Raw genomic sequence first — 72,089 nt, forward strand, 5'->3', positions numbered from 1 at the left:
TTGAAATACCTTATTAACCGAGGCAACCTGTGGCGCACAAGTGAAGAGGAGCTGAGACAGAAGTCTCTGGGAAGGTCCAGCAGGCGTGACATCATGCTTTAAGAGAGATCATAAGAATGGTTTTGGACTGGACTTGGAAATTCTCAGTGTGTACAGGACCACTGATGTCCTTGCTCATAGTATTATTTAACACTAAATTATCTGTATGTACTCATGTTGGATTATAATGTGCAGATGTAAATTTCCTCTTGGGTAAGAGGGCTAAACTATACCCAACGACGTCTTTTTTTTTTTTTTCTGAAGGTGCACCTTGCAGTTAAACATCCTGTGAAGTGGCTCACTTTGAATTGGGAAAATAAAGAATGGGGAAGGAGAACTTAACTATGAGGTTACTATTATTTTTTTCTCTGAGAGTTCAGCTGCTGTGCCTGGAGCCTGGCTTATGGGCGTTAATAATACTATGTCTAATCTCCTGATTGACGTTGAGCTTGCTACGTGAAAGTAGGGACCATTTCTGTTTTATTTACCATTGTTCCTTATAGTGACTTCCATATTATCTGGTACATAACATGTGCTTTTACCCCCCAAAACCTTTTTTTATTTAGGTATAATTTACAAAATAATAAAATATACAGATTTTAAGAGTATAGTTTAATGGGTTTTGACAAATTTATACATCAGTGTAGCTACTACCCCAGTCAAGAGATAGAACATTCCATCACTCCAGAAAGTATCTTCATGCCTCTTCTCAGTCAGCACCTCCTCACCTCCAGCCCAGGCAACCACTCTTCTGACTTCTTTCAACCTTGAGTTAATTTTGCCTGTAATAAGAACAATACAGTATATATTCCTGTGATTGCCTTCTTTCACTCAGCATAATGTTTTTGAGATTCTCCCACATCATTGTTGTATAATACTGTGTTCTTTTTTATTTCTGAGTAGTACCATAATGTATGAATCTACCATAATTTTTTTTATCCATTCATTTATTGATGAACCTTTAGGATGTTTCTAGTTTGGGGCTATAATGAATAAAGCTACTATAAATATTCTTATACAAGTCTTATTGTAAAAAAAATATGTTTTCATTTCTCTGGGGTAAATATCTAGGAGTGAAAGTGCTAGATAATTTGAGTAATTGTATATTTAACTTTATAACACACTCCCAAACATATTCTTGAAATGGTTGATAATTTTACACTATCACTCAGCAATGTATGAATAAGACTTGTAGTTATTCTACATTCTCACGAAAAGTTGTATTTTAAATCTTTTTAGTTTTAGCCATTCTTTAAGACATGAACTGTTACCTCATTGTGATTTTAATATACATTTCCCTATTAATTAATGATTTGGGGCAACTTTTTATGTGTTTATTGTTTATTCATATATCTTCCTTTGCGAAATGTCTATTAAGGGTTTGCTCATTAAAAAAATTGGGTTATTTGACTTTTTGTTATTCAGTTGTAGAAGTTCTTTATATATTTTAGATAAATTCCTAACTTTTTAAAAAATTTTCTTAAGGTATTATTTTCTAATGAGTAGACATTTTTAATTTTGATAAATCCAATTTATCTTTTTTCTGCAATAGTTTGAGTTGTTTGAGTTCCCTTTAAGAAGTCTTTTCTTATTCCAAGTTTACAAAGATGTTCTATATATTTTCTTTTAAAATCTTCATAGTTTTAGCTTTTGTGTTTAGATATATGATCCATGTCAAATTAATTTTCTATATGTTGTGAGGAAAGGGTCAAACCTATTGGAAGTAGACTGAAAAGTAGACAGGGAATGTCTCCAAAGAAAGATGAAGATATAACTTGACCTGTAAGCTCTAAGAATAATTATGTGGGGTAATAATTTATTCTTTATGTTTTCTGGCTTCCTTTATAGCAGAGCATTCAATAAAATCTTGAAGTTGCAGCTTCATCTCTGAACTGCTGTTGCACACCAGGGGATTGAGCAGCAAAGAGGAGACCATTATCTTCTCCCCATCGTTCAACCTTACAAACATTTGGGGAACAGCATGGTGGGAGTGGCAGCATCTTGAGGAAGGTCAGTAGTCCCACAGCTGTTGGAAACAAGAGACAATGGTTCTTGTTACGTCTTAAGGAAAGGCTGGAACAAATAAGCCTGAGTGGCTTCTGTTATTAAGTACAAGGGGAAAGCATCTTTAAGGACTCTAAAAATATCTAGGAGACATTGTAAAGACGAGTACAGTCTTGTGTTTAGATTGTGGGCACTCCAAGTTATTGTAGTTTGAATATTAGGAGAAAATGACCTTATATGTTTACTCTCTGGCCAATGAAGCCTGAAGAGCACTGTTCTCTCTCTCTCTATATATGTTAAGAAATGCATAGAAATTTAAATGTGTAGTTACTTACCTGACTGAAGTAGTTTATCCTCATTTAATATTGGAATTTGGAGATAATGCATGAAGATAATTCCTGGTGTCTGAAATAAAAGTAAATGATTATGACTGGCATGCAAAATCCAACTGGAAAACCTCTACAGCAAGAAGTGCCTGGTTTCTTCAACAAATAACTTTCAAGGAAAAAAAAGAGACAGTGAGATAGGCTATAGATGAAAATAGACAGGATGTGACAATCTATTAAAATGTATGGGCCTTATTAGGATCCCGTTTCAAAAAAACTGTAAGTATATGACCATTGGGAAAATTTAAGCATTGTTTAGAAATTTGATAACAGTAAGAAATTACTATTAATTTGGGGGCCATGGTAATGATAACATGGTTGAGTTGGTGGTTGTTGAGGATTGGTAATGCGTACATGATAGCTCATTGTGTTCTTTACTTATGTGTGGGTTTTTTAAACTTTTCATAATAAAAAGTAAAAAAAGTAAATTGGTACTTGAGAGATCCATTTGACAAAAATAAGTTAAAACTTTGATAAAAGATGAAGATCTACGCTTAGATTGCATCTTGAAATTCCTATTAAAGTTTACTACAAGTAACATGAGAACTTATTTTTATAGTTAAGACAATTACTATTATTAATTACCTGTCAGAGCTGTGGCCAACCCATTTTTTCTGATGAAATCTCACAATTTTCTTATGAAGACATGTGAATATTACCAAATTCAGTGCAGAAACCCCAAATCTATTAAGATTTTACACTCACTGAATTGTTTTCTCAAATTATTTTCTCAGTTAACCCATCTCCTTTGACTTTTGATGTCACTTTCTCTGCAGAAAGAGAAAAATAATTACATTTTGCCCATAAGACAGTCATCAGAGAATATTGGTAACAAAGATGTATCTCAATTTCAACACCGGAATCTGAGGCTGAGGTCCTTGTGAACCAAAGGTTACACTCCTATCAGTCTTTTGTTTGCTTGGTCCCCCAAAGTTTGATACTGTCCTCTCTCTTCACCCCTTAACTCTAACTACATGCCCATATCAGATTCGCCACATTGGCTAAAATAACTAGTCAGTTTAGTGTGTAATGAAAGATAAGGGAAACTATAACCAATTAGTCTTAAAAATTACTAGCTAACATTGACTGACTGCTCAGAGCATACCTGGCACTGTGTTAAATGGTCTGTTTGTGAAACTTCATTTATTTCTCACAACAAACCAGTGAGATGGGTGTAATTCTTACCATTTTACAGATGAAACTGAGGCACAGAAAATCTTAAACAGTTTTTCTATCATCATATTGCTGGTGAGTGATGGATCTTTAATTTGCATGCATATATAGTGGGTTTAATCTTTATGAAGAATTTTCTATTGTCAAGGTACTAGCTTTTTATCCTTTTAGAAACTGAAAATAACAGCTCACCCATATATCCCATATTCAGGATTTTTAAAAATATTCTCAAGATGGAAAGGAATAATAAGGCCCTACGATGCTTTGGAGAACTTGAATAAGCCTTTGAGTCAAGCGAAGGGGTGGGACTAGTGAACACACGGAGATTCAGCTTTTTGGAGAGCAAACCTGTGATCGGCCACTCTTAGTGAGTACAGCCTTGAAGATAAGCTACGTGAGTCTCTGACCGCAGGAAAACATAAGGCATGGAAAGAGAAAAATTTCAGAGAGCAGGCTAAATTGGAAGAGAAAAGTAAGGGGTTTATACCATGACCACATTAACTGATTTTAATTTTGTATTTGATAAGTTGAAAATCTGATTATCATCTTCATTCTGTTGTGCATCCAGTCAGCTCCAGAATAACTAGCTCACCATCCTCTGTCTTCTCTCCTGATCTATGTGATTGGATATCACACACCCTTGGAACATACTAACCATGGTCTGCCCTCTGATTCTGTGACTTATTGATTAGTTGCTCTTTTCCTCCCTGCCTTACCCTGATTATTCCTTTCTAGCAGCTGTCCTCAAGTGTTTTGAAAGACTTCATCAACCAGTGGCCTGTGTGTCTGGTTAAAAAAAGAAAGGTCTGGAAAATAGTTCAAATGTTCAGGAGAATCAATCAAACAAATAACTACTAATCAACAAATTGTGGCACTGATGACTTCCATTAATAAGCCAGAATGATTTCACCTCTACTTCTGGCTTCCCTTGACCATTCTAATTATCCCAGCAAAAAATTCTGGATCGGACATTGGCTGTGAACAGACAGTTATGAAATGAGTAGTTTTAATTTCTTAGTATATGTTAATAGAATTTAAAAAATTATTATTTATTGTTATTGTGGTAAAATATACATAAAGTTTAACATTTTTAAGTGTACAATTCAGTGGCATTAAGTGCATTCACATTGTTGTGCCACTATCACCACTATCCCTCTCTAGAATGTTTTAATCATCCCAAACTGAAATTCTATATCCATTAAACAGTAACTCCCCAGTAATCTTTATTCTACTTTCTGTCTTTATGAATTTGACTCTACTAGGTACCTCATATAAGTGGAATCACACAATATTTGTCCTTTTGTGTCTAGCTTATTTCACTTAGCGCAATGTTTTCAAAGTTCATTCAGGTAGCATGTATCAGAATTGTTAATAGATTTTTGAATCTACCTGCACCAAGATTTCCCATTTGGCTCATCTGAAAATGCAACCGTTGCTAAGGAGACACTTTCCTGCCTCAAAAAATTAATAAGATAAACATTAGGATTTCTGATTTTAACTAGCTATATTCACTAGGTTATTTGACTACATTTCAAAAATCTTTCTTATAATGAGAAATTTCTGAAAAACTACATACAGTAGTCCCCCCTTATCCACGGTTTCGCTTTCTGCAATTCCAGTTACCCACAGTCAAACGCAGTCTGGAAATATTATATGGAAAATTCCGAAAATAAATAATTCGTAAGTTTTAAATTGCATGCTGTTCTGAGTAGCATGATGAAATCTCACGCTGTCTCACTCTGTCCCACCTGGGATGTGAATCATCCCTTTATCCAGCGTGTCCGCACTGTATACACTACCCGCCCATTAGTCCCTTAGTAGCTGTTTTGGTTATCAGATTGTCTATCGTGGTATTGCAGTGCTGGTGTTTAAGTAACCCTTATTTTACTTAATAATGGCCCCCAAGTGCAAAAGTAGTGATGCTGGCCGTTTGGATATGCCAAAGAGAAACCGTAAAGTGCTTCCTTTAAGTGAAACGACTTAATAAGGAAAGAAAAAAAATCCTCTGCTGAGGTTACTAAGATCTATGGTAGCTTTCATTACAGTATATTGTTATAATTGTTTTATTTTATTATTAGTCATTGTTGTTAATCTCTTACTGTGCCTAATTTATAAATTAAACCTTATCATAGATATGTATGTAGAAGAAAAAACATAGTATATGTAGGGTTCAGTACTATCCGAGGTTTCAGGCACCCACTGGGGGTCTTGGAACTTATCCCACGCAGATAACTGGGGACTACTGTAGTAAATTATTCAGTTGGCTAAAATCTCTGGAGGAGGTAGTTTCAGAATTCCCATCTTTATAAAAATGGTCATAGGTCTCTGTTTAAAATTAGGGTATTTTTTCCTCATAAGTGTTATTGTGATCTATAGGCTTTAACCTTTAACTTGCTCCTTTTCGTCAATTTTAAGATCAGATCCTTGGCACAATATGATAGTATTCCAACATCTGGTGAAAACAGATGATTTCATTTATTAAAGCAAAGTGAATAAAATTAAAGTGCTATAAGTTTTCACTTAGCTTTTAAAATACCAGTATATTTGATTTTATGCCTAAAATCTGACACTCTGCCATGCAAAAAACATAATTTATTCATTTTTGAATATGGCATGCACATAAAATCATTGAAAATACCTATTTTATCTGCTATTATTTTTGTATTTTCCCAACATAAGAACATGTAAGTTATTGTATAAATATATTTTAATTGGCCACTTGAATTGAATATTTATGCATGAAGTTGTATCATACTGCATTGACACAGTTTTTCATATAATCATCTTATTCACTAGAGCCATCCAACTGATTTTAATGAGTACCTGCACTATGTCACTTTTCTGTTCTAGAAAATTAAAATGCAATTGTAAGGAAGACAGAAATTGACTCTATCTTCAGAAATGCTTAACTACTGGGGAAAATAGAAAAATAGACAGTTGTAATGCAGTGTGACATATGCTGTGATAAGTCCAAAAAACTAGTGGGCATATAGAACGGTGTACAATAAACACATTAGGTGGAAGCCTAGGAGCCTAAAAAGAATATATGTCTGAGGAGAAGACCAGGCTGTCTTTGCTTTTTGGTGAGCCGAAGGAGGACTTCTGGACAGGCCAGATACTCTTTAGAAAGTTGCTGTAAATCTCGTTAATGGACAAATGGATAATTAATGGCCCAAAGTTCTTCCCCTTAAATTAAATTATAGTTGCTATAACTTGAGATTTAAGCTTAAAAAAATTTAAGGCAGTAATAACCAGGCATCCACAAAAATCACCCATCAATTACTCAGATCTGACACTGCTGCCTTTAAGTGTACACATAAAACTGCAAAATGTACTCCAAGGAAACTTGTGTGGCAGTTATTTTCAAATCACTTGAAATTTGGTGAGTTTGCACCAAAGCTGATCACTTTAGTTTTAGAATTCCTGCTGTGTTGCTTGTCTTTCCAGCAAAAGTCAGCTAGTAAGATTTATTGTATGTAAACCTTAATATGTAATAAGTAAATCTATTGTGTATAAATTGTATATTGCATATTTAGGCCACTTTTTATTCAAGATTCCAAAACTGTGTAAGCTACATTCTGTGTTGGTAGTAGTGTTGTGTGTGTGTGTGTGTGTGTGTGTCTGTCCCAAAAGACTACAAGATCATGAAGACATTAATTGTAAAAATTAGGGAAGTGGTGAGAAATGTGGCGACACAACTTTACTTAGCCCCACAACATTTTTAACTGCTCTGGCAGAGCAACCACTCCTCTTGTTCTGACTTTTTTTGTGTGTGTTATATGCAGGTTCTATATAAGCATTACTCATCTATTTAGTAAGTATAAAGCCCCTACTATGTGCCAAGAATGTGAAGCGCTGAAGTACTTCAGTACACAATATGAACATTTTCCCTGGAAAATAAACTTTGAACAAATAATGACACATCTGATGAGTAATACGAGGGGAAATACAGAATTCTATGCAGAATAAAGCAAGAAGACTCCATGCAGGCTCTCAGTTCAGGGAAAATCTTTCTGAAAAAATAAAACTTAAGCTGAGACCTGAAAGAGAATTAGGAATTTGCAAATACAAGATTGAGGGAAAGAGTGTTTTAGGCAGAGGAAACAGCCTGTGAGGAAACTTCAGGCAAAAGAGACAAGAGTCTCACATTTTAAGGGCTGAGAGAGGAACAACGGAACCTAGAGGAAAAAGAGGAGCGTCTGTACGATCCTCTTAAGAATGTGAGACTTAATTTAAGAGCAATAGAGTTCTATGAAAGTGTTTGAATTGAGCATGTGGCATGCCCAGATTTTAAGAGATCCCTCTAACTTACACTTGTGAGAGGGATAGGAATGGAGTACAGTGTATTGATTTGAAACGTAATTATGTGGTAGCATCAATAGGACTTGATGATTGGTATGACGTAGAAGTGTAAGTAGAGGAAAGGGTCAAAAATGACTTTCAGTTTTCAGCTTTGAGAAACTCTATGTTTAGAGACTCCATTTACCATGATAGGAAACTGGAGGGAACACAGACGTGAGATGATTTCAGCTATTAAATGTGAAATACTCGTGAGAAATTCTATGACTGGATGTTGCCCAAGCATATATAAAAGTCAAGAGCGTATAGCAAATATTCAAAAGGTATTTGTTGAATGAACATCCAGTGGATATATCCATTTAAAAACTGGACATGTGAAACTGGAATGCCAGAGGCAGATTTTGGATATATTATGGAATATCTGATTGTGGGAAAGAATGAAACAGCTCACAGAGAAAATGTAGCATCTGAAGGGACAGAGAGCTCCTTGAAGAGTTTTATCTTTGTAAATGATGAGTAGAAGAGAATAGCAAGCAAACAAGCTTTCTTTCTTTCCTGCCTTTTTTCTTCTAATTTAACAGGAGCCACCTGTTGAAGGAAGAGGCCACGACTCAGGATCTTAAACAGAAGGCCGATTTAATTGCTTACGAATCACGAGAGAGCTGTGCTTGTAGGACACAGTTTCTCTGAACAAAGCATAGAGACATGTGTGCTGGGCTGAAGCTGTTACTGATCACTTGGATCAATGGTTACTTGTTTCTATGGCCGAAGGACAGTCAGTCTTTTCCTAGGAGAATAGAAACCTTTTATTCTCATTCTTCAGTCAGCGTATATGTCTTCCATACCCGCGTAGGTCGGGTTAGTGGACAAACAGAAAGCAAAAAATCAAGTAGGAGTAGGCTGGCAGGCCGAGGCATTTCTGAGGCATGGGCCAGGTGCTCTTAGTTCTTCAGTTCTCTTTTTCTAGTGAGTAATGAGAAGCAATTCTTTCCTCAACTTTTTTATTATGCCTGAGTCAGTAAAGTCATTTGAAAATACTAAAGCTATAGTGATTTCCTTATGTATTTTCATATCATGAACCTTTTCCCAAATAGTTAAATGTTTTTCCAAAAGGTGATTTTTAATGGTTTTAGAATTGGAAAATATTGATTTTTCTTTTCTGTCATCACTTTGATATTTCTGGTAGAAAAATATACTTGTTGGAATCTGTTCTAAATAGAGGAATTATTTCCTCTTCAGGTTATTAACAACTATGACCGTTTAAATTTCAGTTTTAATTGAATTAATTGGTTAATTTGGAGCTATTAATAAATAGAAATAAATATGACTGGATTTTTTTGAATATCCTTTATCCATACGTAATTATGGACATATATGTGTATATATCCAAAATGAGTGAGAGAGAATATTTGATATGCCTTTTAAAAAATCATTTTATAAGTATAATAACTTAATTGCTTGTTATGTGTTAGAACTATGGTTAATTTATTCTATAATACATTAATGGTTATATGGAATTAGGATGACCACTTCTTTTACTAAGCATTATGGGGATATAATTGATAATTTATCCGTTATTATACAGTGCACATCATTTAAAATAGTTTGCATTTAATGCGGCATGGCTCCCAGTCACACTGTTGTCATGACACCAATATTGGTCCTTTCCCAATTAGCAGCATATGATTCTACTTAAATCTGCTAGCACTGAGTCAAGTAGTAAGGATTTTATCATTATAGTGCTCTTTATGAACCCAGGAGAGTTAAATAAACCACTTTATGGCTTACTCTCTAAATCAGGGGTTACAAACTATAGCCCATGGGCTAAATCTGGCTTGCTGCCTGTTTTCTAAAAAAGTTTTATTGGAATACAGCCATGCTCATTTATTTACATATTGTCTATGGCTGCTTTCACACTGCAATGGCAGATTTGAGTAGTTGCAACAGAGACCATATGGCCCACAATGCTAAAAATGTTTACTATTTGGCCCTTTACCAAAAAAGTTTGTTGACCTCTGCATTAAATGTTGATGTTGGCCTTGTAGAACACCTACTACTTTGACTGACTTCTTGAAATTTCTTTAAGAATTTATGATTTTGACACAAAACACATTTATCTTGATAGCCATTTGTCAGTAAGACACTGGTCATTATTTTGATGTTCGATTGCTAAGTTTATCAAAAGACTTGCTAAACTTTATGACAGTCACATCTTCTGCCCTACTTTCATCCTAAGAATAGTCATCATAGTTTAATTTGGAAGTTATATATCTATCTGCTGACTGTCATAGGCCAATAGCAATTTGAATGTTATACCCAGTCACAATTTTAATTGACAAAATTGTTGATAATTTTTAAAAAAATTATTGGAGGCCATATAATTTAATATTTAAGAGCTGTAAAATAGGTAAAATTGTAGTCTAGTCTATTCTGATACAATGTGTACTTTTATTGCAATCAGCTCATATGTGATTTTAAATAGCAGAATGATTTAGTATAAAAAGAAGTTCCACTGGTTCAAATGCAGTTTCTTCTATCATATAAGTTTTTAGCCAAAAGTAATAGCAGTTGAATGCAAAGTATGCTAATACAGCAGAATTCTGCTTTACTCATTAAAGAAATGTGTAATATTGTAATATGTAGGACGGTATTGTATACAAAATCAGTTCACCCCACATTGTTCTTCTTGGTGACATGCTTTGTCTTGGAAATGCTTTTTATGAAGCTCTCCCTTAATACTGGTGCATTTTGCCCTCATCTTTATAACACAGCCACCTCAATAATTCCTCATACCTTCTCCCATCAAACTATATTTTACTTTTTTTTTAAGTCCTATATTTGCTATAGTAGTTCCTTACTTATGGGATTTAATGTAACTTTTTAACTGTGCTAGCATTTTAATTAGAATTATTTTTTTTAGTGTACTGCTTAGAAAGTGGCACAGGCTTTCGCTGGTTAGCCCTTTACCCTATAGTCCCATAAGCTGTACTGTTTTGTGTGCAATGCAGAACATAAGATTTTTTGAAAAAGCATATATTGTTTTATAGCAGACATTACTCTACCAACTTGTTGGAATGGTACAAGAATTAATTGACACTATGCAAGTTAGACAACTGTTATAGTGCCTAACATATTGTGTGTGTGTGTGTCGCGGGGGGAGTGATGGTGTTCGAAACCAAAGTTTCGTCCTCCTTAACTGAAGCATGTAACCTATTGTAGTGTACTTTAATAGTTTTAGTGCCACAACTCAGAACTAGCTATTCTTTTCCTATTGTGCAACTTGTGAGTACTTGACAATTCTTAAAAAATTGGCCCTGGACATGGGCATGGCTGTTGCAGTGTGCAGCTGAGCCAGGTTAAAAAGAAATCAACACTTTCTGACTAGAAGACCATAAAAAGGAGCCCCAGGGAACTGAAAAGTACTCAGGAGAAAGGAAAGAGCTTGGGAAAGTGATCCCATAACGTTGTATACACACTCCTGAGCTCACCCCTGAGATGTGAGTGCACAGATTTGTTCCTGAGTGTACCAAAGATTGAGAGCTGAACAAACATACAGACCATTGACCAGGTCCCATGCTGCTCAATGGGTGATGCACATATAGGATCTATACAAGTAGCACTATCAAGGCTTTGAAAACTAAACTGGCATTGGACCTACAGACCACAGAATGAAGGTTGGAACTTAAATTCGGTCAATTGTGTGCTAAAACAAAATATCAACATTCTGCACAGGATTTAAATAAGACCTAGAGTCTCATAACATAATGTTCAAAATGTCCAGGATACAATCCAAAATTACTCAGCATCAAAGAACCAGAGAAATCGCAACTTGCATGGGAAAAGACAATCAAGAGACTCCAATGCCAAGATGACACAGATGTGGAATTATCTGACAAAGACATTACAACAGCTTTTTAAAAATGCTTCGTTAAGCAATCATGAGCACCCTTGAAATGAACAGAACAATAGAAAGTCTCGGTCAAGAAATGTGAGATGTAAAGGAGAACTAAATGGAAATTTTAGAATGGAAAAAAAACAATAATTGAAATAAAAAATTCACTAGATAGGCTCAATAGCAGAGATGATAGGGGAAAGAGTCAGTCATCTTTAAGATAGATTAATAGAAGTTATCAATAGAATGGAGAGAAAAAAGATTGAAAAAAAAAGAACAGAGCCTTAGGGACCTGTGGGACAAATATTAAATGTTAAATGTTCATGGCAGTATCTCCGAAGGAAAGGAGAAAGAGTATGGTGCTAAAAAATATTGGAAGCAATAATAGCTGAAAACTTCCCCAAAGTGGTAAAACTCAGTGAATCCCAAATATGGTGAACCCAATGAAATCTATTCCCAGAAACAAAAAAACTTCTGAAAACTAAAGACAAAGGAAAAACTTGAAAGCAGCCAGGGAAAAATGATGCTTTCCCTTTAGCGAAACTAAGATTTGATTGACAGCATATTTGTCATCAGAAACCATGAAGGCCAGAAATAAACGGCATGATACAGTTCAAGTGCTAAGAAAACGGAAACAAAAACAAAAAACCATCACCTCAGAATTCATTGAAAATAAACTTCAGGAATGAAGGTAAAATAAAGACATTCTCAGCTGAAGGGAAAATAAGAAAATTTGTTGACAGCAGATTTGCTCTAAAAGAATTTACTTTCCATTTGTACGAAGCAGTTAATACTCAATGGAAACAGCACATCTGGTGGATGGAACAATATTGTTCTACTCAAAATAAGAGAGCTTCAAAAGAATTATGAATTGTGCTAAAAGTAATTGGCCAGGTGGAATTTACTTTTAGTGAGGAAAGACGTATTGATGTAAAAGTTTTCCTAGTGTGAGCCGTGGCCTTGAGAACATATTCCAAGAGGAAGGACAAAAATGGCAAGTCACCTGAAATGATAACGTGGTTCTGGAAAAATAGGCCTTACAATTAGAGCAGACACTAAGATAACATGCTCAAACCCAGTGATGGGAATGAGCTTGCATGTCAACATAAGCTGGGTTATTAGATATCATAATTCAAATGGTGTCTGAGGTATCTCAGGCACTATGGCTAGGGTCACAGCAGAAGACCAGAATATGCATTTATGCAATTTGTGGGCCACCTAGTGTATGGAAATATTTAAGTGTATGGAGAAGGTAGCCTGTTGTAGTTTACTTTAATAGCTTTAGTGCCATAACTCAGTGCTAACCATTCTTTTCCTATTGTGCAACTTGTGGGTATTTGACAAATCTTAAACAGGACTAGAGTGTTTTCCATTGGAGATGTATGGTCCCTGTTGCAAGCCCCCTCTCACTGAGAATCCTCATCTGTCAAATCATGGGATTTGAGAAAAGAGATTTGACTACAGAATCCTGAAATGACAGAGACATGGCCTCTAACCTATACTCCTAAAATATATGGTATATGGTAAAAGGTAGATTTTTTTTTTTTTTTTTTTTTTTTTTTTTTTTTTTTGTGAGGAGATCAGCCCTGAGCTAACATCCGCCAATCCTCCTCCTTTTTTGCTGAGGAAGACGGCCCTGGGCTAACATGGGTGCCCATCTTCCTCCACTTTATATGGGACGCCGCCACAGCATGGCTTACCAAGCAGTGCGTCGGTGCGCGCCCGGGATCCGAACCAGCGAACCCCGGGCCGCCGCAGCGGAGCGCGCGCACTTAACCGCTTGCGCCACCGGGCCGGCCCCAAAAGGTAGATTTTTAGAGGGAACAAAGTAATTATACAGTAATTATGTCCGGTTTTTATAGCAACCAACTATTTACAGTACTACATGATACTGTTCTATAGTGTAATAGAGGAATTGTGGATAAAATTAATATTATAGAAGCTAAAAAAAATCTTATGATAATATTATTGATGATCAAATGTATTCCAAGATTGAATTAAAGACTCCTCAGAACAATTTTCCTGTGGAAGAAAATTGGCTTGAAGAAAATTTAGACTTGATTAACGATAGATTGATTATAGTTATTGATCATTCAGTAGATGTATACTATGAAGTGTAAAGTTGGTAAAAAAGATATAGTCTGTTCTGGCATTATTGGATGATTCAACTGCCTGTTTAAATCTATATCAGTCCTTCACTAATTATTACAAATGCTTGGAATCTCTATATGCATTATTATTGTTGATATGATGTTTGGCTGATATGCAATGTTATAAGGCAAGTATTACTGTCAAACTAAGAGTGATTATTTTGTCATAAAAAGGTCTTGACCACAGGTCAGGAGGGTGGACTGTGCTGTGAGAATTAACTCTAACAGGCCTGGAATTCTCCTGAGCTGTTCTACTGAAATAAGAATTGCGCCTCTGCAGTCCCGTCCCCTGGTCAAGGCATGAAGCATACTGATTTATAGTGTTGCTTTGTAACCATGGGTCTGAGGAGACTTGTACCAGTTTGTCGGCATTACTTATTGATAACATTGAGACTGATGATTTGCATATGGTCTCAGTGAGACCCTGTAAGTCTCTGCTGTTGCAGCTGATTATGTAGCAAGAATATGCCTACATGATCAGCAGAATATAGGAAACTTGAGACACCATTTTGGGCTCTCTGGTTTAGATGTGTTCTGTGCACATGTTAGTGATTCTGGCTGAGAATGAAAAGGCATCGGGTACGGCCCTTACAGAGGAAAGACAATTGGATGCCTTGCTCAGAGACAGCGTTTGGCTGTGATGCATATCCTTACTTTACGTGGTCATCATTGTATTGTTTTCTTGTAGATTTGTAAGCATTGCCATTTGCGGTCCTGTGAGTCTTCTTAAGCAGTCAACACTTCTTTAACTGTTCCTATCAGAATTCTAAATGGTGTTATTGGCCACATGCTGGACACTTGAAGGTCAGGTAATGTTCTACTCTGAACATGCCTCAAACTTGAGAGAGGTTTTCACGGAGACTTTATAAGGTTCAGCAGAAGAAGAATTTCCCAAGTTTGTGTTCAACTTAATACAAAAATCACATATATCTGTAGAGGAGTGGGGACAAAAACTTTATAGGGAAAGAACAAAATAAACTTATTTATTGATGATATTTTTCAGACATTTCTCTTCTTAGAATGTCTAAAGGTATGGCTTTAAATTTTTTTTTTTTATAATTTTTATTTATTTATTTTTTCCCCCAAAGCCCCAGTAGATAGTTGTATGTCATAGCTGCAAATCCTTCTAGTTGCTGTATGTGGGACACGGCCTCAGCATGGCCAGAGAAGCGGTGCGTCGGTGCACGCCCAGGATCCGAACCCCGGGCCGCCAGCAGCGGAGCATGTGCACTTAACAGCTAAGCCATGGGGCTGGCCCATGGCTTTAAATTTTATACTTAAATTAAGCTTTGGCTGTGATGGTCACGGAGATGCACCATTCAGATCTCCTACATGAGAACCTGCTGTGGGAGCATAATTGACTGTAGTCTTGAGCTACCACCCCTGTGAATCTGAGGCCAGGCTAACCCAGACTGCTCTTAGTCAGTGACTGAGCATGGCAGGGTGTTAGTGACAGCCCATTTCTGTCTGATGCAGGACTCCTCTAGTGTCCATGGAGCGTATCAAAATTTGGTCAAATTTTGGGCTACAATGCAGGTCTCAGTAGAATGAGAAAATTGATAGATAGTATAGCACAATTCTCTGGCATCAATACAGTAACATTAAAATTAATAATAGACCTAGAAAAAGCCCAGAATATAATGAAAACATTCTATCAAAATGGTAAAAATATCCAAAATTTAACATTTAAGAAAAAATGGTCTATTATGATTTAGGAGATCAACTAAAGTAAGTTAGTTAGAAAGGTGAAATTTGTCTTTATCCCCAAATCATAGCATAATAATTGCATTACAAAACAAGAAAGAATGAAAATAAATGGCTAAGTTCAAAATAAATGTCCAATGGAAGAACTTTTAAAAAGGCAACCAAACAAGGAGAGCAGAAGGAAAGAACCAATGAAGATAAAAGGTGAAATTAGAAACAAAGGATACAAATAATACATTCAAGAGCTGTTTATTTGAAAAAACAGAACAATAGATAAATTGTTAGTTAACCTAATAAAAAAAATTAAAAAAGAGATTCAAAGAGTAAAGATGGTAACTTCATATGAGCATTTCTCATGTTCCTTCTACCCCGATAATGAATCCATCTGCTCCTTCAGGACATCTGGAGATGGCTAGGAGCTGTCTGACTGTGAGACTAATCTTAGGCCATGGGAGAGGTCTGACAGGCAGAGGCAGCCTAAGGCTGTGGGCTCAGACCAACGTGGAGCCCAAAGCTTGTCAGTTTGTCCATAAGACGTCGAGGAGACGCTGAACAGTTGATGAGCCCTCTAATGCCTGAGATTACAAAACAGGCATCCAGAGAAATAGAACTGCTGGAGGTGACAGAAAACAATTTGAGCAAAAAAACCCAAACCAAACCAAGAAAAGCTTTAATAAAATTCAAGTACAGCAGAAAAAAGGGCTCTCCAGAACTTTTTTTCAAGTAGTATTTTTGAAGCAAATTATTCTGTGGATGAACTGAAGAAAAGTATGATTAATGTTGAGATCCAAAATAGTGGCAGACAGTAGTAGTTTAATACAGAGAGAAAACTTATGAGCGAAAAGTTTGAATAATGAAAAATAGTAAAATAAAGTAATTAAAGAATACATAATAAAATGATAGTAATAAATCATAAAATGTAAATAATAGGGCTCCATGAACAGAAATGGAAACAGTTGTAGGAGAGGCAATAATTAAAAAATTAATAGAAGAAAATCTTATTCAGATGAAGAAAGACAAATATCTACATTTTCTATGATAAAAGTTACCCATATAGGGTTTTCTGGTGTTATAAGTTGCATTAGTAAAACAGAAGAAAAATAAATCAGAATGGCTCCTCATCTGCAAACTCAGCTGTTAGAATATGATTAAAAAAAGAATTACAGACTATTGAGAGAACTGGAGCCCAACCCAAGCCAAGTTTACAGTTATCTGCCAGGAAAAAATAAAGATATTTGAGAATATAAAAATATTTAGAGTATGTATCATCCATATAAATCATGTGAAGCAAACAGTACAGGAAATAACTCTAACAAACAACAAATGAATCCAAACACTGTTCTTATCATGGGTGAAGGGGATGAGCAGAGGCAACGAGTGTTAGATGATGAACTTAAAAGTATGTATATGGGGTCAGCCTGATGGTGTAGTGGTTAAGTTTTTTCACTCTGCTTTGACGGTCCGGGGTTCATGGGTTTGGACCCCGGGCGTGGACCTACACACCGCTCATCAAGCCATGCTGTGGTGGCGTCCCACATACAAAATAGAGGAAGACTGGCACAGATGTTAGCTCAGGGACAATCTTCCTCACCAGAAAAAAAAAAAAAAGTATTTATATGTGTATAGTTACAACTGAACGTTGTGGATTGGAAATGCATAACATAAGGATTCTTGAAATGGAGGAGACATGCTACAAGGACTACTATAATACTATTCCAGAAAGAATAGTGATAAAAAAGGGTAAAATAAAAAGTATTGTAAGAGTTTCATCTTATTGAGGTGGAGCAAGTAGCAAGTTATGGAAAAAAGAGGTTGATAGTATGGGAAATTGGTAGCTTTTTTTCCTGTCAGATAGTAGTACAAAAATATACTTCTGATTATGATGCTAGGAAAAAGAAAGGAAGGGAACCAATAAAAGTACAGTAACCCAATTAAATAGCATTAAAAAATGACAAAGTAAGAAAGAAAATGAAATAAATAGCCATTAAATATATCAGCAAAATTAAGGAAAAGGAAAACAAGAACACAATAAAGAAAAATAGGAAATAAAGTATGATGGGAGGAATAGAAGACATATATATAAATCATTATATAATATATAAATGAATTGAATTCACTCATTGAAAGATTGGCTCAAAAAGCAAAACTGACATGATATTTCAAAAAAACAAATTAAGCAATTAGATAAGGGGATGAGCAAAGAGATGATAGGCACACACAAGCAAAAGTCAAATCAGGAATAACTGTATTAATATGAGAATGAATAATTTATCTATAAAAGCAATAAATAAGGATAAAGATGGCCATTATATCATAATGAAAGGTGCTGTTTATGAAAAATGTAATAATAAAGCTAGAATACATCAAAAATAGCAGCTAAGGATAAAAATCAATGCATTTAGGAATACAAGGATAAATTTATAAAACATAATTATATTAGGAGAATTTTATTACAGTTTTTTTGAGAATTGGACATGACTGGTAGACAAAAATAAGCAAGGAAATTTAATTGTTATTTTTTAAAAACTTGGCTTAATAAATATAAGATCCTTAAATCCAAGCGATTATGATATTTGTAAATTTTTCTAAGAACTGGCTAAAAATTGACCATATATTGACCACAAAAAATGCATTTTAAAGTATAGAGAGTTTTACTAGGCAATTTCTCTGATCGTGTTCATATAAAGTTAAAAATAAATAAAACATCATTGACATACTAACTACCTGAAAATTAGTAATCACTCTCCTAAATAATCCATGGATAAAACAAATCAATTGAGAAAATCATAAAAGATCTAGCAAAAATGAAAGAAAAAAGTATTTTATAGCAAAACTCAGCAAAGAAACTCACTTAAATTAGAAACACACACACACATACACACACATGCACATTATCCCAATGGAAACCAGAAGGAAGTAGTTAATAAAGGTAAAAGTAGAGATTAACGAAATAAAAAATAAAGAAAATATAGTATAATCCAACAGCTTGTTCTTTGAAGAAGCCAATAAAATAGGTAAACCTCTTAGAAATTCAAAGGAAAAATGAGACAGAATAAATGAAAAAAGGAACATAGCCACAAAATTTGAAGTTATTAATGAGATCTTAAGACAGCATAACATGTAAATCTATGGAAACAGATTTGAAAATCATGAACTTAATTGTTTACTAGCAAGATATAAACTAACAAAGGAATGAAGAAGAATTGAAAATCTTGAATAAACCAATTAGTGATAACAAGATTGGAAAATTGCTTAATCTACCACTGGAAATGGAATGAGAACCAGATGGTTCTACTAGCTTTTAAAGAATAGAGAATTGCAGTATTATTTAAACTGTTTAAAAACCCAGAAAAATCTAGAACTCTCCTTAATTTTTTTATAATACCAACATATCTTCAAACACAAATGTGTTAAATGTATGAATTATAGTACAAGAAAAAGAGAGAGAAAGAGAAAAAACTATTGACCATTCTCCTTTATAAGTATGGAAGCAGAAAGTCTAAATAAAATATTTATAAATAGCTTAGCAGTGTACCAATTTACCATGAATGTTTATTGAGGAACGCAAGGGTATTTCAATATGAGGGGAATTATCAAACTAATACATTATATCAAAAATTAAAGAAGAAAATTTATATAGCCATATTAATTTGTTGAAAAACTATTTGATAAAGTTAAAGGCTGTTCCTAACGTCAAAATTAAATCAAATAGGAATAATATGAAACAAATAAATTTTAATGTAAACTATCTTGCAAAATCTACAGCAAATAGTATTCCAAGTGGCAACACATTAAAATCATTTAAATAACAATAAAAGAACTACAAAGAAATTTTTGATGTAGCCTTTATTATTCATATTTATGGTGGAGATTCTAGCAAATTCTTTAAGAAAAGAAAAATGATTGGTACAGACTTTGGCAAAGAAGAGCTGAAACTCTCTTTTTGCCGATGATATATTTTATAACAAGAAAACATAAGAGCCTCTAGTTAAAAAATAAGATAAATTAGTAAAATAATTTGATATGGTAACTGCACATAAAATAAATATACAAAATAGAGATTTTTCTCTGTTATTAGTGAAAAACACCTAGAAACAGAAAGAGAAAATATTTTTCATTCACATTAACAAAAAGAAAATATTTATGAATGAATTTAAAAATAAAGGCAGGACACATAAAAATCATAAAATTTAATTAAAGAGCATAAAGTAAGATTGAGAAAATGGAAAGACATAAAAAAGATTTCTGCAAATAAAATACCATCCATGTTTTTACATAGAGAGACTTAATATCATAAAATACCATCTTCCCATAATTAATTAATTTTCAAACTTAATTCAATTCCAAATAGAACTCATTAGATATATATTTTTTAAAGAATTTGTTAAATTTATCTTAAAGCTCATTTGAAAGTATCCAAGTATAAAGCAAAAAAAGAAAACCACACAGACTAATTTTATGTGTGAATATTAATGTATCTAGTAGCTTCAAAGTATATATTTGAATAATTGGAATGAATTATTTAGAAAAGAAACAAATCTTTTACCTGTGTTATCTACACACTAAGTGTAAAATGGTTAAGTATTTCTTTTTTTTTTTAATTTTTTGTTTATTGCAGTAACATTGGTTTATAACATTGTAAAAATTTCAGGTGTACATCATTATACTTCTATTTCTGCATAGATCACATCATGTTCACCACCAAAATACTAATTACAACCCATCACCACACACGTACGGAATTATCCCTTTCACCTTCCTCCCTCCCCCCTTCCCCTCTGGTAACCACCAATCCAATCTTTGTCCCTATGTGTTTGTTTATTGTTGTTATTATCTACTACTTAATGAAGGAAATCATACGGTATTTGACCTTCTCCCTCTGACTTATTTCACTTTGCATTATACCCTCAATGTCCATCCATGTTGTCACAAATGGCTGGATTTCATCGTTTCTTATGGCTGAGTAGTATTCCATTGTGTATATATACCACAGCTTCTTTATCCATTCGTCCCTTGATGGGCACTTAGGTTGCTTCCAAGTCTTGGGTATTGTGAATAATGCTGCAATGAACACAGGGGTGCATGTACCTTTACAAATTGGTGTTTTCAAGTTCTTTGGGTAAATACCCAACAGTGGAATAGCTGGATCATATGGTAGTTCTATCCTTGATTTTTTGAGGAATCTCCATGCTGTTTTCCATAGTGGCTATACCAGTTTGCACTCCCACCAGCAGTGTATGAGAGTTCCCTTCTCTCCACATCCTCTCCAACACATGTTGTTTCCTGTCTTGTTAATTATAGCCATTCTGACGGGCATGAGGTGATATCTCATTGTAGTTTTGATTTGCATTTCCCTGATAGTTAGTGATTTGGAACATCTTTTTATGTGTCTGTTGGCCATCTGTATATCTTCTTTGGAGAAATGTCTGTTGAGGTCTTTTGCCCATTTTTTAATTGGGTTGTTAGTTTTTTTTGTTGTTAAGATGCATGAGTTCTTTATATATTTTGGAGATTAAGCCCTTATCAGATGTAGGGTTTGCAAATATCTTCTCTCAATTGTTAGGTTGTCTTTTCGTTTTGTTGATGGTTTCCTTTGCTGTACAGAAGCTTTTTAGTTTGATGTAGTCCCATTTGTTTATTTTTTCTATTGTTTCTCTTGCCCGGTCAGACGTGGTGTTTGAAAAGATGTTGCTAAGACCGATGTCGAAGAGCGTACTGCCTATGTTTCCTTCTAGAAGTTTCAGTTTCAGGTCTTACATTCAAGTCTTTAATCCATTTGGAGTTAATTTTTGTGCATGGTGTAAGGTAAGGGTCTACTTTCATTTTTTTGCATGTGGCTATCCAGTTTTCCCAACACCATTTGTTGAAGAGACTTTCTTTTCTCCATTGTATGTTTTTGGCTCCTTTGTCAAAGATTAGCTGTCCATAGATGTGTGGGTTTATTTCTGGGCTTTCGATTCTATTCCATTGATCTGTGTGTCTGTTTTTGTGCCAGTACCATGCTGTTTTGGTTACTATAGCTTTGTAGTATATTTTGAAATCAGGGAGTGTGATACCTCCAGCTTTGTTCTTTTTTCTCAGGATTCCTTTAGCTATTCGGGGTCTTTTGTTGTTCCATGTAAATTTTAGGATTCTTTGTTCTATTTCTGTGAAAAATGTTGTTGGAACTTTGATAGGGATTGCATTGAATCTATAGATGGCTTTAGGAAGTGTGGACATCTTAACTATGTTAATTCTTCCAATCCAAGGGCACGGAATATCTTTCCATTTCTTTGTGTCTTCTTCAATTTCTTTCAGAAATGTTTTATAGTTTACACTAAGTGTAAAATGGTTAAGTATTTCTATTCTCTCTTCTTTGCTGAGACAGAGCTATGAACTTGTCCTAGTAATGGGCTATGCACACTCTGGTTGGATTGATTAATTATCATTTTACAGTGGGTCTCAATTCTGACTGCACATTAGCTTCCTCTGCCAAGCTTTGAAAAATTCCGATCCCTAGTCTGCATACCAAACCAATTAAATCAGAACCTCTGGGGCTGGGACCCAGGCCTAAGTATCGGAAAATGTCTACAGGTGAATACAATGTGGAGCAAAGGTTACAATTACTAAGTAAAATCACATAGTAGCAGGATGCTAAATTTCAGCTCAGTGACTAGCAGCCTAAGATTAGCAAATGGGCTTGAAATAAAAATATTTTGCAGAATAATTATCTAATATTTTAACAATTTTAAATTATTTTCTCAGTGTAGGGATCTGATAATAGCCTGAAACTTGACTGAACCAATCATAGAAGCCACAATCACTACCTTGTGAAGCACGCAGCACTTTAAAATTTTTTAGTATTGAAATGAAACATTAACCATTTCCAAATTTTGAGTTAAAGTTAATAGAATATAATTGTTCATTAAGCAATTTAAATGAGCATTCAAAATAATTATTTTTCTCTAAAGTTAGTCGAATCATTAGGATCACAAAAAGTGAATATAATATTAGTATGCGTGATTGTTAATTTTATGTGTCAACTTGGCTAGGCCACAGCACCCAGATACTTGGTCACACACCAGTCTAGATGTTGCTGTGCAGGTAATTTTTAGATGAGATTAACATTTAAATTGGTAGACTTTGAGTAAAGCAGATTACCCTCCATAATGTGGGTGGGCCTCATCCCATCAGTTGAAAGCCTTACGAGAAAAAAGATGGTGCCTTGAGAAAGAGGATATTCTGCCTCCAGGCTGCCTTCAGACTTGAGCTGCAACATCAGCTTTTCTCTGGGTCTTCAGCTTGACAGGCTGCTCTGCAGATTTTGGACTTTCCAACCTCCACAATCATGTGAGCCAATTCCTTAAAAATAAATCTCTCTCTCTTCGTATTATATACACATCCTATTGGTTCTGTTTCTCTGGAGAGCCCTAATTAATACAGTATATTTAAATAGGAGGTAATTGGGGACACTAAAAATAATTTTATTTCCATTTTCTACCCCTAATGTTTTTCCAATGTAACTGCAAATTAAAAATTTTAGACATTTTTTTTGCTCTTAAAAATATGAGACCATAATGTCCCCAACTCAAGATGTTTGTTGTTTTGGGGGACATATTGGGGCCAATTCCTAAGGTGTCTGTTTTTCCATCAAGTCCAGCTCCTGGTCTTAGACGGTTTGTGTTTTTTTCAGAGGGGAATTTTTAAGGTCTGGCATAAATATTCTGATCCATTTTGGGAAGAGGTTAGGCATCATGGGATTGCTTAAGTTCATTTTGCTTTTTAAAAATTTGTTTTTATTTTTGTCTTTTCTTGTTTCATACTCAAAAAGCCTCCAGTTATTCACCACTGTGTTTAGTCTTATAAGGAATACAGAAATATTCCCAGTTACAAAGGTAATTACACTTTTGTTTACATGAGACAATAAAATGGATGAAGCAATCTACATGAGGACATGAAGAAGTGAATTGAGTATACTTGGAGCTCAATCTGTTTTTTAAGCTTGGGATCTTCTGAATGAACATTTTGGTGCCTTTGATCAATCACTTAACCAATTACCTTCATTATCTACTCCAGTTTGTTTTTCTCAAGCAGCATTTCTCAAAATTGTTGAGCCATGCCTTCTTTTGATATCTTTGTCAGTTTGGGCTGCTCTAACCAAGTACCAAAGACTGGGTGGCTTGTAGACAACAGAAATGTATTTCTTATAGTTCTAGAGGCTAGAAGTCCAACGTCAGGTTGCCAGTATGGTTGAGTTCTGGTGAGGGCCCACTTTTTGGTTTATAGACTGTTGTCTTTTTGCTGGGTCCTCTCATGTTGGAAGGGGCAAGGGGGAGCTCTTTGGGTCTCTTTTATAAGGGCACTAAATCCCATTCATGAGAGCTCCGCCCTTACAACCTAATCACTTCCCGAAAGCCCATCTCTTAATACTATCACCTCAGGGGTTAGGATTTCAACACATGAATTTTAGGGGGACACAAATATTCGGTCTGTAATGCACACCCTCTTTTGACTACTATGAAAATCTTGCAAACCACTCTACTTCATCCCACCCACTTCTTTTAGGAAATGTGCCTCACAAGTTGAGAATCTCCTTGGTTGGTGGAAAGAGGAAGAATATAAAATCAAGATAAATCTGGGAAGTTTTTTTTAACCTTTATTTCCTGTAGTTTGTATTAAGGAAAGAAAAGGGTACTCTTCAGATGGACACATTTTTGGGGGTTTCCATCACTTCTGAAGCCTACACCCATAGTATTTAAAGTTTCAGAAGAAAGATTTTTTAATAATCCCTTAGCCTAGGATAGAAGACAGTGATTCTTTCAGCATATTAAGATTATTAAGATATAAAAGGGGCTGGCCCAGTGCCGTAGTGGTTAAGTTTGTGTGCTCTACTTTGGCGGCCTGAGGTTTTCAGGTTCAAATCCCAGGCGCAGACCTATGCACCGCACATCAAGCCGTGTGTGGTGGCATCAATATACAAAAAATAGAGGAAGATGGGCACAGATGTTAGCTCAGGGCTAATCTTCCTCAGCAAAAATAGGAGATTGGCAACAGATGTTAGCTCACAACCAGTTTTCCTTGCCAAAAAAAAAAAAGATATAAAATGCTTGTTAGTAGTAGATTGATCTTTGCTAGACAACGATTTAACACTTTGAGGCCAGACCACAGAGTGGTTTTGTCCTCTTCTCTTCTCCATCCTTAGAATATGACAGTTTCCCCTCCCTACTTATCCTGTCCCCTATCCAGCTGCAGTACCTGGCAAAAGAGAGAGAAAGGCCCAGAGAGCACTCCCTAGAGTCCTTACATCAAAGGAGGTGGAATATCGTGGGAAGAGGGAAGTGCCTAATGGATCCTGGGACTGGGAAGGGCAGTGGGGAGGAGAGAGATCCAGGAAGACAACTCTGCAGAGACCTGGGGGTTGTAAGGTGTGTTCCTAGGGTTCTGAACCACCTGGGGGTATTTGTTAACCATGCAGGTTCCTAAGCCTTGTCTCCAGGCCTTCTAAAGCTGTTTCTGAGGAGGAGGTTTAGAAATCTGCATTTTATGAGAGTATTGTTTAAGAGATATTTCTCTGGGATTAAAGTAGAATAGAACTCAGTATAAGTCAATTAAATTAGATAAATAACTGCTGACCCTGCCCCTCTGAAGACTGTGACTCCTTGAAGTCAAAGTCACATGGAACATTTTCCTGGTTCCATTTGTGTGGACAATTAGCTACAAAAGCCTATTTGTGTGTGTGTGTGTGTGTGTGTGTGTGTGTGTGTTTGTATTAAACAGCCCTCTCTTCTATGATATGTGGAGTAGTAGGAAGATAACTTTTAGTTAGGTAAGAAGTTGAATCTTGATGCCCTAAAAGCCAAAGGAGACTTTACATATCTCCAACGTTATTTGTTGATTTTAGTTTTTCATATGCTAAATCACATTCGTACCTCCCCCATTTGAGTGTCCCTGGGAATGGTGGGGAATGGATGAGGCAAATGTTTCTCATTTTTTCTCCACAAATTGTTTGCATTTTGTGCTTCCCAATTTTACTGCTAATGCTGACATTTCTTTAACAAATAAAATAATTCAAAATATTTTAAAAATCTTACTTTTAACTTGTTTTCACCATGATTCATACCATTTCTGTGTCAGCAATAGCCGAACATCTCTCCACAGAACCTTTGAAAACATTTTCAGAAGCACACTGAGCACAGTTTCTTAAAATTGTACTTATTGTAGATTATGTGAAAAATCTGAAAAGTATAAAGAAGTAAATTAAAATCACCTGTAAATTGCATCACTGATAGACTTTGAATATATATTTTTATTTTTATGTGTATGCATATATGTTATACATGCATATGCCTGTATCACCAAACATATATAGTGAGGTTATAATATACTTTGAAAAATACTGATTCTTTTTAATTATCAGGTCATGGGCATTTTTACATGCCATTTAAAATCATCCTAAAACATTTTGTTTAATAACTGCATAATATTTTGTCATGTAGAATTTTTTTTTTTTTTTTTTTACCACATCTCTATATAAAGTTGAAATTAGTGTTGTCAGTATTGTAACATTTAAGAGTGCATTAGGTGGTCAGCTCACAGGCCTCTATGAGACCCTATCCATTGTCATGCCTTGTTAGATCAATTGGTTTGAAGTGTTTCCTAGTGACAGAGATCTGGGGAAGAAAAGGCCATAAAGTAATTTTATCTCTAAGCAGTTTCTCAGCCTGAGCACTATTGACATTTTTGACTTTTCGGCTGGATAAGTCTTTATTGTGGAGGGCTATCTTGTGCATTATAGGATGTTAGCTGCATCCCTTTCCTCTGCCTGTTAGATGCCAGTAGCACCTGCCATCCTCTACTTAGGTGTTGGGGGGATCCACATGAGGTTGATAACCAATGTCCAAAGGAGTTGGTCTTTAGCTGTCTGTATTCCTAAACCCACGCAAGCTGTATAAGTGAGTTTATGTCTCAAGTGGGTCCTTGAAAGATGAAAAAAAATTGTAGAACTACCGTTAATGAAGTTAAAGTCATGTTTATGAGATCTCTTTGAGTAGTTCATTATTCTCTATGTCTATGACTACAATCTAGCTCATTCCACTTCATTGTGATTAATTACCAAAGTCAAGGGGCTGGATAGAAAAGGAGGGATTCATGTCAGTCATCTTAGCTGAAAACATGACTCAAAACATGTGTTGCCCTCATGCTGAGCAGCGGTCTTTTATTAAAAACATTGAATCAATTAGCTCTTTAAGACCCTAGACGTCTTTTCTCTTAATCTGGGTCTTTACAGCTTTTTTCCCCCCGATAACAAAGTTGTTGTGTGCTTTGACACACGACAGACTGAAGGTAGAAATTCAGAGTTGCTGTGTATAGCCATGCGTGTTATGTACTGCACAGACCCAGGCACTGCCATTCAAAACACCTCTGAGGCTATGACGTCAGCTGGAGTTGGGCAACGCTCGGCTGCAGCCCTGGGACATTGGTCAGTATCGTACTCTTTTGATGCCGCTAAATCTAAGTGTCCTAACATCGGTGAGTCTTACTCTTAACCATGCACAGACATCTGTTTATCGACACTGACTGAAATGCCCTTTCACATTTTAATGTGATTTATTTAACACGTCTCATAGGATTGTTCCGAGTTAAAAAACTATTCCCTGCATATGCTTCTTGGTACTTCAGAGGAGATTTAATTTGAACTAGTGCCTGGTAAGATGCATGACGCACTTTGGAGGCACATATTTGAAATAAGACAATGTAGTTAGAGAATCATCCACCTCAAAACCAGGTCAGGGAAGCTGGTAGGAGTTAAATAAATATAATCCATGCAGTGTTCAAATAAATAACTTACTAACTAATAAAAGGACAAAACGTTATGAGAGAGAAGAATTCTGACAAATATGGTTAGGAAATGATTCTGAGGGTTGGTATTTGAATAGGAATTGCAGGATGATTAGATGACAAAAAATTTTTGACATTTGACAGTTTAGAATATTTCTATAAGAATCGAGAGAAGTTAAACAAAAGCTGAGGAAGTGCTATGGTAATGCAAACTGTTTGTTCCCAGACGCTGCTCCCTATTGTTTTGGCAATAGTACCAGTTTTTATTTGGGAGTCTACCCCACATCCCTTCTTCTGTCCTCATGCTTGGGTGGGGCTCCACCCTGTCTCAGGAGTGAAGCATGGGGCCCAGCCCTAAAACAATCAGTACACTGCATTTCCCTGGCAACGTTGATAGGTCGAGGATAGACATGGGACTCAATCGAAACCATCGAGGGGCAAGAGACTTTTGCTAACTTACAAGCTTTGCAAAAAGGGAAACCTAGACACAAAACTACAGAGCATGTTCCAGGAGCTTTGAATAGTAGAATGCAACTGGTGGAAGAGATGAATTTTAAAGATAATGATTCACTGTAGATATCAGAAATCATTAGATCCACTTTTTCCCACTCCTGTTTACTGCCTCAATTTATTACGGGCCCACTGCATGTATGGTGTAGCACTAACATTCAAACTGTTAAAAGGTGAACTGAGACATATTAACCATTTTAAGAGTTTATTTGAGCAAAAATTGATTCAAATTGGCAGTGCCAAACTGGAAGTGGTTAGGAGTGCTCCACCAACAGGCGCTCGAATAGAGACTTTTAGAGAGACAAGGCAGAAGCAAAGCAAGGAAATTATTTGATTGGCTAGAGCTTAAGAATGTGCCTCATCTGGAAAAGCCTAGTTGGCTATTTGTGACTGGTTGTCCTTAGGTTTTGATTTCTTAACCTTGAGGCATTTACAGGCTTAGGTTTTGGTTTGCTTACCTAGGCTGCTAAGATATTAGAACCAACTCAGTTTAATGGCCTCCTTGTTTGGTTAATTTGACAGTACTTAGATGATTAAGTGAAAGGTAAATGTTTTTTAAAAAGGTAATTTTTTTACAAGGATATTTGATTCTAATATGTGAAGCAAAATGAAAAGCGAAAAAATTAAATGTACAGGGGCACTGGTTTAATTTGATAACCTTAGCATTACTGGGAAAGTTCGCTTGGGTTCATGTCTTTTAGTCACGGTAAGAATTGAACATACGCATGATTCATAGTTTTTTACTTTTAATCATATGGGTGATGGGAAGGATAAAGTTGGAAGAAAGTCTAGAGATGATCAAAGGTCAGCAAGAGGGCACTGGCAGGAGATGGGGGTGAGTATATCCAAAGATAAATGTGAGGAGTCTGAGAACTTAGATCACTTGACAGTATTTCCCATCCCCCTCTGTGGGTGATCATGTTGGCCATACATGTATAGTTCACTTATGAACAATATAGTTGGCTTATGAACAATAAAAATATTTGTAAAACTTAATTCTTCTGATTATATGTCAACATAATAACTTGGCTTAATGTGTGATGTCAATGAAATCTTTTTATGTGAGGTCAAACTATGGCTGGTGATGAAAGGGCATGCTGTATTATAGAGAGCACAGGAATCTGGAATCGTGGTTTTCAATCTTGATTCCACTACTGATACACTATCTGACCTTAGTCCCTTAATCCCCAATATGCACGTAAAATGTGGATAAAAGTTCCAAGCATTTTTATGAGAAGAAAATGTTTGTGAAATTGGTTGAGATATAAGCTACATAGAATTATTTTCATTAGTAAAGAAACTATGTGACTAGTTATGAGAATCTCTACATAATTTTTCTCATACATTATATATTGTGACAATTGGATGTAGTGGTTACAGAAACAGTATTTTTTCATAAGATTTCTCGGTCCTTAGTAAAAGGAAAAAGGCCCATTTGTTTTACATTATCCTTTTATTTTAGAGTGGAAACAGCTGAAGCGTCATGTAGCCAAAGAATGATGTCATAACTCTGAGTACTACTCTATACACTATTTCAAATTAGAAATAGTCATTTAATCATACAATTTTAATTCTGGAAAGCACTGTTTAGGTCATTTTGTTAAGGCATTTATAAATGAGGAAACAAAAGATGAAAGGTTTAATGACGTGTTATAGATCTCTCAGGTGTTCTTGATTTCCAATTTGGATTTTTTGGACTGTAAAATATAAGTAAATTCTGTTCTAAATTCATTGTCCACCCTATTTAAGGATGCTTGGGCTCAATTTTGGGGATAGCTAAGGAAAGTTTGGGAAAGCTCAGAATTTGGTGATATTCCATAATCAGCTTGGATATATATGCCTTTTAGCAAAAATATTTACAACACTTTCACTGCTGTACCTTTCAGGCAATTATATAATCAATGGGCTGTCAACCTGGTACCATGATTTGAGTGAAAGGAACTCAAAATTGTGGTAGCATTTTGTAGACAGCTAGAATCCAGCAGATTGATTGGAATTGTAGTTGGACAGGTACATTTTGGAGTGTTATGTGTGTGTCACTAACACCTGATTTGAATTTTTAAAAAATACGTATTACAATGTGAAAATGAATGTTTTGTAGTAATTGTATCAATTAGGGTTCTGTTCAGATGTTGGGAATCATGTTACCTGGCTTAAGCAGAAAGACACTAAATTTCCCATTGCTTAAGGATTATGGGTGACTATTTCCAATAAGATCTGGATAGTTGAAAAGTTAGCAATGTGGAGGAAAGCAAGAATTAAAAGGAATAGAGGAAGGAAAGAAGGACAGTGTGAAGGAAAAAGGAAGGAAGGATGTAGGAGATGTTGTTGGCATCCCTCCCAGATCTCTTTTACTTGGTTAGGAAGCTGTTCCCCAGCTGTGCAAGTGTTGCGCTAACACTGGAGAATTGTCCTTTGCTGACCTGATCCTCACCTGCTAATACTTGGGAGATTACATGCCTCCCATTCCTGTGTCAGCCAATGATTGACTGATATAAAGTTCAAAAGCCCAGCCCTCTTGCTTCCAGGTGAGACAACTCTGTCAGTGCTATTTACATTCTGGACTAGCCTTTACCCAAGGTCACATCCTTGCTGGGTCTCTCCCCTTCCCTGTCCTTCCCTCTGTCTCATATAGGTTTTTCCTAAAGAGAACGTCCACGGTAAATCATATGTGCCCGAATTCCCATCTTGGGCTCTCCTTCTAGGGAATTCTACTTAAGATAAAGGAAGAAAGAGAAATAGAAAAAGAAAAACAAAAAACCCAACCCTGCCATCCAGCTTTGAGAGCCTTTTACCATACTGTTAACACCAGGCAAACTGCAACACCTGATTTTGTCTATCACTTTAATTTACTAGTGAACATAGTCTTTTTCCAACCATCTTTTTAATTTTTCACTGAAAACTTAATACAAGCACTCCCTTGTAGCAAATACATTGAGTTCGATTCTACTGTCAAATATAGATTTCTCATGAAACTCAGACAAAGGAGAAGGAACTAGAGAAAAAGCAAATTTGATTTCCTTATTGAAGCCTATTGATTTCATTTGTACGGATTAGCGTTAGAATAAAGGTTGCTTTTGCTTTATCCCGTGGCTATAAATAAATACAATGAAGCTTGTCATTAGAGAAGGTTAAAAAAAAATTCAGAGAGTGTTTACCTGGGCAAATGGTATCCATGCTGATTAACAAAGGGAAGTCAGAGGGTGCCTTTCTAAAATGCTGAAGCATTATCTGACATTCTAAGGACATTTACCATGCTCATGCCACTAAACAGAGAAACAATATCGTGTGTGTGAGGGGCGGGTAGTGGGAGTGGTGGGGGTGGGGGTGGGGGTGAGGGTGGGGGTAGGGGTGGAGTAGGCAGAAAAATGGCCTAATCCCCAGAACACGTGAACAGGTTGTTACCAGGCAAAGGGGAATTACCAGGCAGATATTGCCTGTCAGTTTACTTTAAAACTGGGAGAGTGGGGCTGGCCCCGTGGCTTAGCGGTTAAGTGCGCTCGCTCGCTACTGGCAGCCAGGGTTTGGATCCCAGGCGCGCACCGACGCACCGCTTCTCTGGCCATGCTGAAGCCGCGTCCCACATACAGCAACTAGAAGGATGTGCAATTATGACATACAACTATCTACTGGGGCTTTGGGGAGAAAAAGGAGGAGGATTGGCAATGGATGTTAGCTCAGGGCCGGTCTTCCTCAGCAAAAAGAGGAGGATTAGCATGGATGTTAGCTCAGGGCTGATCTTCCTCACAAAAAATAAATAAATAAAAAACTTAGAGAGGGCCTGAATTACCCCGGTGGGCCCAATGTAGTGCAAAAGTCCTTACAAGGAGAAGCAGGGGGCAAAACAAGACAGCGTTAGAGCGATGCCGTGTGAGAAAGAATCCACTGTCCAGGGCATTGCTAGCTTGAAGATGGTATTGGGGCCATGAGCCAAGGAATGCTGGCAGCTTTTAGACTCTGAAAAAGCAAGGAAATGGATTTTCACTTAGAACCTCCAGGAGGAAAGTCCTGCATCAGTCTTCTGACCTACAGAATTATAAGATAATCAATTTGTGTTGTTTTAAGCCACTAGGTTTGCTGTAATTTGTTACAGCAGTATAGGAAACTAATGCAGTATGTATACACATATATTTTAAAATTTAATGTTATTAGATTTTTTCCAAATATAAAAATAGTTAAAAAAGAGTGCATGGTCATTTCTACAAGTTAAAAGATATATACATATCATAAGAATTTAGTAATTTTTCTTCTCTCCTTGTAGCATCAACACCTAGGATGCTCATGCATGTCGTTCTCTACTTTTGCTATCTTTATACAAAGATAAGCAAATGTATGATCACATATATGGCTATGCTTATAATTAATTTAATTAATGTTTGCAAAAAATGGGCTTATCCTACTTTTTGCACTTAACTGTAATATGGGCCTTATTCTAGATCAATTGGTTTAATAAATCCAACCCTTTCTTTTTCATAGCTGTGACATATAGTAGTATAATTTACTCAACCGTTCCTTGTTGATGGATGTTCACGTTTCTAGTTCTTTGTTGTTGTTGATTTTTTTTTTTTTTGCCATGGTACACAATGCTATAATTAACATACTCTTGTTTACATATATTTATAGGATCAGTTTACCAAAAGTGAGAATGCTGAATTTCGATTATTTTTCAATCTTGCACTTGTAGGCCAAGTATATCATCAGATGTATCAAAGATAATGTCTAAACCTCACTTTAAACATTTTTATCATTTTCTTCTAGTATATTTAGGATTTCAGCTACTAATATGTAAAAAAAACAAAAAAAATGACAATGTTTTCTTCTTTTATTCCCAAGCCCATTTTACTAAAAAGTACACTAAAAAGGAGAGAGTACTCATAAAGAAGGGCAGTAAGCAAAGGGCCTGTATATTTGCTTCTGAAACATTCGCTTGAGAATACAGCTCTAATGACCAATCTCTAGATAACACATGCCACCAGTTTGTTTTTCAAATTCCCCACAGGGTTCAGTTATAAGACACGCTGATAACAACGGAAGCGAGGAGTAGTGGAGTACAAAGTTTAGGGAAAGTTAACCGGAATATAGGGCTGCCCGTCTAGAAAAGTTGTTAAACAAGTTACAATATCCAAACAAATGCAAATTTAATAGACTCTGATCTGGGGAATAAGATATGGCGACCATGGCTTTTACAACACGTGGCAGGGTAGGTAAAACTTATTAATGGTATAATCAATATGTGAAATAACATGGTGGAATTGGAAATCAGTTTTTAACCTTTGCTCTCATTTTCTGTTTAAATTTCTTCTATCCCTTAGTAATTCCTCCTGCCCCTGGATGAGATCTTTGGTAGGCCTCATACTTTTTATAGTTATCTTAGATAATAAAAAGTTCTCTGCGCCCTCCGAATCACAAAAAAAAGAATTAATTTTAATGATTAAAATATCCAATCTGACATAATAGGCAAAATGGCAAACTTCTTTGTGAGTTAAAGCCTCTCTCTTCCCTTGCTCATGTTCATTCCCTTGCTCATAAGTTTGCATTAGAGGTGAGGATAAGTGACATCTTTACCTTCATTGCTATCTTCTTAGCACTGCTATGTGTATCCCACTCACGGGACCTCTGGTGCCTCGGCCAGGGTGGGAGTATGAAAAGGAGGAGGAGTAAGAGGCAGGGAAGCTCTTATATGAGCTCAGGTAGTATCCAATGTTGATTGTCTCTGGCCTTCGCTATTGCTTGAAGTGATTCTTTCCTGGGTGTTTAGTGAACTATCCTGTGATTTCTCTGAAGCTCTCTCCACGTGGGCAATAATTCTCCTTCATCTGTCCTGTTATGATTCGCACACCAGCTTCTGCACCTGGCTCTGTACCTGCAGTCTCCCATGATGAGATTGTCTTGACCCTCGCAGGAAACCCTCTTGGACGCGATTCGAGACCTCTTCAGGCTAGCTCTGTATCCCATGTGGCTCATGCCTTGTACTTGGGAAACCTGGCCCATTGATCCACTGTGAGATGGTCAGTGGCTTCCCTAACCAGCACTCTACTCTGTCGCCACAGGGTTTTTTTGGCCAGCCTCCTGCCCCTTATATAGTCAGGCTTGAGTTGGAGACTAGACTGGGTGTCTCCAAATCCTAGGGGATTATGTCAAACTCCTCAAGAAATGGTCTCCTTGAAACCCTGGTGACTTGACTTGGCACCAGGGGTAAACTCATGTGCCCGCACATGCCTCACCCAGCTTACCAGCTACTGTCTCCAAAGAAATCCTCTCAATGTTTGCCCATGTATAATATGCCTCTCCAAACCCTTTTAAAAGCCAGAGATGAGTGAAAATCCAAGTTTAGTTAAAACTGCTTCACAGATAGCTCTTCTGCAGTCCTGCTTAGGTGGTCTGGTATTTCACATGGGAATGTTAAAGTAATTGGCACCTACTGTCCTGGACCTCAGTAGAAACAGAGACAGAAATAGTCCCATTCAATATCCTATTACTGTGGTCAGACTTGTAGATCCTGGAGAGTACACAGCCAGTGGCTAAAGCTATAGAAAAGGGAACCAGGCCCTGGAGGTGGTATGACTGGCAGGAATAAAGCAAAGTATTGGAATATCAGTCAAATAGGCTGACATTCAATGTAGGTTTCCAGTGTCAAAAGAGGTCATATAGTCAGAAATTTAGAGGAAAAACTAGTTCTAAGTGCTGGGCACATAGCAGAACTGGGAGGGAAAAATCAGCAGGCTGATATCCAGGCTGCTTATGGCACACACTATCCACAAGTTGTTAATATATTAAATGTGTTTCTATTGCTTCAGGCACTATAGGAGCTGGGTCTGCCCTCGGATACTAATAATATATGTGTTGAGCACTGGATTTTGCCAGGTGCTGTGCTAGGTGCTGGGGGAATGAGCTAGGTACTCTAAAGTGGGGTCTCTGAGGTCAGGTTGGAGTAGACGACATTATTGCTGCTATTTGATCTTTACCCTCTTTGACCCTTCCATCCTGTCGTATTTATAAGTATCTCCCTCCAGTTTAAAGGGAGCAAGGGCAGACAGAACTGGTTAAACCAAGATGAATTCTGACACTTGTTAAAGCTTAGGTACAATTTACGTAAGAATATGGAAACAGAATGAGGGAGCTAGAATGGTTATCAGGCAATATAAATCACTAGTGCTCCCATTTGTATGAATAATTAAATGTTGTCCAAATTAGTATTTTTGTAGCAATTGAATCAGAAAACAATAGCAAAGTTTATCTGCTTTCTCAGGAATCTCAGACATTAAGAGAAAGAAATGCTTTCTTGTCTCAGATTTCATTCTCTCCTGTTTTAGTGTTTGCTTCATTTCTAGACCAGCCTGTGGCAGAAGGCCAGCTGCAATCTGAAAGGGATCAGTCACGGTCTTTGGTGCATTAAGAATATGTTCATATTAATAGATTTCCTCTAAGGATATCTCACATCACCATTCCTGAGCCAAGTTTAGAACAATGTGTGTAATACTTTGAATGCTGAGATTTCACGGAGGCAAAGGTGCAGTCTGTATGTATATGTTTTTGATTGCTGTCATTAAATGGGTTTAATGCCATTGAAGATGAAGGTGGCTCTTTGCTTTTGAGTCTCTATGAGTTGAAATACTGCTGAGCAGCTAAGCATCTTAATTTTCACTTTTCGTTGCTGGAAATAGCATATTGCATATCAGTGTACATTTTTTAAAGCTAAATATTCTAGGGGCCAAAAGAGGCAAAAAAAAACCCACAGGGTAATTCAGTGCCAAGGTCAGAGATAGAAGTTGGATTCCTTCACCCCCATTCTTGGAAATAAAACTTATAAATCCTTAAGGTCGAATGGGACCTTAGAGATCATGTAGTCTGATCACCTAATTTTACCAATGAGGAAATTACAGCCCATAAAGTGGACTTGATCTTGATTTGTCCAAATAGATTTTGGAACATTATTAATACTCAGAATCACTTTTATAATAGTGTAAGCTAGAGATTGTCATATATATGGTGCTTATTTGAAAAGGTATCATTGTTTAAATGTGATTGTGGTCACATACAAGGATCATATGTAGATTAATAATGGTTTGTGCCCAAGTTATTTGGTTAGTGGTATTAGATCCAAAGCAGTGAGTTTGAAATTAGCAACTGGCTCAAAACTGTCAGTTTGCTGTCTCCACTGTAGTGTAATTTTAAGTCAAACATTTCTGAAGGAAACCACACAGTCTAATTATTTGAGATCCGGCATAGGAATCAAGGGTGCAGTGTTCCATATATAAGTTTGACAAAGACTGCTATTTGACTGAGAATACAATTATTACATGAGTGGGGCGAGGAGTTCACTGACTTGGACCCCTCTTCATTTGGGCTGAGACGGCTGCAGTGCCAGGCTGCAACCCCTCACCAGGAAGCTGCCTGGGGTAGCAGTGCAAATACAATCACCTATGGCCCAACTGAGGGTTCAGATTAATGAGAAAGGCAGACAATCAAGGGAGGACATTGTTTATCTTGCCCTGGAAATTGACCACCGGACATTTACATCGTTTGCTCAAATGGAAACTGAGCCTGATCATTTTATCATATCCTGTCTCTTTCAATTACCTTTTGATTTTCTCTAAATCAAGAAATGCTTTTTGCAAAAGAGGAAAGTGAAAAGCTACCCTGTATTATTTCTTTCGCTCATGATGGTAATCATTCTGATTTTTTTTTTTTTGTGAGGAAGATCAGCCCTGAGCTAACATCCATGCTAATCCTCCTCTTTTTGCTGAGGAAGACCGGCTCTGAGCTAACACCTATTGCCAATCCTCCTCCTTTTTTTCCCTAAAGCCCCAGTAGATAGTTGTATGTCATAGTTGCACATCCTTCTAGTTGCTGTATGTGGGACACGGCCTCAGCATGGCCGGAGAAGCAGTGCGTCGGTGCGTGCCTGGGATCCGAACCCGGGCCGCCAGCAGTGGAGTGTATGCACTCACCCGTAAGCCACGGGGCCGGCCCAATCATTCTGATTTTGTTCTGACACCCTAGATATCCTAAAGCATAAAGAGCTTTAAGGCATTTATAGAAGTGCAACACTTTATGTAATTCTATTCAAGATTTTAAGAGCAATGAAAGATTCTAAAATACTTCTGTTTCTACTATTATAGATGCTGTCATCTTTGCTATTTTACCATTGTGACAGATGGTAGGACTATGTGCTAGCATAGACTGATTTTTCTTTTGGGCCTCTGCCAGTTCCAAAGAATAAATACAGTACCAAAAATATAAGTACAATAGGAATATTTATAACCTGGCAATTTCACATGTGAAGAGAAAATAAATGAATATATCTGAGAAGGAGCTGAAACAGTCTTCTTTTAAGATATTTTATTGAAGTATTTTATGTCTCCAAGGCAATTTATACTTCCTGTGACACGTTTAATAATCAATACAATAGAAAAATATGCCAGTATATATCTTGACAGTCTGTTGTGCTTTTAAAATGTAAAATCATTGTTTGAAGCAGTTGTCACAATATCTTTTAGCTTTTTGAGAATTATAATAATGTACTGACTACAAGACTTTTCTGAGCATGTGCTGTCTTTACTATCAGGGAGCTACTGCCTTGCTGGGGGAGATGAAACTCATAATACACATATACACAATGATGCAAAAGGACTTTTTAAGGACATCTGCAACTGAGAAGAATTAGAAACGTTAAGTACTTATCATATGCAGGGTACTGCATTATGTTCTTCACATATACTGTCTCCTTTAAATTTGACAACACCCTTGCACATACAAAATAACTGCATTTGGTTTTCAGGTGAGGGATTTGAGTAACAGAAGTTAAGTAACTTGCCTAGCTAAAGTTACGTAAAGGCAGAGTCAGAATTATAGATCAAATTTACCTGACTACAAAATTGAGAGTTGCATAGAGGGAGATGGATGTGGAACTATTTTTTCCTCCTTTGTTTCAACAAAAGTGTTTACTACATACCCTCACATTTTTTCCTGCCGTTTAAAATTTTTTCCTCTATTTACTGGCACAACTTGTAGGTAAGCAACAGGCACAGGTCCTACGTAAGGCGAAATGGGAACAGTGATTAGTTAGTTGTAAGAGATCTAAGTTGAAGCATTCCTCTCCCTTAAACCCCCATCCCATCCATTACTAAAACCTCTCCATTCTCTAGAAAGCACGCTTCAAATATATCTACGTCTCTACTGTTCTATTTTTATTACCCTGGTCTGAATCACCATCATCTTTTGTCTGGACATCCACAATATTTTCCTCCATTGCCCTGTTTCTCTGCTTGCCACACCTCCAATGTATTCTCCAAAGGCTAGCAGGAGAAATTTATAAAGTGTAAATTAGAACATGTCAATTTCCTGATTGAAACTCGTTTGGAATAAAATCAAAATTTCTTATTTTGGTGGACAAATTCCTTAGCTATGTGGCTTCTGGCTACCTTTCTATGCTTTCATCTCATACAACACTCCTCAATATATTCCAGACCTTAACCACGTTTGTTTTCTTTCCTGTATGCCAAGATTTGTTCTGTCTTAGGAGTTTGTATATGTTATTTTGCCTGGAAGATTCTATCCTATTCCTTCCACTACTGGGTTTTCTTAAAAAATTTTTTTCTCCTGAATTTTTAGCTTAAATGTCAACTACTCAGAGAGGCTTTCTTTGATTATTTAAACTAGTTTGTCTCTGCTTTTTCTTAACTTTCGAAAACAATTTGTCATTTTAGGCAGGTTTTTTGTTGATTTGTATACCGATTCTATCCTACTAATCTCTAAGTTCTATATGTTTTGGGTTCGTCACACTATTTTCTGCCTTTGAGTCTAAGCTAGGCACAAAGTTGGGGTTCAGGTGTGCAAACGGAATAAAATCATCATAATAACTTTCATTCTGTGATTCTTATTAATAAAATAGAAACTTCAATCAATTGCTAAAAGCATTTGTTGACCATTACATTATGTCTGGCGTATTGGGGGAAAACTGTGCAAAACTATGTAATGTACACCATTACAATGCAAGAGCTCTTTCAGAGTTAAAGATAACAAACTTTAAGGAATGCAGAGGATGGAGCAACTAACATTGCCTCAGGAAAGAATTCACTGACATGGTGACAGGAGAACTAGGTCTTAATGATGAGTTACAATTTTCCAGGTTCAGAAGGCTGAATAGGTGATGGGAAATATTGGAGGCAATGGGAAGGCATGAACTGACTTGAAGAAGAAGAAAAAGGCTTTGGCAGGGGCATGGGCTGATTGGAATGATGTTGGGAGAGGAGCCCAAAAGTCAAATTACATTGAAAGACCTTCTCTACGAGACTATGGATTCTTTTATTGGGAAGTGACATGGTCCATATTATGTTATTAAAAAGGTGGTAAGGAGTAAAATAGATTGAAATTAGAAGAGACTGATGAGAACGGTTAGGATGTTGTTGTGATATTCCAGCCAAAAAAATGTTGAAAGCCTTAATTGATTCATTGACTTTTGGGTATGCAGCAGGCACTGTGATATCTGTTGGGGATTCAGAACCACTGACCTAAAAAGAGGTATTTAGAAGTACTCATATATATTATTTATATATATTGTCTAGGGATTGTCTCCATCTTTATACTTTATCAGTCAGTCTGACATTTCCACATTTACTTTCGTATACATGTTCTGGAATATATTACATTTGAAAATAGGATATTTCTCTATCAGATTTTATATTTATTATGCAAGTGTAGGGTACAGTGTAATGGAGAAAATGGTAAACTCTACAGTGTTTGAGAAATGGTGGCAGAGAGACTTTGTAAGTTATGTCATGCTTAAGCTAAGATCTAAAATATGGTGCAGGCTCACTTCAGGCAGAGGGAGCAGCATAAGCAAAGGCATGGAGGCATGATACGAGCCAGGAATGGCAAATAATGTAATATGCCTGAACTACAGAAATAATAAAAGTGAGGATTCTCATATGTCCATTGATTGTGGACCTTGGATGAAGAAAAGTGGACTTGGATGAAATACACACATTTTACCATTTTTGGACTCTATTTGAGCGTGTGGTCATCTAACAGGGAGATTGTAACATAACTGAGCAAGTTACATGTGCTATTTAAATGTAGTTGGATTCTCACCATTACTAAGGATGTTCTAAATGTTTTTTTTTCCTCACCCCAGTGGCTATTTTAAATGTTTCCACCCTTCTCAAACTCCAACCTTGCCTCGCACAATCTCTTGTAATTTATGGCTTTGAAGTGGGAGCCATCTGACAAGGGATGATGAAATTTCCTATCTTCTGGCTTCAAAGCTCCTCTTCCCTTTGCCTATCTGACTCCCATCCCACATTCTCCTTCCTGATCTCTGTTACTCCATCAAACTACTCTTGAAAATAAGGAATAAATTTGTGGCCACTACTTTTTACCTCCCACTCACCCTTGATCTCTTATAATCCAGTTACTTTCTTGACTGCTCTTTTGAAATTAATATTCTTGTAATTTCTTAAATTCCAGGGTGAATGAACTCTAGTCCTTCTAAGGTTTAGCTCCATCTTCTTGACTCTCCCTTCCTCCATAGCCTTCATGCAAGACAACGTGCTTATTCTCTTGATTACTCCCTTCTTCGCATCCCATCTTTTGTCTTTCCGTAGGGATTAATTCTCAAAGTTATTTCCTTAACCACATCTGTTCTTTCTTTACATTCTTCTTTAAACATCTTTTGCTTTGATATCTACCAAATCAATATCTCCCAGGTCCAGATCTACACTTCTAAACTTCTGGTTAAAAAAACAAAAAACTTCTATATCTTGTTTTTTAAAATCAAGCAATATTTAAGATTTTAAGCCAACAACTCTTCCTCCTTTTTTCATTCTGGTAGCGGGCCAGTGATTTCCCAGCCATCCATGCCTAATCAGGTAAACTATTTCCCTTCCTTCATCTCCCACCTTTAATATTGCCAATTGGTTATTGAGATAATCTCTTTCCTTTAACTTTTCTTAGTTTCTCCTTCCATTCTTACTGCTATACCTTGGCTCAAACCCTCCTTTTCCCTTGTCTGTGAAAGCATGATGTTATTCTAACTGTTCCTACCTTTATCCTTTCGATATACTAAAGCCAGATCAATAATTTTAAGCTAGTGGGGAAAAGATCCCTCCACTTCTTGGATAATAAAATCTTGAGTGGTTCTCTATTTCCTACCAAATGTAGAGGAAAAACCTCCACACTGTAATTGAAAGTCCTCTATTATATTTTATACTCTCCTATATATAACATAATTTCTGCTTTTTATTATTTTTAAAACCAACCCTTTATTTAGTTCATGGATGGTATATTAGTAATCTATCACTGCATAACGAATCACCCCAACATTTAGCAGCGTAAAATGATACACATTTATTACCTCACCATTTCTGTGGTTCAGGAATCTGGGCATGATTTAGCTCAGTCGTCTTCATAGTCTTTCATGGGACTGCAAATATTGCCCAGGGCTAGAATCTTATCTGAAGGCTCATCTGGGGAAGCACGCATTTCTAAGCTCATTTATGTGATTTTTGGTAGGATTTAGTTCCCTGGTGGTTGTTGGAATGAGGGCCTCAATTCTTTGTTGACTGTTGGCTGGAGGCTACCCTCAATTCCTTGCTGTGGGGATTTCTCCAACATGGCATTTTCCTTCAATTTAAGTCAGCAAAAGAGTCTGCTAGCAAGAGAGAAGTTACTCTGTTATGTATCCTAATCATAGAAATGTCATGTCATTCCATCACCTTTGTCATATTCTATTGATTGGAAACAATAGTTTGTGTCCACACTCAAAGGGAGAGCATTACACAAGAGTGTGACTATCAGGAGACAGAGATCAGTGGAAGCTATCTTAGAGGTCTCCTACCTCAGCGAGTTTGGATCAGGATATGGATATAAGTAGTAAATGGGTAGCAACTGTACTACAGCCCCAGTGAGGGGTGCTTTTGACAGACAGTGGTTAGGCAAAAGCCTTTCAGTGGGTAGAGGTTTGAGTGGTGCACCTGCTCATCCAATTTGTGTGGAAGGAGAAATAGCCTGAGGTTAGATATGTATAGACTCATATATAAACTCATATACATAGATGTGTATATATTCATACAGACTGTAGAAATGTATATGGCCAGTGGCAAATGGCTTGGCCAGCTGTTCAGGAGCCTGGAAGGAAAAAGATTGAAAAATTGAAGAGAAAGAGGTCTGGGGCAGAGGCATTTGGTTGTACATATGGAAGTAGGTATGAAGTTTGAAAGTCTTCATATCAAATGTTAATGTCAATCAGAGAGCACCTACAAGGTAAGAAGCACTAAAGAACAAGGTAGATAAAAAGACTTGGTCCTAAGCCAAAATTTGTCATCAGCCATCCTGGTGCTGTCATGATGAGGACAAGAGTGAAGTGGCATGGTGGTAGGAGGGAGGCTACACATGAACCCAACAGCCTGGGCTCCAACTTACTGAGACTGGTCTATCTACTACTGCCACAAAATATCCACCCTGTCAGCGACAGAGGCCAAGACTAAGTCCCTGACGTGACCCCATCCCAAGAGGAGACTAACTGACCATTTGGTGACAAGTAGACAACATTGAACCGTTTCATCCTTGGAAAGGCCAGTGATTAGCTCTGATGGTAATAACAGATATTTCAGGGATGGGTTTGCATTTTCTATCTGTAGGGTCTCAGCCAGCACTACTGTCTAAGTTAGGTGTACATAGTGTTTGATCCACCAGCGTGGGATCCTGATAACATTGTGTCCATCCAGAGGACCCATTTATGAAAGTGGCCTTGACCGTTGTGGTCCACATATAATGAGAAATCGATGCATGAATATAAGGGTCTTTCATTCTGGCCTAACACTAAGTTTCTTTGAAGGTTATTTACAGTTTGAGAACTCCCACTGGTGTCAGCTGAGGCTGTTAGGACTGCATTGCAGCTCAACTTCTTCCTCTGCCCAATCCTGCTATGTCCCTCCCACCTCTGCACAAGTATTGGTTCCAAGAACACTTCTTACTAAACATTCTTTATGCTAAAGTTTGTCTCAGAGAGTGCTTTCTGGGAAATCCAATCAAGACAGTCAACATGCTAGAAAACGTTTCATACTAAAAAGATAACAGGGGACAAAAGTCTTATCTCAAAGTATGTATGGATATAAAAAGTTCAAAGAAATATTTTAATCAAAACATCTTATAAAGACATTCATAAAATGAATGCATTCGTGAAATTATAGCGTTAGCTTATAATTACAATTCTAAAATAAGTTGAATAGTTGAAGTGAGATTTTATGGAATAAATAGACAAACTATTTCACAAACTTTGAGATGGTTTTTCTCAGTAAAAACTGTCAGCTATAGGGATTTTTTAAATTCCAGGATTGACGATAATTGGTATGGCTAAATTTATGTTAGAATGGAAACTTAAGAACTGACAAAATTCACAGTAGGGTGTTATAAACATATAGGCAGTCACTCTGTTTTTTTTGAAAAATATAATTATGTGTGAGGTTTTTAGTTGATAAAATGTAAATCTCATTTCAAATAATGTGAAATAAAGTTTTAAAAAATCTACTTAGTCTTTTTCTTTTTCACTTGATCTATCATCGCTTTATATTCTGAATACTTGCTTTTCTCTCTATTATATTTGTCAAAATCTTTTCTATTTATCTCTCTCCTGATGCTAAAATAATAAAATGATTGACACCTTTGATTGCATTGTGTTTTCTCAGCTGAAAGGAAAGAATTTCATATTGCTCATATCCTACAATACGCTCTCTGTGTTGCAATCCTATAAGTAAAAAGATCTAAACTCCCCAACAAAGGCTTTTTTGAAATTATCTTATTTTAATTATTTCTGAACAGAGTGGCTAATTGTTTATAGTTTAAGCATGATTTAGAATCAGGGAAAAAACCCCTTAAGATATCTAGGGTCATTTATGTGCCTACACTCAGCAAGAAAACTCTCTTGGGACTGGACTGTCTAAGATGGCTACACACACCCATCCATCCACACCCATCCACACGGTCACCCACCCATACACTCACCCCCACACACACTCGCTCACACACACATCTGGGGGTTGGTGCCGACTGTTGACTAGGGTACCTCAGTTCTCCTCCACGTGGTCTTTCATCATTCAGTGTTCTAGCCTGAGCTTCTTTACATGGTGACTGGCTTCCAAGAGAACCAAAAGAGAAGCTCCTAAGACCTAGGCCTGGAAGTCACACAGCATAACTTCCATCATACTAATGGTCAAAGGCCAGTGCAATTTTACAGGGAGGGGACATAGCTCTTACCTCTTGATGGGAAGAGTGGCAAAACTGTATCACTAAATGGCATATTCCAGAGGAGGAATTATTGCAGCCATCTTTGGAAACAACCTAGAACACTAAGGCTAGAGAGAGTGACTTAGTCATAACACTAAGTTATAGAGAGCACTTGCCATTATGGATAGAGTTGTCAGGGTAAGGTCTGTTTGAGGAGGTGAAATTAGACTAAGAAGTTGAATGAAATGAGAGAATGAGCTATGCCAACATAAGGGAAGAAAGAACATTCTTGCCAAGAGGATATCGATTGCAAAAGGCCCCGAAGTGGAAACAAACCTGGTGTGTTGGAGGAAATCCTACAGCTTCTTATAGTAATTCAGGTAAGAAATAATTGACTCTTGAACTAAGGAGATATTTGTGAAGGTGATAAGTTCTTTCATTTGGTATGTGTTTTGAAATAGAACTGGAAGATTTGCTTTTGGATTATATGTTGGTATGAAAAAGAAGAATCAAAGATGACTATGACCTTTTGGACCTAAATCTGGGCAAATGATATCACCATTTAATGAGATGAGATGGAGTTCCTTGGGGTGGAGCAGATGTGTATGAAAAATAAAAATTTAGTTTTGGATATTTTACTTGAGATTCCTATGGTTGTCCAAGTGGACATGCTGAGTTGGAAATTAGATATATGAATCTGGAATTCAGTAGCAAGGATAGGGCTAGATATAAAAATTTAGGACTTCCCATATGTGATTTAAAAAACATGGGATTTGATGAGATCACCCAGAAGGTTATTGTAAAAGGAGAAAAGAAGAGGCCTGGGGACTAAGTTCTGGAGCATTCCACTGTGTAGGGGTTAGGAAGAGCAGGAAGATGCAGCAAAGAAGGCTGACAGGGAAAGTAGTTGGTGCGACTGTTGGCTAGGGAAGCAGTGTCGTGAAACTACATGAGGGATGAAACTGCAAGAAGAGGGAAATTATTGGTGGTGACAAATGATGCTGAGAAGTCAGGTTAGATGAAGACTGCGGTCTGACTGTTGGACATGGGTAGGATTTTGAATTCAAACAGAGTTGTTTTCAGTGGCGGGTGCAGCTAGAAGAAGTGAAAATAGTGTATATATATAATACTTAAAAGGTTTTTTTCTTTCTGAAAATGGGAGCAAAAAAATGGGGCATGTTTTTTGTTAATGGGAGTGATCTGCAGGGAGGAAAAAATGATGATGCAAGAGAGAGGGAGGAGGATGGCGAGAAGCAGTGTTTGTGATTCTAAGAGAAGACAGCGAATACTCAGGTGGACCCTTGGGCCTTAGATAGGGATAAGGGCTTCTATCCACTTTAATAAAATGAAAAGTATAATTTTGGCTTAAAGACATATAAATTGGTAGATATAGTGGTGGAATATAAGAAATTTCTCATTGAAACTTTCATATTTTCTAAGTGAAAATAAAAGCAAGATGATCAGCTAAGAGTAAGGTAGTAGTATAGGGTTTTGAAATTTTAAGAAAGAGAGGAAATAATTATATTGGAGGAATGAAATGTGAACTGACTAAAGAAAATGTAATACAGTCACCAGGCAGCACTAACAACCATCTGAGGTGTGTGGTGATAAATTGAAGTAGGCCAGTATACTTTTCTGTTTTTCTTCAGCTGCCCCTAGGTGCAGGGGTAGAATGGGTAGCTTTTTGCAGTCGGGGCTTTTCCAGGTGAGATGGAATGAAGGCAGGATAAGGCAGATGAAAACTCTAAGGATATGCGAAGAATAGTTAAGATGATGAATCATGGAATTGAAGCTAAGTAAGAGAGGAGCTGGGGGAAATCAAAGGGGTATTAGGAAGCGGGAAGAGGTAGGGCTAGTGAACTTGAAAATCCTGGTGGAATGGGACTTGTAATGTTTTAAGAATCTGCAATTAACTTCCTTTTAGAACCCTGAAGCTGTGGCACTCCTTGGAGGGGGACTATCATGAAAAATGACTGTGGCAGCAGAGACAAAAGGTGTCAAGAGTCCTAGGTTGGCAGTGGGATGATAAGCCTCAGTGACCAGGATTAAATACCTTGCCAGCCCAAAGAGATGTAAATTGGGATTAGGATTTAATTTAAGGAATGAAATAAATTCAGAATTTCCTATACACCGAAATACATATATTTGTATATGCATGCGTGTGCATTTCTGAGAAGCACAGTGGAATTTTGAAAGGGTTGAAAAGAGTTTTCTCCTTTAAAAAATATTCATGTATGTTATAGTTTATACAATTTTAAAGGTAATTTTAATTTAAAATCACAAAAGAAACAGTTTTACTGGCTATATAACTTGAGTGCAATTTGATATAGTGCATTAAGATATCTAAAGGAAGAATGTCTCAATTTGTTGCAAGTTGGTTTGTCCTGGGAGCCTTTAAAAAAGAAGTCCTGAAGACAGATTTTGCAATTCCCATCCAAGCACTGCCCTGGAGAAAAGGATATTTAGCCAGCAGACTTTGAGTATACTGACTCCTTTGGCAAGCCTATCCCTATTTTAAGATGAATTCATCAGCTGTCTGAGCCTAATGCCATTAAAAATTGGATTCATCTAACTTCTTTGTTTTGATTCCACATTTATTAAACAACCTCTGATTATTATTTCTCTTTCCATGTGTGTGCCTATAAGGAGAAAATGTGTTGCTCGTATGAGCTTCAAGTATTTTAGTCCCTGTAACAATTATTTCACAATGTACATTAAGTCAGATTTTGGTTTTATCTATCTACTTCAGGAGCTTGGATAATGTGAGCTTGTTCTTGAGAAGTGGCTTTGCTTTTGGAATGCTGACAAAATCAAGTTATTAGGCATGTAAAGCTGCAGGCCAATTCATGGGCTGTAGTGAATCTACCCAGGTAAAGAATACCACCCTGTGAGGCCTCCTGGGAGGCAGCCAGCCTTGCCCCTGGCAAACTCCCCTGTAATCACTGTGTCCTTCGCCTACACTTGGAACCCTGGCTCAAATTTTGCCTCTTCTGTGATGCCTTTTCTGGGCCCTCCATGCACTTTCAGCTGTCTGGGGGTGCATTTTATGGATCACGTAATCTGTTGGGCTCACAGAGAGGCTTGCTTGCTCGCAAGTAAAAGTGCCCCAGGAGTCACTTTAGATTTCTTCTTATAGGAAAGAAATATGACTGACTGATATCTGCCTGTCCTTAGAATCCCCCAAGCAAAAGTTATATCTTCATGCTTTTGGTTCCGAAGAGAAGGCTTTAACTGTATCCTTATTCAAATACAATATTCCAGAGTTCTTTGTAAGGGAGGGCCAGGCCCTGCATGCAAGTTTTCCTATAGTCTACTTTTATGCAGAGGTAGAGTGATGTTTGGTATAGGCAAGAATACACATCAGGATTTTTGATGTTAATGAAAATAGAGATTTTGATCACTGGCATGTGCTGGGAAGCTAAGATGGAAATATTTGACATCCAGTTCTCAAAGTACAGCTATGGGAGTTTGATATTCCAAATAAATCATTTATGTCAGTGTATATATAAGTCAGGGTGATGATATAATTTATCGTTTAAACTAGGACACTTTTGACAATAAAAGTGTGCACTAGTATGCCAGAAGAACTGTTATAAACTAGAACTGTCCTGGGTAAACAGAGACGTGTGGTTACTCCATGTATAGGCTGGACTGATAATAAGCCAGTACAGGTCAGTACAGCCATACTATTTGTTAGTAGCCATCATCTGCTACGATTTGATCAGTGCCTTATTTTGATATGATATATGCTATACTATTTTAAAAACATTTTTAAATATCACCCTGGCCTATAAAGGTAAAAAGAATTTATAATAAAAAAATTTAAACCTGAAAGATTGCTTAAGTAGTGAGAGAATTAAGCTCAAGAGACATTATTCTAAGCAATGAAGTACAGGAGAAATAAAGTTTATTTATAAGAAAGAATCTAATCTGATTGTGAATAATGTATTTTATATTAATTTTTTAATTAGGACAAATTATATTAGAGAGAGGTTACATTGAAAATATAGTACTTTGGGGTAGGGGCTTTTCTTTTTGTTTATATATATTTCTTTATACTCAAGATAGAGAATGTGATAATAAATATTTCTAAAATAACATCACAAGCATGTTCCACATAATTTGTCATTTTTTAGTCATATTTTTAAGCAATTCCAGAGAATTTCATCAAGAGAGCTGTAGTTAAATTAGGCATTCCCTTATTCCTTTACTGTGAGACTGTTTTCTGATTTTTCTTTATGCTATTATCAGTAACAAAATGGTTATTGCTACGATGATGTCCTCTTAGTAGATTTATAAAAATAGAATTAATGAGTAAAATAAAAACACTGTAGACTCTTAATATACATTGTAAAAATGTTTTCAAGAGATCTTGCTAACTTATACTATTACTGTTGTGTGTACAAATGAAGGTCACTTTAAAAAAATCTGCAGAACCCAGTTTTCGTAACAAGTTCATTCCTTGTGGTCAACTTAGAGAAATTTCTTAGAAGAGGATGTTTGTTTTTCTGTGTATTAATTTTACGGTATGCCTATGTACTATATTTCTCATAAATAAACTGCTTTTATTATTTTTAAATTTTTAATCAAAATGGTACATATTGCTTAAACAATAGACATTGATTTGTTTAAACCAGTACTTATTATTTATAAATTACAATTTTGTAAATGTTATACAATTTATGCTTTCTTTGAAACAATAATTATCTTATTTGCTTTGATTTTCTATGTATCTTTCACTAACTCATCTCCAAACACTGCCAGAAGTGTAAATTTCCGTCGTCGTGTTCAAATGCATCCATTTATCTTTAAGACATTATCTTTATTTTACTGGTCAGGAAGCAAATCTGCTCTCTGTCCTGGAGGGAGACACTGTTTCTGTCTTCCAAGGTTATTTGCTATATAAACATCCTTGAAAGATAATCTGAAACAGAAGCTGACATAAGACATACAGAAATGTGAGAGAGACCCATGGAAAAATGTCCCAATAATATATTGGAGACTATTTTTGGGCTTTCTATTCTGTTCCACTGGTCTGTTTGTCTATTCATGTTAGTACCACATTCTTTTAATTATAGAGACTTCATGATGTTTTAATATCTTGTAGAAGTAGACACCCTTATACATTTTCCTTATTAGTGTTTTCTGACTATTCTGAAATTTATAAATTAACTTAGAGATAAGTGACATCTTTATGATATCGGGTCATCTTACCTAAGAATGGTGGATGTCTTTCTGTTCAAGTTTGTTTTTCATCTTTCAGTAGTTGTATACGTTTTTCTAATATAGTTTTGTATATTTCTTGTTACATTTATTTTTAAATCTTTAATCTTTTTGCCATTATAAATTTTTCTGTTTATGTAGTTTAACTGGTAATTTCCATATGTGAATATTATTGATTTCCATGTATTAATATTTTATCCTACTTCTTTATTGAATTCTTTTATTGCTTGAGCTAGTTTTATCATTGATTCTCTGGGTTTTCCAGGAATACTATAATATCATCATCTTCTTTACCAATTATTCCTCTAATTGATTTCTCTTGTTTAAATGCATTTAGTATCTTGAATATAGTGTTGGAGATAGCATCCTTGTCTTGTTCCAGATCTTAGAAGAAATGCCTTTAGTGTTTCCTCATTAAGTAAGATGCTGACTTTAGGACTAAGTTATATCTTATCATGTTAAAAAAGCATCAATCAATTCCTATTTTCTTGTGTTTTTAAATTAAGAATGGATTATGGAATATTTCAAAAGTTTCTTCAGCATTTATGAAAATGATTGTACAATTTTTTTCTCCTTAGATCTATTTACATGATATTATATTAATGGATTTCCTAATATTGGACCAATCTGTCATTCCTTGAGAATATCCCACTTGGTCATGTGGTATTATTTTCTTAATGTAATGTTGAATTCTATTTGCTAATATTTTATTTAGTACTTTTGCATTGATATTCATAGGTGATCTTGTTCTATAGTTTTCTTTTTCTACTATGTTTGTTAGGCTTACATATCATTGTCACTGATTCCTGTTTCTTTTACATTAATTGTTGTTTAAGCTTTCTATCTCCAATGGAGTAATTCTTGGTAATCTGTATTTCTCTAGGAAATTAGACATTTAAGTTAGGTTTTCAAATATGTTAAGAGGTCTGATAATCTCTCTCATGATTTTTTTTTCCATTACAATGTTTATTTTCTCTTATTTTGTATTTTGATATTTGAGCTTTCTCTCTTTTTCTTGTTGATCAAGTTAGCCAATGGTTGTATATTGTTAATTTAAAAAAACAGGATTTTGATTAATTAGTTAGGTCTACTCTTTTTCTAATCTCTATCATTAATTTCCGTGTTTATGATTTCCTTCCTTATGTTTTCTTTGGTTTACTTTGTTGTTCTTTCTCTTTTTTGAAATGGGAATTTAATACATTTATTTGAATTCTTTTTATTGATGTGTGTATGTAATTGTATAATTCTGATTACTGCTTAAATTTGTCTGTATAAGTAGTGTTTTCATTATCATCACAGTCATGTGCTGCGTAACGGCGTTTCAGTCAATGACGAACTGCATATACGATGGTGGTCCCATAAGATTAGTATCATATAGCCTAGGTGAGTAGTATGCTATACTATCTAGGTTTGTGTAAGTACACTCATGATGTTTACACAATGACGAAATCACCTAACGATGCATTTTCAGAATGTATCCTTATCGTTAAGCAATGCATGACTGTATTTTTTAGAAGTTATGTAATTTTAGTTTGTATTTTTCTATTCACAAGAGTTATTTAATAGGTGTTTTTAGGAAATTTCCATTTGGAAGGGTCTTTTTATTATTTGATTTTGTTAATAACTTCTAGTTTTATTGCATTGAGATCAGGGTATTTTTTATTTTTACTTGATGAAACTTACTGATGTTATCTTTATGATGTAATTTATAGTCAATTTTTGTAAATGTTCCATGAGAACTTGAGCCTGGGGGGTATTCTCTTATTAGTGGGGTATAAAATTGATAAATATTGATAAGATCTTCCTTAGTGATTATGTTGTTTAGGTCTTCAATATCCTAACCTATTTTTTGGCCTCTTGATCTATCTTGTACTGAGAGTGATATGTTCAAGTCTCTGCATTTATTAGCATGTTTCCATCTATGTCCCCTCGCATTTTTCTATAGCTTATTGCTTCAAAAAGGTGTTTTCTGTGTTAGTTAGTGTATAGATATTTATAGCTATTATCTTCATTGTTAGTTATAGTTTTTAGCATTAACAAGTAACTTAGTCATGTTTAGGCTTGAATTCTACTTTGTCTGATATCAGGATCACTACCCCTGTTTTTCTACTGTTTTTATTTCCCTGGAATAAATTTGTCCATCTATTTATTTTTAATGTTTTTTTGTGTGTCTGTCTCTTGTGTACAGCTTATAGATGGGTCTACCTTTGTGAAACAAATTTAAATTTTTGTTTTTTTTTTTTGGTGAGGAAGATTGGCCTTGAGCTAACATCCATTGCCAATCCTCCTCTTTTTGCTTGAGGAAGATTGTCCCTGGCACAGATGTTAGCTGCGTAGGCCCAGAGGGCACCTGCATGCCTTCAGGCCAGTCTGCGACCTCGGGTTGAGGAGCAGTAAATTTGGGAGCGGGCACAGTCCATTCACCCTGAAATTCCTCCTTGGTCACGGCCTTTTCAGCAGTGGCCTGCTCTTCCTTTTCCGTCTCTTCTGGGTCTCTGTAGAAGTTGAGATCAGGCGTGACCTCTCCCAGGTGTTTATGGGAGATGGTGCCACACGCAGCAGGCCACACGCGCAGGACTTCCTGGGCCAGCCTCCACCACATCAGACCCACCCAGTGAGCTTCCTTGTTGTTGCACGGGATGGCAGTGTCCACATAGTGCAGAGGAGAGTCTGTGTTATGCAGAGCCATGGTAGGCAGCTTAACATAGGAAGCCTCTGTGAGAGGCTGGTGGTTAGCCCTAGGATCAGTAGCCACCAGAAGTTGTGGCTCCCGGAAGGCTGCCCGGATCTGGTTAGTGATGGTTCCAGGAATGAAGAGGCCCCAGTAGGACTGGCTCCAGTGGCAGCAGCCAACTTCAGCACAGATCGCTGGCCAGTATTCCTGGATGATATGGCACTGATGTCAGCTGAGTTTTCAACAGGAAGAATGGCGCGAGCTGCCAGCGGAAGCTTCTCCTAGGTTCTCTTCAGATTTATGGGGTAAGATCATCACTTTTCCTTTTGTAGATGACTGTTCCATTTGCAAGTCAAGGTTGGTGCCACCTAAGTGGGTTCTTGCTGCAAGGAATTCGAGGACACCCTCTTCCTTTATTTGCAGGACATCAAGGGCTCTGGATGTTGTGGAAGTTTCCCTTTAAGTTATCACGAGGACCCAGAACAATGCTGTGTGGACCCCTCTCTGGGTAGCGCAGAAAGGCTTGGTGGCATTTATCCCGAGACTCTTGGTTGTGGCAGGTATTACTATTACTCATCAATATTCACTTCTCCTCTACTTGTGGAACAGAAGAGGATTGTATTTATGCACCCTCTTCGGGTTAGATGTGACCTGTAACATAATAATAGTAAAATTAAAGAGGTTAAAATAAGGGTAATAATGATTTCATTTGCTACTTTTTTATGACATACTAGCCTCTGTAAAGTTGCTCAAAAGGGTAAATAAATCTTCATTAGTATTCACCCTGGAGGATTCCATGTGAGAGGCAGCTCTAGAAAAATCAGTACTTTAATAAGTGCTGATGATATTCTGATTCAGAATATTTGTTCTTTTGATTTTTGATTTGCCGTTTATACTTGAAACCATCGTTGGTCTCCATGTCTGTGGTGTTTTACTTTGTGTAGCATTTCTTCTACAGCAGTCATGGAGTCTCTTTATAAACCTCTGGATGATGAATGACCGTCTGCTTGAGGTGACCCCAAGTTTCCGTCTCCCTAGTAATTGTTGGATATGCTACACAGCCTATATGCTAAGTCTGTCAATCACAAACATATCTTCAAATTTTAGTTAATATCTTAGTCTGTACTGGCTGCTATAATAAAGTACCATAAACTGGTGGCTTATAAACAACAGAAACTCATTTCTCGCAGTTCTGGAGGCTGGAAATCTGACATTAGGTTGCCAGCATTGTTAAGTTTTTGTGAGGACCCTCTCCCAGGTTGCAGACTGCCAACTTCTCCTTGTATCCTCACATGGCAGAAAGAGTGAGCTAGCTCTCTAGGCCCCTTATATAGACACTAATGTCATTCATGAAGGCTTCACCCTTATAACCTAATTACCTTTCAGAGGCCCCGCTTTCAAATACTATCACACTGGGATTAGGGTCTCAAATATGAATTTTGGGGGGATGTAAACAGCCCATTGCAAGATCCATTCAGACATTTTTACATGATGAAATAATAAGCAGATATGTCACTAGCAAAAATTTTATGTGCTTTTCCTAATATAACAGTAAAACATGGTCTTTGTAATTTATTCAATAATCACAAAAAGAATGATAAGAGAAATAAAAAGTGTGATCTTCAAAGATGAAAGAGAATTGCTCTAGAAATTGATATAGTGTCTTGAATACTAGGTATAGCTATTTGAACTCAGAATAAATTTTATTAAACTTTGTTTATATAGGAAAATGTTATTACTCCTGGCAGGAGATGACTTTAAATTTTGTATTCTAACAGTTCTTGAAGGAGTTACACTCTTTTACACAATTAAGCTCATTTTGTTTGCTAACTTTTACTGAGAAATTATTATTTGCCAGACACTGTTCTGATGATCTTCATGTAAAAACTCAGTTAAGGCTTATTACAACACTGTGATATAGGTGCTATTATTATCTTAACTTTAGAGATAAATAACCTGAAGAACAGGAAAATGAAGTAATTTGTCCCTGATTGCTTAGTTAATAATTGGAACAACTGATATTTGTGCCTTGTGTCCCCGTCAGAGCTTTCTACATTACCATTACACTATAGTTATTTCTTTAACTTTGCAAATGGCAACATCCATCCATATGTCTGAGATGATTCAAAGCCCTTAGCCTGGAGCCTTGCACATAAAGCCCATCTAATGTTTGTTTGCTATGTCCTTCTGTTTAAACAATGCAGGGCGCACCTATACTCGTTACTAAACAACAAAAGTCACATAGCAAGAAGAAAAATGTATTTTGTCTCTTTTATTTGGATGGATTTAAAACTAGTAGAATTTTGCTCACCCATAAAGACAGAAAATTGGAAATTTTATAAAAATAGGAAGGAACAATTATGCACAAGTATAGCCCATCTTAGCCTATTTTCAAAGTTATAAAGATTTTTACCCAGAGAAGAAAATAGTACTATTCTCAAGGACACTGTGCTTTGTCTTTTTTGTGTGTTACTACATATGCTTTTCTTAGTATTCCTAATATTTCTCAAGAGGTACACTTCTATAAACTGTGAATCAAACAATACCTATTGTGTAATGCTGAGGTGGGCAGCAGTCATGCCTTTATTGTGTTTCACAGTGTATTATTTTGGGATTAAAGTGGAAAAAATCCAGATGGTTGATATAATTTGTCTTAGGTGATTTTTCAGTTGAATAGACATTACTGACATGTAATATTGAAAGCCAATTTTTGAGACGTTTGGAACAACCTCTACCAAAGGGAATTGTGCCATAGCTATTTCACTATCCAGAGAAAACAAGATGTAATCAGAACATGTTCTATCTTACTTACTGGTTCTTTCATTTGCGTGGGATGTGTGTAGGGTTTTTTTCCCAGCTTAATGAGGTGTAATTGATGCATAAAAATTGTATATATTTTAAGGGTACAACATGATGATTTGATATATGCATATATTGTAAAATGGTTACCATAATCAAGCTAATTAACACCTCCATCACCTCATAGTTACCATTTTGTGTGTGTGTGTGTGTGTGTGTGTGTGTGTATGGTGAGAACACTCAAGATCTACTGTCTTAGCAAATTTCAAGTATACAATTTGCTGTTATTAATTATATTCACCATGCTGTACATTAGATCCCCAGAACCTATTCATCTTGTAATTGAAAGTTTTTTACACCTTCACCAACATCTCTTCATTTCTCCTTTCCCCCGCAATAACCACCATTCCACTCTCTAGTTCTATGAGTTTGACTTTTTTAGATTCTACATATAAGTGAGATTATACAGTATGCACATAGTTTTTAATATTCTATACTAATTCAACTTGTGAAGCTAATATATTAAAACTAGAAATTGGACATTAAAAATTTGAGGGAAATATTTTGGGTATATAATATTTATCTCCTTATTTATTTAAGCATTGTCAAATGGAAATTGAACTCCAAGTTAAAACCTTTGTTTGAGATAGCAACTTGTGGAATTGTGTGTACACCTCAAATGGTGATCAGTATCTTCTTTGAGGTTTGTTTTTCTTTGGTGAGATATTTCGGAAAGTCTGGTTTCAACAGGGATGTGTAAACATTGTGAGTGACAAAAACTCTTTCAAATATAGAGTGCCTCTTGTTCTTTGTGTAGCCCCAGCATCTAGATCAGTACCTGGCACAGAGCAGGCAATTGATGCACATCTGTAGAGTGAATGAATTAAACAATAATAAGACTTCTCTCTTGTGGATGGTTGAAGATGTTTTTCCATGTAGAGACCCAATTTTATTTTGATATCTGTTGCAGTGTATGCTTAACTTTCCAACCGGTCATCATTGAAACTATCGTGGATCTTAAATTATCTAAATCTGGCTTTTTGGTGCAAAGAGCATGTACTAGAATTATAACAGGGTATGGGATGAAGAGGTATGTGTTGTCACTTACAGAAGTCCTTAAATCCCATAAGAGAGTATTTGGATTTGGTTTAATAAGCCGTTATTAGCATTTGAGAGAGTGAAATCTAAATACTGTTTTTGGATTTGTTTACAGAAGGAAGAATTAGTCCAGAGAATATGGGAGCAGAAAGGCAAATGAAAATACCTGTCAGTTAAACAATGCTAATTGTTTAACCAAGGGGAAAAGGAACACGTATTTTAAGTGTACACATTTTCCCTGGAGTTAACTTAAACCATGTTCTACTCTGACCCATTTCAAAGGCTTCTGGATGTAATAGTTTACTACTCTTTTCACTGGTCCCAAGACAAAACAAAAGCTCAGTGACAAATAATAGGAGATCAACCAAATATAGATGGGCCGAACTCTACTGCTGTTGCTTGGGGGTGAATACAGCAACATTTGAGCAGAGAGTGATCATGGTGGAGCAGGTATTTAATAAGTGGGGGTGAGAAACCAACAAAAGGAACATCTCTTAATTTTTTTCCATCTTTATAATTTCATATAAAGACAAAATAAACTCTTATACATATTGAATTAGAATTGGAATAATATAAAGAATGTCAGAAAATTCATCCCTCCTGAAGGGACCCTAGAAAGTGCAAGGGAGGTAAGGGTGATCAGCAACGTTAAACACAAGATGAGAGGAGAATGTTGTTTTGGCTGTGTAGAGATCTTTGCAGTGTGTCTGCATTACACAGTTTGAAGTACTGAGGATTTCTAGAACTCTGGACATGCCATTATTAATTTCCTAGAGCAAAAGCACACCAAAAGTCAAGCACAAAAGATTTTTTAATTGATTTTTTTTGCATTATTTACCACTACTCCTTTCCACTTACATTTGATCGTCACGAACTACCAGATTACTAACCAAAATGTCCTCTCATTGTTTTTTTAATTGATTTTATGATATGTGTCCAAAGAAAAAATAAGGCTTCTTGATAAATGTGATCCCTGAAGACCAATACTTCAGGTGATTTTATTAGTTCTAATACATTGTTCTTATATTTAAGAATTAATATCCATTGTTTTGAATATAAATTTTACTTGTTTATATTTGAAAGTTTGACACGTGTTTTCTCCTTAGCTTTTTAAAATATTGACAAATTCTCAACATATATCTTTTTGGACTCTTGTGGATGAAACACCCTCTTTCTCAGCAGTTAGCAAAATCTACTTTTGTGTGATCAGCCAAATTGGCCCTTACTGCTGCCTCTTAACTCTGACTTTTAACAAGTGCCAAGACACTTTTGGGGAAAATTGCAAATGGGAGAAATATGAGAATTTGTTGAGATTCTCTGCTATCTGATTAGAATATTATGTTTCTCGTTCCTTGTGGAGTAAGGATTCTCACTTATGAAAATGTTCCCCATCCAATAATTTTTCAAGGGCCCCAGGAGAATCCCTGGGCAATTAAAACTGAGAACTCTGTTACACAGTCTTCCTGAAGTCCAGGACCTTGAAGAGTGTTTGGGTAAAGAATAACATGCCAAAGTACATATTTGGGTATTCAGAACAACAAAAACTGAAAGAAATTATAGTCAAAGCTCTCTTTATATACCTATTCGACCCTTTAAATGCAGTGGTTTATTTACCTTACCAAACTAATCATACAAATGTAATTTGCCTTCATTCTTCTCTTTCAACATTCACTCCCGTGAAAGACTGTTAACACTCTTATAAGCCCAGCTGTCACCCACTTGGAAAATATTCCTACATTTATATCTCTTGTCCTGATCATTTTGGCATGTTCTAGTCCAGTCCTTATGATACTATAAAGCCATGTAATGGAATCTAATAACTGCTGCCTTATATTTACATAGTGCTTTTAACCTTTAAAACACTTTTTTAGATTTGCTTTAATATTAGGATAATGTCTTATGACACTTAAATTATATTAATTTGCTATCCAACCACTAGGATGCATTAAATAGATCCCTAACCAAATTCTGTAGCTGTTTTTTAAAAGAAAAAACTATAACTATGTTAGAAATAACCATATTTCATGTGAAAAAATATTAATTCTACCTTGCTCTGAAGTGCTTGTGCAATATCTGAAGTATTGTTTTTAGGCCAGGACATTACGCCATAAGAGCAACAAATGGAAGCCATCCAGATTATGAGCATTCTGCAAAGCAGTCATACGAAGAATAACTGAAGTAGCTGAGAATGGTTGACTAGATAAAAGGGACACTTACAACCTCTGTGTAGTATAAAAGAATAAAGACTGGTATATGGATGTTAAAGTGAAATGGAATTGAGTCTAATTTGAGGAATACATTTATTATACATGCTTGTATCCCTGGTGCCTAGAGTTGTATCTGGCAAATGCAAGTTCACAGGAAATATTTGTTGTTGTACATGATCAAATATGAATATATTAAGCTTTCTATAAAAGGAGTGAGCTTATTTTCACTGAATATATCAGGCAGAGGCTGTATAAACTTTGGTTGAAAATGTTGTAGAAAGAATTCCTGCATTGGGAGTGATGTTGGACATGCTCCACCTCTTAGTTTCTTTCCATATTTATAGATTTATAATTATAAATTCTTATCCATATTAAAGAGCCTTATATTGGTGTCTTTAATGCTAAACATAATATTTACAAGATAAAAGTTTTGTTTTTAATGTGAAAAGTTTTCCCTTGACTTTGTAGATTTTAAAGCTTAATTTAGACTTTTATTTATTTTATTTATTTTTTCCCCCAAAGCCCCAGTAGATAGTTGTATGTCATAGCTGCACATCCTTCTAGTTGCTGTATGTTGGACGCGGCCTCAGCATGGCTGGAGAAGTGGTGCATCTGTGCGCACCCGGGATCTGAACCTGGGCCGCCAGCAGTGGAGCGCATGCACGCAACTGCTAAGCCACGGGGCCGGCCCTAATTTAGACTTTTAATGGACTTAATATCTTGGGAATTCATAGCCTGGCTTATTCAAAAGGATTACAACATCAAAATCACCAGTTTCAGAGTGATGTCAACATCATGGTGAAGTGAATTGTTCCCTTTGTCTCTCACCTCTAAGTTACAACTAAATGGACATTCATTAACCAATGGAGGATTTCCTACACAGCACAACAAGACCCCTGAGAGATCCACACAGCCATACATCTGAAGAGGGGTGGATTGGATCCTTGGGAGGCAGTGGAACTAGGTGAGCAGACCCCTTCTGCTGCCTGGTGGCAATGATCCAGGTCACAGATCCTCACACAGTGGCCGGCATGACTGTAGGAGGAAGCGGGGGCAGCTTGGCCTGTGTGTGAATGCTTTCAGAATGGTAGCCTGGCCCACGGGAGTGTCCACCATGCCACAGTGGCCCCGCCTGTGGCAACGCTCTCCACCTAGTGGTGGCAGCTCAGCCCCTGGAAGGAGCCCTGCCCACTAAGTACAGCAGCTCAGCCAGACCACCTGGGAGCTCCGAGTGGGCCCAAGTGAAAGAAAGGACCCCTGTTGTCTAGTGCAGCAGCTTTGCCGGTCCCGTGCTGAGTGCAGCAGCCCTGCCCACATGAAAGCAACCCACACACCAAGCACAGAGGCCCTGCCTGCATGTGCATGCACAACTGGTGGAGCAGCTGTGGTGATCCCATGCAAATGCAGAGCAGCACTACTGGCACAACTTCCAGCAGATGGGGCAGGATCAGAGAACACAGCTCCTGCCCCCTCCAGCAGTGGCAGGTGGATCTGTGACCTGATATTACCACAAATGCCCCGGCAAAGGATCAATTCATCAAACACTATGAAGAACTACAGTAACACTTCAGAGCAGAAGGAGAATGACAAGTCTCCAGAAACCAATTCTAAAGTCACAGAAATTTACAATCTAAATGATAGAGAATTCAAAATAGTTGACATAAAGAAACTCGGTGAGTTTCAAGAAAACTCAGAAAGACAGTTCAATGAACTCAGGAATAAAATTAATGAAAAGAAGGAATACTTCACCAAGGAGATTGAAGCCCTTAAAAAAACTCTACAGAATTTCTGGATATGAAGAACACAATTAATGAGATAAAAAATAATCTAGTAACCATAAAAAGTAGAGCTGACCTTATGGAGGAAAGAATAAGTGACCTAGAAGACAGAAATGTACAAATGCTTCAGGTGGAGGAGAGAGAACTAAAATTTAAAAAATATGAAGACGTTCTTTGAGAAATATCTGACTCAATTAGGAAAAGCAACATGAGGATTATAGGTATTCCAGAGGGAGAAGGGAAGGAGCAGAGACCTTGTTCAAAGAAATAATAGCTGAGAACTTCCCAAACCTGGGGAAGAAATTGGACTTACAAATACATAAAGCCAATAGAACTCCTAATTACATCAGTGCAAAAAGGCCTTCTCCAAGGCATATAAAATCAAAACTGGCAAAAGTCAATGACAAAGACAAAATATTAAGAGCAACAAGGCAGAAGAAAATGACCTACAAAGGAACCCCTATTAGGCTTTCAGCAGATTTCTTAGCAGAAACCTTACAAGCTAGGAGAGAATGGAATGATGTATTCAAAATACTGAAAGACAAAAACTTTCAGCTGGGGATAGTCTATCCAGCAAAACTATCCTTCAGATACAATAGAGAAATAAAAGCTTTCCCAGATAAACAAAAGCTGAGAGAGTTCATTGCTACAGACCTGCCTTACAAGAAATGAAAAAGGAAGCCCTCTTACCTGAAACAAAAAGGCAAAGCTTTACAAAGCTTTGAGCAAGGAGATAAATAGACAAAAATCAGAAAATCGCAGCCATCAGAATAGGTTAGCAAACGTATCAGAATAGGTTAGCAAACACTTAATAATAACGTAAAAGATAAAGAGAAGGAAAGCATCAAAAATAACTATAAACAGAGCCAGCCCGAGGGGCCCAGTGGTTAGGTTCAGCACACTCCCCTTCAATGGCCTGGGTTTAGTTCCTGGGTGCAGACCTACACCACACATCTGTCAGTGGGCATGCTGTGGCGGTGGCTTACATACAAAAAAAGAGGAAGGTTGGCAACAGATGTTAACTCAGTGTGAATCTTCCTCAGCAAAAAAAAGGGGGAAAATAGGCAATAGATTTTAGCTCAGGGTGAATCATCCTCAGCAAAATAAATAAATAAGTAAATAAATAAAATAACTATAAACACTTCATTTTAGTCACAAACTCACAACATGAAAAAGAATACTTTGTGACAAGAATAACTCAGTAAGAGAAGAGGAAGGGGATGGAACCTGCTTAGGCTAATGGGGATGAGAGGCTATCAGAAAATGGACTATCTCATCTCTGAGATCTTTTATACAAACCTCGTGGTAACCACTCAACAAAAAAATCAGAGCAAAGCTACAAATCATAAATAAAGAGAAAACTGAAAAAACCATCACAGAAAACCACCATACTGAAATGGCAGTCAGAAATACAAGGGAAAAGAAACAATGGAAATATAGAACACCAGAAAACAAGAGATAAAATGGCAATATTAAGCCGACATATATCAATAATCACTCTAAATGTAAATGGATTGAATTTTCCAATCAAAAGACACAGAGTGTCTGGATGGATTAAAAAACAAGACCCAACAATGTGCTGCCTCCAGGAAACACATCTCAGCTTTAAAGACAAACATAGGCTTAGAGTGAAGGGGTAGAGTATGATACTCCAAGCAAATGGAAACCAAAAGAAAGCAGATGTTGCCATACTTATATCAGACAAAGCAAACTTCAAGATAAAAAAGACAATGAGAGACAAATAGAGGCAGTGTATAATGATAAAAGGGACTTTCCACCAAGAGGACATAGCACTTATGGATATATAGGCACCTAACACAGGAGCACCAAAGTATATGAAGCAGCTATTAACAGACCTGAAGGGAGAAATTGACAGCAACACAATAATACAAGGGGACCACAACACACTACTTACATCAATAGATAGATCATCCAGACAGAAAGTCAACAAGGAAACAGTGGCCTTAAATGAAACACTAGATCAGATGGACTTAATAGATATATGTAGAACACTCCATCCCCAAACAGCAGAATGCACAGTCTTCTCAAGTACACATGGAACATTCTCAAAGGTAGGCCATATTTTGGAAAACAAGGCAAGCCTCAATAAATTTAAGAAGATTGAATCATATGAAGCATCTTTTCTGACCACAGTGCTATGAAACTAGAAATAAACTACAAGAGAAAAGCTGGGAAAATCGCAAATATGTGGAGACTAACCAACATGCTAATGAAAAACCATTGGATTAATGAATAAATCCAAGGAGAAATCAAAAAATACCTGGAGACAAACGAAAATGAAAACACAACACAGCAACTCTTTTGGGATGCAGTACAGGTGGTTATAAGAGGGAAATTCATAACAATATAGACACACCTCAACAAACAAGAAAAATCTCAAATAAGTAATCTTAAACCACACCTAACAGAACTAGAAAAAGAAGAACAAACAAAGCCCAAAGTCAGCAGAAGGAGGGAAATAATAAAAATTAGAGCAGAAATAAATGAAATAGAGACTAAAAAACAGTAGAAAGGATCAGTGAAACTAAGACCAGTTTCTTTGAGAAGATAAGCAAAACTAACAAACTCTTAGCCAGACTCACTAAAAAAAAAAGAGAGAAGGCTCAAATAAATAAAATTAAAACTAAAAGAGGATAAATTGCATCAGATACCACAGAAATACAAAGTATTATAAGAGAATATTATGAAAAACTATACGCCAGCCAATTAGATAACCTAAAAGAAATGCATAAATTCTTAGACTCATACAACCCCCCAAAACTGAATCAAGAAGAAACAGAGAGTCTGAATAGACTAATCACAAGAAAAGAGATTGAAACAGTAATCAGAAACCTCCCAAGAAACAAAAGTCCAGGATCAGACAGCTTCTCTGGAGAATTTACCAAACATTCAAAGAGGATTTAATACCTATCCTCACACTATTCCAGAAAACTGAAGAAGTTAGAACACTTCCTAATTCATTCTATGAGGCCAACATTACCCTGATACCAAAACCAGATAAGGACAACACAAAGAAGGAAAATTATAGGCTAATATCACTGATGAAAATAGATGCAAAAATCCTCAACAAAATATTGGCAAATTGAATACAGCAGTATATTAAAAGGATCATACACCGTGATCAAGTGAGATTTATATCAGCGGTGCAGGAATGGTTCAACGTCCATAAATCAATCAGTGTGATACACCACATTAACAAAATGAGGAATAAAAATCATATGATCAACTCAATAGATGCAGAGAAAGCATTTGACAAGATCCAACATCCATTTATGATAAAAACTCTCAATAAAATGGGTATAGAAGGAATTACCTCAACTTAATAAAGGCCATATATGACAAACCCACAGTCAACATCATACTTGACAGTGAAAAACTGAAAGCCATCCCTCTGAGAACAGGAACAAGACAAAGGTGCCCACTCTTGCCACTCCTATTCAACATAGTACTGGGGGTTTTGGCCAAAGCAATTAGGCAAGAAAAAGAAATAAAAGGTATCCAGATTGGAAAGGTAGAAGTAAAACTCTCACTGTTTGCAGATGACATGATTCTATATATAGAAAACCCTAAAGAATCCATGAGAAAACTATTAGTAATAATCGACAACTACAGCAAAGTTGCAGGGTACAAAAGCAACTTAGAAGAATCAGTTGCATTTTTCTACACTAATAACGAACTAGCAGAATGAGAAGTCAAGGATACAATCCCATTTACAATTGAACAAAAAGAATAAAATATCTAGGGATAAATTTAATCAAGGAGGTGAAAGACCTATACACGGAATACTATAAGACATTATTGAAAGACATTGAAGAAGACATAAAGAAATGGAAAGATATTCCATGCTCATGGATTGGAAGAATAAACATAGTTAAAATGTCCATATTACCCAAAGCAATCTGCAGATTCAATGCAATACCAATCAGAATCTCCATGACATTCTTCACAGAAATAGAGCAAAAAATCTTGAAATTTATGTGGAACAACAAAAGACCCTGAATAGCCAAAGCAATCCTGAGAAAAAAGAACAAAGCTGGAGGCATCACAATCCCTGACTTCAGTATACTACAAAGCTATAGTAATCAAAGCAGCACGGTACTGGCACAAAAACAGACACACAGATCAACGGAACAGAGTTGAAAGCCAGGAAATAAAACCACACATCTATGGACAGCTAATCTGCAATGAAGGAGCCAAGAACATACAATGGAGACAGGAAAGTCTCTTCAATAAATAGTCTTGGGAAAACTGGACAGCCACATGCAAAAGAATGAAAGTAGACCATTGTCTTACACCATACACAAAAATTAACTCAAAATTGATTCAAGACTTGAATGTAAGGGGCTGGCCTGGTGACATTCTGGTTAAGTTTGTGCATTCCACTTCAGCAGCCCTGAGTTTGCGGGTTCTGATCCTGGGCGCAGACCAACACACTGCTCATGAAGCCATGCTGTGGAGGCATCCCACATACAAAATAGTGGAAGATGGGCACAGATGTTAGCTCAGGGACAATCTTCCTCAAGCAAAAAGAGGAAGATTGGCAATAGATGTTAGCTCAGGGCCATTCTTCCTCACCAAAAATAAAAAAAAAGAGACAGAAAGACTTCAATATAAGACCTGAAACCAAAAAACTCCTAGAAGAAAATATAGGCAGTACACTCTTTGACATCGATCTTAGCAGCATCTTTTCAAATACCATGTTTACTCAGGCAAGGGAAGCAAAAGAAAAAATAAACAAATGGGACTACATCAGACTAAAAAGCTTCTGCAAGACAAAGGAAACCGTGAATGAAACAGAAAGACAACCCACCCACTGGGAGAAAATATTTGCAAATCATATATCCAACAAGGGGTTAATTTCCAAACCATATGAGTTCTTTATATGGTTTTTGTTACATACAACTCAACAACAACTCATACAACTCAACAACAAAAAACCTGATCAAAAAATGGGCAGAGAATATGAACAGACATTTTCCCAAAGAAGATGGCACATGAAAAGATGTTCCACATCACTAATTATTAGGGAATTGCAAATCCAAACTACAATGAGATATCACCTTACACCTGTCAGAATGGCTATAATTACCAAGACAAAAAGATAACAAAATTGGAGAGGATGTGGAGAAAAGGGAACCCTCATACACTGCTAGTGGGAATGCAAACTGGTGCAACTACTATGGAAAACAGTATGGAGATTTCTAAAAAATTAAAAACAGAAATACCATATGATCTAGCTATCCTAGTACAGGGTATTTATCCAAAGAATATGAAATCAACAATACAAAGAGATTTATGTACCTTTATGTTCATTGCAGCATTATTCACAATAGCCAAGATGTGGAAGCAACCCAAGTGCCCATCAACTGATGAATGGATAAAGAAGATGTGGTATATATATACAATGGAATGCTACTCAGCCATAAAAAAAGACAAAATCGTCCCATTTGCAACAAAATGAATGGACCTTGAGGGTATTATATTAAGTGAAATAAGCCAGACAGAGAAAGACAAACACCATATGATTTCACTCATGTGGAAGATAAACAAACTCATGGATAAAGAGAACAGATTAGTGGTTACCACAGGGGAAGGAGGTGGGTGGGAGGGTGAAAGGGGTAAAGGGGCACGTACATATGGTGACGGATAAAAACTAGACTATTAGTGGTGAGCATGATGCAGTATACACAGAAAGTGATATGTAATAACACCTGAAATTATGCAATATTATGAACCAATATGACCTCAATAAAATAATTTAGAAAACAACAATAACAAAAATCACCAGTTTCAGACCATAGAATTCTAATAAGTTGTTTCCTTGCTATACCTCAATCTAACTTCTGTTTCTGTTTTTGAGTAGAGAATGTCCTTAATTCTGATGAGCATTTTGACTTTCAACTCCATTTCTAGTTTCTGATCTGGTTCTACCGTTGGTCAAGTGGTGTCAGGACCCTGATCTGATGCTACATGGAGCAACAATAGTGGTCAATCTTTCTTCTTACCTTTGCCCGATTTATATCATGCTTCCTTTCCTGACTTGAGCAATCCTTAATTATTCATGAAACACAAGCACTCAATATATATATGTTACTTCCATTTTTCCAATACAAGGGTAATTGTAATTGCTGATGAGACTAAAGTGGGACCTGAGGAAAGGGAGTGGAGTAGTATGGAGTGAGGCAGAGTTCTCTAACGCTATTCCTTTCCTGTGCTTTATTGTCAGTTTCTTGCCCTCACCCTTCTGCTCATCTTCAGAAAATCTTTTATAAGACCACTGAGACCACACACTCCTGGATATGTATACACCATATTAACAAATGTTTCTCCAAAGCAACACTTGGATATTTCCAAGTCATCTGACTTGCAGTATGCTAGCCTTTGTTAATTCTTTATCTGTAAGTGTGGGAAGCTCGGTTTCTCCATGCCAGGTGCCTCTGGTTTTTCTTTTCCTTTTTTAAAGTAGACTTTATTTTTTAGAGCAGTTTTAGGTTTACAGCAAACTTGAGTGAAAGGTATAGCGATTTCCCTATACTCGCTGCCCCTACACGTGCGTAGCCTCCTTCATTATCAACATCCTCCACCAGAGTGGTACATTTATTATGATTGTTGAACTTACACTGACACATCATCATCATGCAATATCCATAATTTACATTAAGCTTCACTCTTAGTGTCCAATTCTATGAGTTTGGACAAATTTATAATGACATATATCCACCATTATATATCATACAGAATAGTTTCATTGCCCTAAAAATCCTCTGTGCTCTACATATTCATCTCTCCCTCTCCCTAAACCCCTGGTAACCTCTGATATTTTTAGTCTCCATACTTTTGCCTTTTCCAGAATGTCATATATTTGGAATCGTACAGTATATAGCCTTTTCAGATTGGCTGTTTTCATTTATTAATATATACACATTTGAATTTCCTCCATGTCTTCTCATGGGTTAACAGCTCTTTTCTTTTTAGTGCTAAATAATATTCCATTATCTGGATGCACCACAGTTTATTCACCTATTGAAGGATATCTTGGTTGCTTTCAAGTTTGGCAATTATGAATAAAGCTGCTGTAAACATAGGTGTGCAGATTTTTGTGTGTATATAAGTTTTCAACTCTTTGGAAAAATACCAAGGAGAATGATTGTATGTTTAGAGTATGTTTCGTTTCGTAAGAAGTGCCAAACAGTCTTCCAAAGTGGCGGTACCATTTTGCATTCCATTAGCAATGAATCAGAGTTCCTGTTGTTCCACATTCTCATCAGCATTTGGTGTTGTCAGTGTTCTGGATTTTGGCCATTCTAACAGGTCTGTACTAGTATCTTAGTGTTGTTTTAATTTACATTTTCCTAATGGCAGATGATGTGGAACATCTTTTCATATGCCTGTTTGCCATCAGTATATTTTCTTTGGTAAGATGTCTGTTACAGTCTTTGGACTATTTTTTAATCAAGTTGGTTGTTTACTTATTGTGTTTCAAAAGTTCTTTGTATATTTTGGATAACAGTCCTTTACCAGATGTGTCTTTTGCAAATATTTTCTCCCAGTCTGTGGTTTGTCTTTTCATTCTATTGATAGTGCCTTTCACAGAGCATAAATTTTTAATTTTAATGAAATCCAGCTTATCAATTATTTCTTTCATGGATCATGTCTTTGGTGTTGTATCTAAAATAGGCCATCTAGATTTTCTCCTATGTTATCTTCCAGGAATTTTATAGTTTTGCATTTTACATTGAGGTCTGTGATCCATTTTGAGTTAATTTTTGTGAAAGGTGTAAGATCTGTGTCTAGATTAACATTTTTGCATGTGGATGTCCACTTGTTCCAGCATGGTTTGTTAAAAAGACTGTCTTTTCTCCATTGTATTGCCTTTGCTCCTTTGTCAAAGATCAGTTGACTGTATTTATGTGAATCTATTTCTGAGCTTTCTATTCTGTTCCATTGATTTATTTTTTATTCTTTCAACAATATCACACTGTCTTCATTACTGTAGCTTTATAGTAAGTTTTGAAGTCACATAGGGTCAATCCTCCCACTTTGTTCTTCTCTTTCAATATCGTATTGGCTAATCTAGATTTTTTGCCCCTCCGTATAAACTTTAGAATCAGTTTGTTGATATTCACAAAATAACTTACTGGGATTTTGATTGGGATTGTGTTCAATCTATAGATCAAATTGGGAAGAACTGATATCTTGATAATATTGAGTCTGCCTATCCATGAACATGGACTATCTCTCCATTTTCTTTGATTTTCTTTGATTACTTTTACCTGAATTTTGTAGTTTTCAACATATATATTTGTACACATTTTGTTAGGTTTATGCCTAAGTATTTCATTTTTGGGAGTGCTGATGTAACTAGTATTGTTCTTAATTTCAAATGCCACTTGTTCATTGTTGGTATATAGGAAAGTGATTCTTGTATATTAATCTGATGTCCTGCAACCTGGCTTTAACTGTTTATTAGTTTCAGGAGTTTTTTTCAGTTCCTTCAGATTTTCTATGTAGATAGTCATGTGATCTGCAAACAAAGACTGTTTCTTTCTTCCCAGTGTGACTTTTACTTTTTTTTCCTTGTCTTATTGCATTAGCTAGGACTTCAGTACGATGTTGAAAAGGAGTGTGAGAGGAGACTTTGCCTTGTTCCTGATCTTAGTGGGAAAGCTTTTAGTTTCTCACCACTAAGTATGATATCAGCTGTAAGTTTTTAATAGATATTCTTTATGAAGTTGAGGAAGGTTCCCCCTCTTCCTAGGACTGAGAGTTTTTGTCATGGTTGGTTGTTGGATTTGTCATATGCTTTTTATGCATCTATTGATATGATCTTGTAATTTTTCTTCTTAGCCTGTTGATGTGATGGATTACATTAATTGATTTTTGAATATTAAATCAGCTTTGCATACCTGGGTTAAATCCCTCTTGGTCATGGTATATAATTCTTTTTATACATTGTTATATTTGATTTGCTAATGTTTTGTTGAGGATTTCGCATCTATATTCATGACAAATATTGGTCCCTAGTTTTCTGGTAATGTCATTGTCTGGTTTTGGTGTTAGGTGAATACTGGCCTCATAGATTGAGTTAGGAAGTATTCTCTCTGGTTTTATCTTTTGAAAGATATTGTAGAGAATTGGTATAATCTCTTCCTTAAATGTTTGGTAGAATTCATCAGTGCACCCACCTGGGCCTGGTGTTTTCTGTTTTATAAGGTTATTAATTATTGATTCATTTTATTTAATAAAAATAGACCTATTCAGATTGTCTTTTTCTCCTTGAATGAGTTTTGACAGATTGTATCTTTCAAAGAATTAGTCTATTTCATCTAGGTTATCAAATTTGTGGGCATATAGTTATTCATAATATTTTTTTATCTTTTTAATATCCATGGAATTTGTAGTTATGTCCCTTCTTTCATTTCTGATATTAGTAATTTGTGTCCTTTTGTTCTTAGCCTGGCTAGAGCCTTATCAATTTTATCAATCTTTTCGAAGATTTAGCTTTTGGTTTTATTAATATTCTCTATTGATTTCTATTTTTCAATTTCATTCAATTCTGCTCTAATTTCTGTTTCTTTTGTTTACTTTGGATTTAATTTGCTCTTATTTTTCTAGTTTCCCTATGTAGAAGCTTAGATTTATTTTAGAACCTTTTTCTTTTCCAATATATGCGTTCAATACTATAAATTTTCCTCTAAGCACTGCTTTTGCTGTATCCCACGAATTTTGATAAATTATGTTTTCATTTTCGTTTAGTTAAAGATATTTTTAAGTTTCTCTTGAGTTTTTTTTTTGATTCATGTGTTATTTAGAAGTGTGTTGTTTAATCTCCAAGTATTTGGAGGACTTTCTAGCTATCTTTCTGTTATTGATTTCTAGTTTAATTCTATTGTGGTCTGAAAGCAGACTTGGTATGATTTATATTCTTTTAAATTTGTTAAGGTGTGTTTTATGTCCAAGAATGTGGTCTATCTTGGTACATGTTCTATGTGAGCTTGAGAAGAATGTATATTCTGCAGTTGTTGAAGTAGTCTGTAGATGTCAATTATATCCAGTTGATTGATGATGCTGTTGAATTCAACTGTGTCCTTACTGATTTTCCTCCTACTGGATATGTCCATTTCTGAGAGAGGTGATGAGGTCTCCAACTGTAATAGTGCATTCACCTATTTCTCCATGCTGTTCTATCAGTTTTTGCCTCATGTATTTTGATGCTGTGCTGTTGGGTGCATATATGTTAAGGATTGTTATGTCCTCTTGGAGAACTTACCCCTTTATCATTACATAATGTTTTTTATCCCTGACAATTTTCCTTGCTTTGAAGTCTGCTTTGTCTGAAATTAATATAGCTACTCCTGCTTTCCTTTAATTCACGTTAGCATGGCATGTATCTTTTTCCATCCATTTACTTTTAATCTATGTCATTATATTTAAATTGAGTTTCTTATAGACAACATATAGTTGGGTTTTGTTTTTTGATCTACTCTAACAATTTCTGCCTTTTAATTGGTATATGTAGACCATTGATGTTCAAAGTGATTATTAATATGGTTGGATTAATATCTATCACATTTGTTACTGTTTTCTTTTTTTTTTTTTGTGAGGAGATCAGCCCTGTGCTAACATCCACCAATCCTCCTCTTTTTTTGCTGAGGAAGACGGCCCTGGGCTAACATCTGTGCCCATCTTCCTCCACTTTATATGGGAGGCCGCCACAGCATGGCTTGCCAAGCAGTGTGTCGGTGCGCGCCCGGGATCCGAACCAGCGAACCCTGGGCCGCTGCAGCAGAGCGCGCGCACTTAACCGCTTGCGCCACGGGGCTGGCCCCTGTTACTGTTTTCTATTTGATGCCCTTTTTCTTTGTCCACATTTTTTCTTCTAGTCTTCTTTTTCCATTTGTGGTTTTAATTGAGCATTTATATGATTCCACTTCTCTCCTTTCTTAGCATATTGGCTATACTTATTATACTTTTTCTTTAGTGGTTGCCCGAGGGTTTTGCAAATATAATACTTCATGGGTAATGTGAGTACCTTATAATAACAAAATAATCCTAATTCCTCCCTCCTATCCCTTGTATCATTGCTATCATTCATTTTACTTATACATTAGCATATATATTTTTTTGAATATATTGTTGCTATTATTTTGAACAAACTTATCTATGTAATCAATTAAGAATAAGAAAAATAAGAGTTTTTATTTTGCCTTCACTTATTCCTCTCCAATGCTCTTCCTTTAGGTAGATCCAAGTTTTTGACCCATATAATTTTCCTTCTTTCTAAAGGATTTCTTTTAACATTTCTTGCAAGGCAGGTCTACTGGCAACAAATATTCTCACTTTTTGTTTGTCTGAGAAAGTCTTCTATTTCGCTAACACTTTTGAAGGATAATTTCACAGGGTACAGAATTCTAGGTTGGTGAGGTTTTATTTTTTTCAACACTTTAAATATTTCACTCCACTCTCCTCTTGCTTACATGGTTTCTCAGGAGAAAACAGATGTAATTCTTATCCTTGCTCCTCTATAGGTAAGATTTTTTTCTCTTCTGGCTTTTTGCAGGATATTTTCTTTACCTTTGATTTTCTGTAGTTTGAATGTGATATGCCTAGGTATAGTTTTGGGGGGCATTTATCCTGCTTGGTGTTCTCTGAGCTTCCTGAATCTGTGGTTTGGTGTCTGACGCTAATTTGAGAAATTCTCAGTCGTTATTTCTTCAAATAGTGTTTCTGTTCCTTTCTCTCTTCTCCTTGTATTACTATTACATATGTTACACCCTTTAGTAGTTGTCCCACAATTCTTGGATATTCTGTTCTATTTTTTTAAGTATTTTTTTCTGTTTGCTTTTCAGTTTTGGAGGTTTCTATTGAGATAGCCTCAAGCTGAGAGATTCTTTCCTTAGCCATGTCCAGTCTACTAATAAGCACATCAAAGGCATTCTTCATTTCTGTTAGTGTTTTTGATTTCTAGAATTTCTTTTTGGTTCTTTCTTATAATTACCATCTCTCTGCTTACATTGTCCATCTGTTCTCACATGCTGTTTACTTTATCCATTAGATAAATGAATATTAATCACAGTTGTTTTAAATTCCC

The 72,089-nt window shown here is 36.3% G+C and overlaps 1 pseudogene; it reads right to left on the reverse strand.

Annotated features, from left to right (window-relative positions):
* Positions 1 to 1,895: 1,895 nt before the first annotated feature.
* Positions 1,896 to 58,093, reverse strand: LOC131410460 (small ribosomal subunit protein uS2-like; annotated as a pseudogene).
* Between the last annotated feature and the right edge of the window lie 13,996 nt (positions 58,094 to 72,089).

This window comes from Diceros bicornis, chromosome 10 (genome assembly GCF_020826845.1).
Source record: "Diceros bicornis minor isolate mBicDic1 chromosome 10, mDicBic1.mat.cur, whole genome shotgun sequence".
Classification (NCBI taxonomy): domain Eukaryota; kingdom Metazoa; phylum Chordata; class Mammalia; order Perissodactyla; family Rhinocerotidae; genus Diceros; species Diceros bicornis.